This window comes from Mustela lutreola, chromosome 2 (assembly GCF_030435805.1).
Source record: "Mustela lutreola isolate mMusLut2 chromosome 2, mMusLut2.pri, whole genome shotgun sequence".
NCBI lineage: Eukaryota > Metazoa > Chordata > Mammalia > Carnivora > Mustelidae > Mustela > Mustela lutreola.
The window spans coordinates 203,396,169-203,468,257 of NC_081291.1; the positions used below are offsets into that span (position 1 = coordinate 203,396,169).

The following is a 72,089-nucleotide window of genomic DNA, read 5'->3' on the forward strand; positions in this document are numbered from 1 at the left end:
GAGTGTTATCTGCCAAAGAGTTCAGAGAAAAATCAAAAAGTATGATATAAAGGAAAGCAAAGTGAGAACAGTAATATACAAAGACATAGTGGAATCTCTTCTTCCTGGCACCTGGTTCAATTTTCCTCCCTTATCCTGATTCATGGTTTTTGTCATACTGTGAAACACGCGTAAGAAAAAGCGCTTGGCTTCCTTTTAGTCTGCGTGAGAGATAGTTGGCAGCCCTGCTCAGTCCAGGGGCTGCTGATAACTTCCGTGGGCCTCCCTGGGTACTCAGAGGGCAGCAGATGTGACCAGTCATATTCTATTTGGTCCTGTGGAGACTGGGGGTGGGGGTTGTAAATATTCCATACTGCTTAAGGAATATCTGTATATCTTCATACACAAAATTTCAAAACCAAAATTTCAAAACTTGTTCTTAAGAACAAGAACTTTTTCCCCAATTTCATAGGGACAAACCTTCCGCACATTTCACTGGCTAGCATTGGATAGATAACAGATTATTTTAAGATAGTCACTTTGTAAGAAATTGTATGGTTAGATTGACTTACAATAAGCAAACATTGATGGTGCTGTAAAGTTATTCATTAGGCTTAAGGAAGAATGTAAAGAGACAAAAAACTTTTTGGAAGGGTTTCTCTGCATAGATTTCAAAACTCAGCCTCTTTCAACTGCTTTCTATCAAAATCAAAATAAATTATACCTCCCAGCTTACTAGGTCGAGAGAATTGCTTTGTGTTGCATGATGTTTAAACACCACAGATAAAATAGAATTTCATGTTCTCCCTTTTTTTCTTTTACTAAATGTGTAGCATTTGATGAGTTAATGAGTCCCTTGGTGGGCAGTTTTCTGATTTGGAAAATGGCACTAAGCAACCAAGATGGCATTAACAATATTGTATGTATCCTTTCAGAAAAACACTTTCTAAGTCTAGAGCTCAATCTTTGTACTAAACTCCAAAGTCCATTTATGACTTCTGTATTCACATTCTTACTCCTTCCCCTTAGCTCCCAACATTAAATTAAATTAAAATGTTAAAATTCTTGTAATTGTTCAGAACCATAGATTATATGGTGACTTCTTTCAACTCACTCTTTTTGTAGATAACGAACTCTATACAGGGATAAAAGAGAAATTACTTGGTGAACATACAGGTACTGCAACTTACTGCTTATAAATTAGGAAATATAAAAACTACTTAGTGCTATACTTAGAGAAAAGTTTTTTGTTTGTTTGTTTTGTTTTGTTTTGTTTTGTTTTTTTCATTCTTGAAAGCAAAATACATTGCTTTTGTTTACTCTTTACCATAAATTGTTTTTACGGTCTTGGAAAATGAATCAGCAGAGAAGCATATTGCTTATTTATAAAGATACAGCTCAATTAATTGACTCTCAGGAAGCTTTCTCTAATCATTGAAATAGAAATCATTCTCTGACTCTGCCTTATTTCTGATTTGAAGTCTTGATACAGATCCTTGAAATTAAAAACTGAAGTTTATCCCTCTTTGGATTTATAAAATCATGTCAAATGTTTTTAACTATGTTCTGTAGCCCCTTGGGTTAGGATATAAGTAAATATTAAGTAGTGTACTTTAGATTATTTTGGTACTTTCCAATTTTAATCATTTTTGCTTTGTTTTGTTTTGAGATAAAAATTCTTTGAAGCTGTGTTTAGATGTACTGTGAGGTTCAATTTTCAATCAATATAATTACCATCGATGTTTTGATTAGTTAAGTTAAAATGCACAAAAACAAAGTAACCATACTTCCACAGATTTCTAATCAGCTAGAGAAGGAAATTGAAAATATAACAAGAAAAAGCATCAGGTAATTAAGCAGCCAACTATCTTGGGCATAAAGAGAAGGTGATACAGTAGGTTTCCAAGGAAGACTTTCAGGATATTTGTTGTTGTTAAAGGTAGAGAGTTATTATGCAAGCAGATTATGCAAATGCAATTAGAGACTCAATGAAAAATGGATGAGTTGAGAGATGAATTTATGAAAGTCACTAATCCATTCACATTGTCAGCACTACATGGCTTTCATCTCGCAACAGCTTTAAGAGTTAATATCTCTCAAAGGAATAAAAACGTTTGTCCAGCTCTTTGAAGAATACTGGTGGAATTTTGATCAGAATGGTATTAAAAGTATAGATTTCTTTAGGCAGTATAGACATTTTAACAATGTTTATTCTTCCGATCCAAGAGCATGGAATGGTCTTCCATCTTATTGTATCTTCTTCAATTTCCTTCATGAGTGTTCTGTAGTTCTTCAAGTACAGATCCTTTACCTCTTTGGTTAGGTTTATTCCCAGGTATCTTATGGTTCTTGGTGCTATAGCAAATGGAATCGATTCTCTAATTTCCCTTTCTGTATTTTCATTGTTAGTGTATAAGAAAGCCACTGATTTCTGCACATTGACTTTGTATCCTGCCACATTGCTGAATTGCTGTATGAGTTCTAGTAGTTTGGGGGTGGAGTCTTTTGGGTTTTCCATATAAAGAATCATGTCATCTGCGAAGAGAGAGAGTTTGACTTCTTCATTGCCAATTTGGATACCTTTTATTTCTCTTTGTTGTCTGATTGCTGTTGCTAGGACTTCTAATAATATGTTGAACAAGAGTGGTGAAAGTGGGCTTCCTTGTCGTGTTCCTGATCTCAATGGGAAGTCTGCAAGCTTTTTCCCACTGAGAATGATATTTGCTGTGGGTCTTTCATAGATAGATTTGATGAAGTTCAGGAATGTTCCCTCTATCCCTATACTTTGAAGCATTTTAATAAGGAACGGATGCTGGATTTTGTCAAAAGCTTTTTCTGCTTCAATTGAGAGGACCATGCGGTTCTTCTCTCTTCTCTTATTAATTTGTTCTATCACATTGATTGATTTGCAAATGTTGAACCAGCCTTGTAGCCCAGGGATGAATCCCACCTGGTCATGGTGGATAATCTTTTTAATGTGCTGTTGGGTCCTGTTTGCTAGGATCTTGTTGAGAATCTTAGCATCCATATTCATCAGTGATATTGGTCTGAAATTCTCCTTTTTGGTAGGATCTTTGCCTGGTTTGGGGATCAGGGTAATACTGGCTTCATAGAAAGAGACTGGAAGTTTTCCTTCTGCTTCAATTTTTTGAAACAGCTTCAGGAGAATAGGTGTTATTTCTTCTTTGAAAGTTTGGTAGAATTTCCCAGGGAATCTGTCAGGTCCTGGTCTCTTGTTTTCTGGGAGGTTTTTGATCAATGCTTCAATCTCGTTACTAGATATCGGTCTATTCAGGTTGTCAATTTCTTCCTGGTTCAATTTTGGGAGTTTATAGCTTTCCAGGAATGCATCCATTTCATCAAGGTTGCTAACTTATTGGCATATAACTGTTGATAATAACTTCTGATGATTGTTTCTACTTCCTTGGTGTTAGTTGTGATCTCTCCCTTTTCATTCATAATTTTATGAATTTGGGCTTTCTCTCTTTTCTTTTGGATTAGTGTGGCCAGTGGCTTATCGATCTTATTGATTCTTTCAAAAAACCAACTTCTAGTTTCATTGATATGTTCTACTGTATCTTTGGTTTCTACCTCATTGATCTGACACATGAAAAAATGTTCATCATCACTAGCCCTCAGGGAAATTCAAATTAAAACCACATTGAGATATCACCTTACAACAGTTAGAATGGCCAAAATTAACAAGACAGGACACAACATGTGTTGGAGGGGATGTGGAGAAAGGGAACCCTCTTACACTGTTGGTGGGAATGCAGGTTGGTGCAGCCTCTTTGGAGAACAGTGTGGAGATTGCTCAAGAAATTAAAAATAGACCTTCCCTATGACCCTGCAATTATACTACTGGGTATTTACCTCAAAGATACAGATGTAGTGAAAAGAAGGGCTATCTGTACCCCAATGTTTATAGCAGCAATGGCCACAGTCACCAAACTATAGAAAGAACCAAGATGCCCTTCAACAGATGAATGGATAAGGAAAATGTGGTCCATATACACTATGGAGTATTATGCCTCCATCAGAAAGGATGAATACCCAACATTTGTAGCAACATGGAAGGGACTGGACGAGATTATGCTGAGTGAAATAAGTCAAGCAGAGAGAGTCAATTATCATATGGTTTCATTTATTTGTGGAGCATAACAAATAGCATGGAGGACCTGGGGAGTTAGAGAGGAGAAGGGAGTTGGGGAAATAAGAAGGGGAGGTGAATCATGAGAGACTATGGACTCTGAAAAACAATGTGAGGGGTTTAAACTGGCGGGGGGGGCGGGAGGTTGGGGTACCAGGTGGTGGGTATTATGGAGGGCACAGATTGCATGGAGCACTGGGTGTGGTGAAAAAATAATGAATACTGTTATGCTGAAAATAAATAAATTTAATTTTAAAAAAAGTTTGTCCAGTTAATACATAATGAAACAGAAATTTGCACCTAGCTCTACCTGATTCTAATGTTTCAGCAGCTAGTAATTGGTCCAATAAACTATTGTGTGGTACTACTGAGAAGTCAATGGAGCTGACCTTCCTGGAAACAGGAAGGCATTTCTAATATATTGCTGTAGTTCATCATTGTCAAATCTCTTTGACTTCATGTCGTCACTTACTATTAAACTATTATGGTTATTAGGAAAATAATCATATTATCAAGACTATTTTGGAGAAATAAAGATTGGAAATCATTCCTTGAGACTGCAAAACAGGAGAAAGGTAGTGTCCTAAAAGTCAGTCAAAGAGTGGGTTTACAAAAATGTCATTCAGAGTTGAGACAATTAAGATTGGACAGAGTGCTCACTGAAAAATAAACTATTAGTTTAGTGATAAAAAAGTATGGAGGTTCCTCAAGAAGTTAAAAATAGAGCTACCTGGTAATTTTACTACTTAGTATTTACCCCAAAGATACAAATGTAGTGATCCAAAGGGGCACCTACACCCCGATGTTTATTGCAGCAATATCCACAATAGCCAAACCATGGAAAGAGTTGAGATGTCTTTTGACAGATGAATGGATAAGGAAGTGTGCATATATGTGTGCATATATATATGCACTATATATATATATATATATATATTATATATATATACTATATATGTATATGTATTCATATATATGCATATATATTCATATATGTGATATATTCATATCATATATATGCGCATATATATGTGTGTATATATATAGTGCATATATATATATATGAATATTACTGAACAGTCGAAAAGATGAATACTTACCATTTACATTGACATGAATGGAACTGGAGGATATTATGCTGACCAAAATAAGTCAATTAGAGAAAGACAATTCTTATATGGTTCCACTCATATGTGGAATATAAGAAACACTGCAGAGGATCATAAGGAAAGGGGAAGAAAATTAAATGGGAAGAAATCAGAAAGGGAGATAAACCATGAGAGACTCTTAACTATAAGAAACAAACCACAAGTTGCTGCAGGGGACGTGCGTAGATGGATGGGGTAACTGGGTGATGAGTATTAAGGAGAACATGACGTGAGGAGCACTGGGTGTTATATACAGCAGATGAACTGTTATATGAAACAACGGAACTCTACATCTGAAGCTAGTGATGTATTATAAGCTGGCTAATTCAATTTAAATTAAAAAAAGATTATGTATTACAAATATACATCAATATCAATATTATATAAGAGCTATATAATATATAAAAAAAGATTATGGATCAATTGCAGCATAGATTTTTGAGAAAATGATAGTTGAGCTAGGAATCTATAAAATTTTCTGAAATAACTGGAGAGAAAGATCAGAAAGAGAACATAATATAATTTACATGAAAGTATTTACAACAATTATATCTTTGAATTAATAATTTTGGTGAGTCAAAAAAAGATGAATTGAAAATTGACGGACTCAAGATACATGAAAGACGAAACAGGATTAAGGAAGACATAGGAATAATCTGCAAGTAGGAAGAGATATTTGAAGAGTAGGGATGAACCATCTCCAGTATAAATGTGGCAGGAAATAGAAAATAATTGAACATAATAAAAATAAGTTAATTAAAAATAATTGGTAAGAATTCAGAATATTTTAAAGGGAAGAAAATTAGAAAAAATTATCTGTCAGATGAAATCAGTCTTTGTGACAGACAGCATAGTCATCAATAAAATGAAAGTAGGAGGAGGTGAGCATGTATTTTGAGTAGACTAGAGAAGGTCTGAAGGAGTTATATAAAGAAGCAGTCAGGAGTGTCTCAGTTCAAGGTGAGAAAAGCATCACTAAGCAGTTTAACAAGCTACTTGATATATGAACTTGTCAAGTTCCTCCAAAAAGTAATTCTAAACTTTCTCTTGATTTCATTATAAGCTGTTGAAATTTAACTCTATAAGAATGTGGAGTGAAAGAGCATACTCAGGATGGTTCAGCTTCAGATAGGCAACCCTCCATAGAGAACTTTATGCAAGGATAGTTCCCGATATCAAAAAAAAGTTTTGTTCCATATCTCCTAAGGATTGAAAAATGCGTGCCTCAGTGCTGGTCTTCAAGGCAGTTCACAATTTATCTTAATACACCTGACCTCTCTTGATTCCCATTATGCCCTCTCAGATGCCCTAAACCCAAATCAGCTTAAATTATGTGAGGTCAGCTAATATACTCCATGATGGCATGTGCTTGCTCCTTCCACCCACACTATCCAGAAGCCTCTTCATATCCAACTCCATACATTAAACAAAACAATAATCTTAAAAGAACCATCTCAGACAACTCTCTTTTATTGATGCTTTATTGATTTCCTAACCAGATATAAAATTTTATTTGAATATATACACCATTTTTCATTTATAATTGTTATTTTAAACCTTCAGGTTTAGTGATCTGTGACTCTATCTGTTCCTCTTCCACCTCCAACCTCTCCCATGTGGCTCAACACCTGAACAATAAAGTATCTTGGTCATTTCCGACTCCTCAACAAATACTTTCTGAATTACCATTATGTGACTCAATATTCTTCACTAGTTGCACTAATATTCATTCCTCCCTCATTTGTTTTTTATCTCCCTAAATATTTCATTCTATTTACTCATCTGACTTCTTCATAAATGTATTGAACATGAGAGAAAAATATCTGTGGTTTCCAATATCTCTCTCCAACTGTTGAAATCAAATTTGTTTAAAGGCTCTTAGCAGCTTTTTAACAGTTTCTCAAAAGCTTTCAATTTAGGTAGCCAAGATTCAATCTAAAATAGCCAAAGCTTAATTTATCAATACAATTTTGAAATGAGTACATGCTTTCCATAAGCCTATTCCTGTTAGATTAATTAACTCATGTTTAAGGAATATTTAAGTAAATCCATGAAGATTGTTTATGAATGGAAATTATGGAAATTTTCTTTTATTAACTTAATTGTCATTTTTTAGATTAAAAAACATTGCCATTTTACATGAAAAAAATTATAATCTGAAAGTAATGATCATGCAACAGATTTTTAATGAACCATCTATAGTTCTGACTCCTCAACATAATTCCAATGGCATTTTTAAATAAGCACATGAGGTCAGGAGAAAAAAGTATTTTACAAGCCTATTAAAACTAAACATATAATTACACTTTTATGTCTGTTTTTGTAAGAATCAAGAGGGACATATCAGAATGTGAGTTTTTAAAAATTTCACATGCTTCTGGGTCCCCTACGTAGCTCAGTTGGTTAAATGACCAACTTTTTTTTTTTTATTAATATAATTTTTTATTTTTTATAAACATATATTTTTATCCCCAGGGGTACAGGTCTGTGAATCACCAGGTTTACACACTTCACAGCACTCACCAAAACACATACCCTCCCCAATGTCCATAATACCACCCCCTTCTCCCAAACCCCCTCCCCCCAACAACCCTCAGTTTGTTTTGTGAGATTAAGAGTCACTTATGGTTTGTCTCCCTCCCAATGACCAACTTTTGATTTTAGTTCTGGTCATGATTTCAAGGTTGTGAGAGTGAGCTCCATGTAGCTCTGCACTGAGACTGCCTAAGATTCTCCCTCACGGGTCACCTGGGTGGCTCAGTGGATTAAGTCCCTGCCTTCAGCTCAAGTCATGATCTCAGGGTCCTGGGATCAAGCCCATCATTGGGCTCTCTGCTCAGCAGGGAGCCTGCTTCTGCCTCTCTTTCTGCTTGCCTCTCTGCCTACTTGTGAACTCTGTCAAATAAATAAATAAAATCTTTAAAAAAATAATTCTCTCTCTCCCTCTTCCTCTGCACCTCCTTACCTTTAAATTTTTTAAATGATCCTTAAAAAAAAGAATTCTTAAAAATTTCCAACATCTTTTGCATTTTTTGGTTTTTATTTAAATTTCACTTAAGAGTATAATTTTTTAAAAGATTTTATTTATTTATTTGACAGAAAGAGAGAGATCACAACTAGGCAGAGAGGTAGGCAGAGGGCGGGGGGGAAGCAGGTACCCTGTTGAGCAGAAAGCCTGATGCGTGACTTGATCCCAGGACCCTGAGGTCATGACCTGAGCCGAAGGCAGAGGCTTAACCCACTAAGCCACCCAGACGCCCCAACAGTGTATTTAAAAATATATATATTTTTTCATTTGAGAGAAAGAGAGAGAACAAGAGCACACTAGCAGGAGAAGGGGCAGAGGGAAAGGGAAAAGCAGACTTCCAACTTAGCAGGGAGCCCTAGGTGGAGCTCAATCCCAGGACCCTGGGATCATGATCTGAGTGGAAGGCAGATGCTTAACCAACTGAGCCCATTAGGCATCCCAACAAACTGTGTAATACTATTTTCAAGTGTACAAAAACAACACGTAGGTTGTTTTCTGATTTGACTATTGTTGATAATGCTGCTATAAACATTGGGGTTATGTATCCCTCTGAATTTGTATTTTTGTATTATTTGGGTAAATATCTAGTAGTGAAATTCCTGGGTCATCAGGTAGTTCTATTTTAAACTTTTTAAGGAACCTTAAAAGACTGACTGCCCATTTTGTATTTCTACCAACAGTGCACAAGGGTTCCCCTTTCTCCACATCTTCACCAACACTTGTTGTTACTTGTCTGGTTGAAAGTCATTCTGACAGGTGTGAGGTGATACCTCATTGTAGTTTAGATTTCTATTTCCCTGATGATGAGTGATGTTAATATCTTTTCATGTGTCTGTTGGAAGTAAAATTGTCACTGTTTGCAGATAATATGATACTCTATATAACCCCAACCCAAAAAAAGAAAACCCAAAAAACTCCACCAAAAAATGCTAGAACTGATAGATGAATTTAGTAAAGTTGCAGGATAGAAAATCAACATACAGAAATCTGTTACAATTCTATGCCCAACTAACGAGGCAGCAGAGAGAAATTAAGGAATCAATCGCAATTAAAATTGCACCAAAAACAATAAGATACCTAAGATAACAAAAAAGGTCAAAGACCTCTATGCTGAAAATTATGAAACAGTAATGAAAGTAATTGAAGATGACACAAAGAAATGGAAAAACATTCCATGCTCATGAATTGGAAGAAAAAATATTGTTCAAACGGTTATACTACACAAAGCATTCTAGACTTTTTTTTAAATTAGCTTTTATTTATTTATTTATTTATTTATTTATTTGACAGAGTGAGACACACAATGAGAAAGGGAACACAAGTAGGGGGAGTGGGAAAGGGAGAAGCAGCCTTCTCGCTGAGCTGGGAGCTGGACACAGGGTTTGATCCCAGGACCCCACGATCATGTCCTGAGCTGAAGGCAGATGCTTAATGACAGCCACCGAGGTGCTCACTACACCTTTTTTTTTTTTTTTAAGATTTTATTTATTTATTTGACAGAGAGAGAGAACATGTAGGCAGAGAGGCAGGCAGAGAGAGAGGGGGAGGCAGGCTTCCCACTGAACAGAGAGTCCAATGCAGGGCTCGATCCCAGAAGCCTGAGATCATGACCTGAGCTAAAGGCAGAGGCTTAACCCTCTGAGCTACTGAGGTGTCCCAGCAATCTACACTTTTAATGTAATCCCTATCAAAATACTCATAGCATTGTTCACAGAGCTATAACAATTGTAAAATTTGTATGGAACCACAAAAGACCCCGAATACCCAAATCAACCTTGAAAAAGAAGAGCAAAGCTGGAGGCATCACAATTCTGGACTTCAAGCTATATTACAAAGCCATAATGATCAAAACAGTATGATACTGGCACACAAATAGACACACAGATCAATGGAACAGAATAGAAAACCCAGAAATGAACCCACAACTATATGGTCAATTAATTTTCAACAAAGTGGTAAAGAATATCCAATGGGAAAAGGAATGTCTCATCAATAAATGGTGTTGGGTATACCAGACAACAACATGCAAAAGAATGAAATTGGTCCACAATTTTTTTAAGCCAAAAAGTATAAAACATATATAAAATTTTTTTCTGATTTGGAAAATGTTGTAAAGATTTTTAAATATTCAAGGTTAGCCTTTGAAAAAAAAAAGGAAAAAAGAATAAAAAATTTTTCCATTTGCAACCAAATGGATTGAACTAGAGGTTTTTAGATTAAGTAAAATAAGCCGATCACAAAAAGACATTTTTCATATAATGTTGCTGATATGTGGAATTTAAGAAACAAAACAGAGGATCAGAGGGGAAGAGAGGAAAAGAATAAAACAAGATGAAATCATAGAGGGAGACAAACCATAAAAGACTCTGAAGCACAGGAAAGAAACTGAGCGTAGCTGGGCTGGAGAGGGCTGGAATGATGGGGTAGCTGGTCATGGCACCTGGTGTAATGAGCATTGGGTATTAAATAAGAATGATGAACCCCTGACCTCTACCTCTGAAACTAATAACACATTATATGTTAATTGAATTAAAATAAAAATTTAAAAACTCATATACTCAAGGTTAGGAGTGTGTTATACTTTTTCATTATATTTGAATAAAAGATACAACTAATTTTATGTCCTTGTGACAGTATTTTCAGTATTTATCATATTTTTTAACACTGACTTGTCTCCACAAAAAGCACAATAAAAGAAAAGAACATCTTTGAGATAAATTACATTCTATAATCATCTTAGATTCTTTGTCCGAAAGAGTCTAAAATATGTGGAAGAGTGTGCCATGCTTTATGGGAGAGCTAAATTTTGATTACTGGAGGTTTCTATTATCCCCTTGAGAGTTCTATGTAACTTCAGATTCATACTTCACCATTTTCTTTCCTATCATGTTACTTTATTAGCAATGTTCATATCTTAAATTTGGCAGCATTCTTCTTTAAATACTGATATTAAGGTGTGGAATTTTCTGGACCAGCCTATATGGCAAGCAAACATTTGACATCTTCCATTTAGTTTTCTGGCCAAGTTGAAAAGTAACCTAACATATAATTAATAAATCAAAAGTAGAAATTAAATGTATACCTCATATATATTGAGGTTACATTAGAAAGTGGATGATGAGAGTGCCTGGGTGGCTCGGTCAGTTAAGCATCTGCCTTCCGCTCAAGTCATGATCCCAGGATCCTGGGATCAAGCCTGGCATTGGCATCAGAGGGGATTCTACTTCTTCCTCTGCACCTCCCCCTGCTTGTGTTCTGTCTTTCAATCTCTCTCTCTCTAGTTTCCTCTCTCAAATAAATAAATAAAATTAAAAAATATTTAAAAGTGGAAGATGAATTATAATTGTATATAAAAGTGGTATAAGTGAAATATAATGGGTTGAAGGAGATTTATGTTTGGGTTTCATTTTGTCTATTTTTTCCCTTTAAAAGGTATTGCCATCATTCAGCTATAGAGTTTGAAAATTTTTTTTTTAAATTTTTTTTATGTGAACTTTACATTCCCCGGGACTTATTTATTTTAATAACTAGAAGTTCGTATCTTTTAACCACCTTTATCCATTTTACCTAAATAAGGGTTTTTAATGAGGATAAAATATTTAGTGAAACAGTGTTCTATAAATGTCAAAATGAAATACAATGGTATTTGTCATTATACCACATGAGAAGTCAGTAGGTGATGAACTTTATTTTATTTAATTAAATTATTAAATGTTTGAGGATAACTGGGAGTCTTGTATTTGCAAGAATGTCTGGAAATATTGCTAATTTAAGGATCTACTGAATGAGATTATCTAGAAAGGTACCCAGTTCTTTCTAACTTGTGCCATTTTGGAAACACTTTTCCTTGTACATACTTATTGTAAGATCTTTCTATCTGCTCACTAAATTAACAGGCTGATGCTCAGACAACCTTGCCTGACCATTCATTTCAGAACAATGATAGAATTATACTTTCTTGTATCAGTATTCATTGAATCATTCATTGAATCATTCATTCATTCATTTCTTTGTTTGATAGATGCTCACTCTGAACCAGCCACTGGGACAAACTTTAGGAAATATACAGCAATGAGCAAAGTCCCTAAAGATCCACAAGGTGCTTTTCACTACAATGAAATTCATTCTATTGGGGGTAGAATTGAGGATGTGAATTAAGACTCAGAAGAAATGAATCAATTCTAGTCCCCTTCACGGTTTAAATCTGAAGAATGTGCCTGTTATTTACTGTGATTTGTAAATCATTTAAGTTTTAAGGAAAACTTAAAATTCAGTAAGTGGGGATCCTTGACACATATCAGAATCATTTTGAGATGTGTAGTCTCTCTAGAGTATAATTGTTACAAGTTATTATCTATATTAGTACTCCGTGGCAAGTTTATCTATCAATCTTGTGACTATCAGTCAAAAACTCAGACGGATGGGCGCCTGGGTGGCTCAGTGGGTTAAAGCCTCTGCTTTCGGCTCAGGTCATGATCCTAGGGTCCTGGGATCGAGCCCCGCATCGGGCTCTCTGCTCGGTGGGGAGCCTGCTTCCTCCTCTCTCTCTGCCTGCCTCTCTGCCTACTTGTGATCTTTCTCTGTCGAATAAATAAAATCTTAAAAAAAAAAAAAAACTCAGATGGACAATAACTGCTCATTGCTTTGTTTTACTAAAGTAGAATTTAATTGCCATTCCCTAGAGCCTATAAGAAAGAAAATGTTAATCTTTTGAGTATCAAAACCACACCAGTTATCCTAAAATTTCCTATTATTTTCCAAAGCTTCAGAGTGTTTGAAAATGTCTACCACTTCTATGGGTCAACTTAGATTGGGATGAGGGAATTCGAGGTTGATTATCAATAGGATTTGTTACACTGGAGTAAGTTTGGCTTGAATAAAAGAATTTAAAACTACAACTGTACGGCTGGTATAATTTACTCAATTTTAATATAAGATTGTATGTGATAAAGTGGCTATACGTATGGTTAATATTGTGTTATTTGTTCACTTTTTAATGATAATATATAAAAGTTTCTATTAAAAATAAAGAAATATTTTACCTTATAGAAAAGAATTAGAAAAACCTCACAATCCTCAACATCAAAATGAATAATATCAAAACATTATAATACTACTTAACATTATTGGCACTTGATTACATGGAAACTTTTCATGCTAATCTGTTATATGTTTAGCACAACAATTATTAACTGATATTTAGTATTTATAAGGAAATACTCTACAAAATCAAAAGTGAAAAAAAAGGTTAAAATGACTTATGACTTATTTATTTTTTTATTTGCTTACTTATTTATTTATTTTTATAGTGTGGAACCCATCATGGGGCATGAACTCAAAATCCTGAGATTGAGACCTGAGCTGAGATCAAGCCTTGGACATTTAACTGACTGAGTCATCCAGGCACCTCAAGAATATTTCTTACATATGGTAAAGAATATTTAATATTTTAAGCATAATTAAAATAATAGAGCAAGAATATATGTTTTTTATAATTGAAATTTTATTGTTTCTTATTAGTTTGGAAGCTATTTTGGTTATATCATGGTTTTATATACATTTTTGAATGTTTTAAAAGCTCTAAATATATATAAAATGTATAAATTTATAGTTGCAAGTGTATTTCTAGGTATCAACAATTAGAGAAGAAAATTATATTTGTATATATCTATTGTATAGTCCAGGTAAATGATTCTGTGAGTTTTTTCTTTTTCCATTTCTTTGGAGTTTTAAATTGTTTTAAATTTGAATCTAGTTGACATATAATGTGTTTCATTAGTCTCTGGTATAAACATAGTGATTCAGTTTCTCTGTTCTTTTTGCTATCTCAACACAGATGTAGCTACCATTGTCACCAAACAACACTATTACAGTAGCACTGACTATATTCCCTATGCTGTGCCTTTTATTTGCATGACTTATTCAACCCATTACTGGAAACCTGTATCTCCCATACCCTTTCATCAATTTTGCCCTTTCCCTTGCTCTCTTCCCCGTTGGCAACCATCAATTTGTTCTCTGTATTTAGAAATCTGATTCTGCTTTTTGTTTTTTTATTCATTTATTTTTTTTTCTTTTTCTAGGTTCCACATATGAGTGAAATATGGTATTTGTCTTTGTCAGTCTGAGTTAGATCACTTAGCATATACCTTCGAGGTCTACTCATGTTGTTTTCCTAAGAGTACAAGTACATGGCATGTACTCTTTCGTATGCAAAAGATACTGGTTAGTAAAACAAAAAATATTCTGTCACTCATATAAATTTATTGATTGATTTTCATCTAATTGACCGTCTGAAAGAATACACATGGCTTCAGTAAGTAATCCCAATTTTGTAATTTCTGGTATCTTTCAAAAGTTAAGAAACAATTTAAAATCTACTTTGGTAGAAAAAGTGTTTTTTTAAATATAATTTTTATTATAATTCAGTTATAGATGATGATAAAATGGATGACTTTCCCACCTCCCAGCCAAGTCTAAACACACAGTTGTGAAGGTTGATTTTTATCTGAAAACTAATTAGAATAAATCTCATCAAAATCATCCTTACTCTTTTTTTAAACTCTCTAAGCTGGTAATTATCCTTTAATCAAGTTGACAATACTAGATGCTATAATAAAGATCAAAGTGACACATTTTTTATTTTTAATGTTACTTTTTTCCTTTTTAATTTTGTAATTAGACAAGCCTTATCTTCAAAAGTGATGACTTTGTTCCATGTTTTAGGAGCTAACAAAGACTGTAGAGAAAAATATTATTATCATGATTTATAAACATTTTAAAAAGTTTATATGAAAAGAAAAATTCATATTGCAGTGGAATTAAATGTAATATGTATAATATATATGTGGGTATCAAATAATAAAAGTAAATATTAAATAAACATTAATTAAATAGTAGCATATATACAACCTCTTTATACTCATTTTCTTACTTTGAACACCTATTATGTCTCATGTATCTTTTTTTGGTATCTTTCTTATAACAGTAAATGAGACAAAGTAATAAAACAAAGTCTTTTAGACATTCATTCTAATGGGCTGAGGAAAATACTAAGCAAAGGAATAAATTATATAGAGAATTAAAATACAGAGAAGTGGTAGAGATATGATAAATAATTAAGTATTAAACAAGAACTCATGGTCATCTTAAGGATAAAAAGAAAATGGTAAGTCATAGGGCTATGCCTTCCAGGGATATATAGCCAGAACTAAGACACCAAAGCAGACCCTACATTGACACTTTTTAAGAGGCTATCACAGAGGTAGGCAGGGTTGAGCATGTAGTTTTGATCCTAATTTACATTTTATTCCAGGTATAAAGGGAAGCCACCAGAGAGTTTTAGATAATGGAATGGTACAATCAGAAATGTCATTCTTATTGTTGATAGGATAATAAAATTTTAAATTGGGAGAACAAATTAAGAGATTATTTCATCAATTTGGTTGATAGAAGATACTTAATTTGAGATTCTAGTAGTGGATACAAAAAGAAGTGGATGGATTTACATGTGTTTCATTAGTGAAATTATTAAGTAAGACATTGGTAGACTTGCTTTAGGAGTATAGGAAAAATGATGACTTTCTTTTTTTTTTTTTGTCTTTGCAAAAATACTTTTAATGTTTTGGTTTGTTTTGTTGTCCCTTACATTGCCAAAGGGAGATAACAATTAGGAAGATAAGGAATAGGTTTTAACAGTATCTATTATTTTAAGATAACTGGCAGATAGATGATTGTCAGAGAAGACAATATTTTTACAACCTATAAAGTTTTTAAGTAGTTTAAGAACTTAAGAATCTTGGGGTGCCTGGGTGGCTCAGTGGGTTAAAGCCTCTGCCTTTGGCTCGGGTCATGATCCCAGGGTCCTGGGATCGAGCCACACATCGGGCTCTCTGCTCAGCAGGGAACCTGCTTCCTCCTCTCTCTCTGCCTGCTTCTCTGCCTACTTGTGTTCTCTGTCAAATAAATAAATAAAATCTTAAAAAAAAAGGAATTTAAGAATTTTATAAATGATTATTGATGGATTAGGATGTATCAGGGTTCTCCAGAGGAAGAAGACCATAGAATATTTAAAGGGATTGACAGGGGCCACCAGGTGTCTCAGTGAATTAAGCCTCTGCCTTCAGCTCAAGTCATAATCTCAAGGTCCTGGGATCAAGCCCTGCATGGGCTCTCTGCTCAGCAGGGAGCTCGCTCCCCCCACCCCCGCCTGCCTCTCTGCCTACTCGTGATCTCTCTCTCTCTCTGTAGCAAATAAATAAATAAAATCTTTTTTAAAGATAAAGAGATTGGGGCGCCTGGGTGACTCAGTGGGTTAACGCCTCTGCCTTCAGCTAGGGTCATAATTTCGGGGTTCTGGAATCGAGTCCCGCATTGGGCTCTCTGCTCGGCAGGGAGCCTGCTTCCTCCTCTCTCTCTCTGCTTGCCTCTCTGCCTACTTGTGATATCTCTCTGTCAAATAAATAAAATCTTAAAAAAAAAAAAAGATAAAGAGATTAACAGGAACATCCGTGGTGTAATTCAGACCACATCCTTTGGCCTGAGAACTGAGAAAGCTCAGTGTGGATTTCAGTCTGGGTATGAAAGCCTCACAACCAAGAGTGCCAACGGAAGAAGACCAATGTTGCATCTTAAACAATTAGGCAAAAAGAGAAGAATTGTTCCCTCTTCTGCCTCTTTGTTTACTCAAGACCTCAACTTGGATTGAATGATGCTTTCCTACTTTCAAAGGATAAATTGTTTTATGAGTCCTCTGATTCCAATACTAATTTCACCCAGAAACACCCTCACACATCCACGAATAATGTTCAGTCAAATATCTGGGCATCCCATGATCCAGCCAAGTTGTCATACAAAATTAATCCTCACAACGTATAACCTATATGTATAAAAGTTCACGTGTCATTATGATACATTTTCACAAATTAGGCACACTTTTCCAGTATACAATTCCATAAACAAAACATTACCAGTGCCTGAGAATTTCCTCCTATTCTCTTTCACTATTTACCTACTTCTTATTTTTGAGCTGAGGCTAAATATTATCTTGACTTCTAATAGCATAGGATAGTTTTGCCTGTTTTTGAACTTTACACAACAGAAGTCATACTTTGTGTATTTCTTTGTGTACTGTTATTTACTCAATTTTACACTTAAAAAACATATTCACACAGTGTTACACCTTATCTACCTAGAGTTTGAAATTAAACTTATAATGTTTATATCAGAATTTTATTTTAATTTTATAAAGGGTTTTTGAAGAAATCAAGTTATTTTTCAAAACTTTATGAAGTCTGTATAGATTTCTCTCTTTTCTTTCATTTATATTTTAATATGTGTACATTTATAACCAAAACCTTAACCCTACTAACTAATGACAACATTATTCAGCAGATGTGCCTATCACAAAAAAATTCAAAGAAACACATTTATAAGTGCATACCAGATAATCATAACATATAGTTTGTTTGAGTTAATTTACTTATCTTAAATTTACTCTACACTGTAATTCAGAGAGGCCTTCATCTATGAAGCTTTTTGAGACGATTGAGTTACTTCCAGCATCAGTTATCACTTATGGAAACTCTGCAACTGTCTTTATATTTAGCATATGAAGAACCAACTGGAATTCTATTTGTTTTTCTCTCTTTATCCTTATAGAAAATTTTAGATGGAAAAACACATCATCTAGTATTGATAAATATAAAGGGTGGCTTATCGTTACATATAAAGTTAATTATTATAGTTTTAAATTCATTTTTAAGCACTTATGTGTCTAGTTCTTAACATTATTTAGTTAACTTAAAGTTCTTCTGAAATAATGTATCCCATTCTGAATATACATAATAAAATGTAGCTCTGTTACTCCTAAAATAATAAATTCAGTCATAGCCTATACCTGTTACATAACTAATTGGCTATCTGTGAGACATCACAAAATAAGCATGGGAAAAAAAGAACTTTCTACTTATGGAAATATGGATCTATATTAAGGAATATAGAACACTGGAAATGATAACTATATGGGAATGAGTATGAATGATGATACATATAATATTTTCTTATTAAGTATTTTAAAAAGATAATTAGCTTTAATATATATTATATATATGAAAATAACAATACTAATACATGTATATGCATAAGTGAAATTTAAGAAAATAGTAGCATAAGACATAAAGAAGAAAATTGGAGTACTAATGTTATATGTGAAGTGGTATAATACAAATTAAAGGTATTTAATTGAGGTAAAGCTATGCAATTTAAAGGCTGTGACAAGTTAAAATATGTACTTTAAAACCTTAACAATCACTTAAATAACAAAATAAAGATTTACGGCTAATAGGACAGGAGAGGAAAAAAATGGATTTATAAAAACATATTATATGGATTCAAAGGAGATAAAAAATAGAGGCAAAGGGAATAAAGAAAAGATAGGACTAATATAAAAACAATAAGATGATAGAATTAAAACTAATCATATCAATAATTGAATTAATTATAAATAGTATAAGTAACCCATCTAAATAACAAAGATTATCCTAGTGAATAAAAATAACAAACCATAAGTGACTCTTAATCTCACAAAACAAACTGAGGGTTGCTGGGGGGAGGGGATTTGGGGGAAGGGGGTGGTATTATGGACATTGGGGAGGGTATGTGCTTTGGTGAGTGCTGTGAAGTGTGTAAACCTGGTGATTCACAGACCTGTACCCCTGGGGATAAAAATATATGTTTATAAAAAATAAAAAATTAAAATAATAATAATAATAAGATCAAACTACATGTTGTTACAAGAATATTTTAAATATAAATAAACAGAAAAATGAAATAAAAAGTAAAAATACACATGGTAACACAAATGTATATAAATAAACATAAAATAATTATATAAAAATTGTTATTTACCTGAAATTCAAATCTAACTGGAAATCCCAGTTTTCTTTTATTTATTGCTTTATAAACCTAGGAACTCAAATTTCACCATCCAAAATTTTCTATACAGATAAAGAAAGAAAAACAAATGCTCATGAAGTATTTATTGATATACTATATCTTACTGAGATTTCTAAACTTTGGTTAATATAGGACCTTCAGGAAAAAGAAAAAAAGTAAGCCAATAAAGTATCTTTATATTTAGCTTTTTTTTTTTTTTTTAAAGATTTTATTTATTTATTTGACAGAGAGAGATCACAAGTAGGCAGAGAGGCAGGCAGAGAGAGAGAGAGAGGAGGAAGCAGGCTCCCCGCTGAGCAGAGAGCCCGATGTGGGGCTCGATCCCAGGACCCTGAGATCATGACCTGAGCCGAAGGCAGCGGCTTAACCCACTGAGCCACCCAGGCGCCCTATATTTAGCTTGTATTTTTCAAAGGTTTTACTTATATATTTGAGAGAGAGAGAAGGTGGGCATGGGCAAGTTGGGGGATGAGGAGAGGGACGAGTTCACACCTCACTGAGCTGGAGCCCAACTCAGGGCTCAATTCTGGGACCCTGAGATCATGACCTTAACCAAAAATCAAAAGGTGGATGCTCAGCCAACTGAGCCCCCAGGAGTTCCTCTTCATACTTAACTAACAAGTTATTTATAGCCAAAGATAATGTCCAATTAAAGACAATCATAGCAATATATATATATGTTATTTTTAAAATTTCACTCACTTTATCAGTCTGATGGAACAGTCGGCTAGCTAATGTAATAGGTAGGACTAGGAAATCCATAAAAAATGAATCAATAAACACAATCTTGCTCTCAAATTGTTAGCAGGCTAGTGAGAGGCTCAGTTAACTTTATAAGATTTCCAAGAGTGTGATTTTTGCTTGGCAGTAAAATCAAGATATCCTCAAGCTTCTGTAAGAAAACAGGACAAGGACAATGATACCAAATTGGGAGAGATAATGATGAACTTTCAAATTGAGTGACATACGAGGGAAATTTTAAAGACTGAGAATAATTTAGAAAAATTTAAAAGAGAAGGGGCGCCTGCGTAACTCAGTGGTTTAAAGCCTCTGCCTTCGGCTCAGGTCATGGTCCCAGGGTCCTGGGATTGAGCCACAGGCTCCCTCAGCAGGGAGCCTGCTTCCCCTTCTCTCTCTGCCTGCCTCTCTGCCTGCGTGTGATCTCTGTCAAATAAATAAATAAAATCTTAAAAAAAAAAAAAGGAAAAAAGAATAATTTAAAAGAGGAAAAGTATATATCAGGGAGCAGGAAAGTTTTTGCCAAACATTGGATGTGAGAAAGAACACTATCTAGAGAGTTGGAAATGTTTCCATGCAAGTGGAAAAGAATCTGATATATAAGATTACAGAATTCACTAACCATATCATGAAACTTTCGAGTGCCATGTGACTTTATACATCTTCTTTTTATTTGTATCTTTCCTATTTTGCATTTTATTTTTGTCAAAACCTCACTTAATGGGTGTCAGTGGATAAAAGTGTAAGTCTATAATTCTCAGGGTTTTGTTCCAGTGTTTCCTCTTGCTCACAGGGAAATCCTGGGGAAATCACTTAACCTTCTGCAGTTCTGATACTTCATCTGCTAAATGAACTTAAGTACGTAGATCCATCAATAATACAGAAAAATCAACCATTGTCATGTAAGAAATTGCTCTAGAGAAATCAGCATGTTGCCCTGGATACATTGCTAGTTTCTTTACTAAATAATTGCCTATTTTTGACAAACCAGGAATGTTATCAATTGGTATTAATGAGAAAAAGAGCAAAGAGAAAGTTTTCGAGCCTTATAGTTTTTTTGTTTTTTGTTTTTTTTTAAATATACTGTTTGTATTTTCCAAACAACTACCACCAAATCTTTGTAAAAGTTAAAGGGCATTTTAGGGTGGCTGATCTGTTATTTTAGATTGTGTTGCCAAGGTAACCTATTCTTTGGGATTTGTGATAGAAAGGATCTTTCCAAATCACAGTCAGACTCTCCATAGGTGTTAGTTAGACAACCACCTGCTACATTATAGATCTGTTTCTTGATATTGCTCTCTAAAGAAAGAGTTATTGTTTAAATACTATATGTAAGATATCTCGAAGTTATGAGAGAGTTTGGTTTTATTTTACATATGGGAAAATTAAATATATTTAGATTAATCTGATAAGGGTGAGAATATATTTACAAACGAAATACATTTGAACAGAAATTTCTCTTTGCTACCAAACAGATGTAGTACAAAAAAAAAAAAAAAAAAGAAAAAGAAAGGCTAGAAATTATCTTATGATAGTCAATAGCTACAAACTATAGATAACCAGATTGGGATCATTATAATCTGGTTATGTATAGTTCTAACCATAATATGATAAGTCTGACTACCAGGCTCTGATGAAGCACGGTCCCAAGGGCTTTTCAGTTTTACTCTTTGTGTAATGATGTAGAATATATATCAGTTTGTAAATTATCAGTGAAAATTTTTTACCATCAGAATAATTAAAAAATCATGAAAATTATCAATTTTGATACAAGAAAATATATTGAAAAATGATAGGCAGTTTTCTCCCTCCCAGAGTGGTCTGGTGAATGGTAGGTAAGAAATCTTGAGATTGGGAGGCCTGGGTGGCACAGTTGGTTAAGCATCTGTCTTTAGCTCAGGTCATGATCCCAGGGTCCTGGAGTCCAGTCCCACATTGGGCTTCTTCCGCAGCAGGGAACCTGCTTCTCCCTCTTCCTGCCGCTCCCCCTGATTGTACTCTCACTCTCTCTCTCTGTCAAACAAATAAAAAAAAAAAAATAATCTTGAGACTGAGTCTATGTGTAAAATTCAGTGATCGATTTGGAAGTTGTGTGCCAAGTTCACAGTGTGGCTGGAAAGAAGAGACAGCACCCTCTTAAAAAGAAGCAGTAAATCCTTGCAGTAGTATGAAAGAAACATCAGAGGCAACTTTAGCCTTTGCATTGTCCCACCCATGACTGACATTGACTATTGACAGACAGTACTACATGTTAACAACACAAATCTATCAATCAGGTCACGCCAGAGAGGTGGATTCTTAGAAATTACCTGGGGAAGGAAGAGGACTGAAATGCCTGCTATTATTAGAAATGGTGTCTGAACGTCAAAATATGGTAGTTATAAATGTCAATTTCTTACATTCAACTCCGAAAATTAATAAGTGAGTTTAGCAAATGAGTAAGTTTGACAAATGAACCATGGAAGTGTAAGATGTTAACAATGGAGGAAACTAAGTGAGACGTACATGGATTTCTCTGTATTATCTTTGTATATATTTTTTTGAATTAAATGCATTCTAAAGTAAAAGAGTTTATTTAAAATGTAGTGAAATTATGGTGATGTAAATGGAATTTTCTATCTTTCTCTCTCTCTCTCTCTCTCTTTTTTTTTTTTTTTACATTCTTGTGGTCAAGAGAGAAATTGAGACAATAACAGAGAATCGATTTGGACATGATGCCACAGTACCTTTTTCATAAGAAGCTTTATAATGAAACCTAAAACAAGAAAAGAGTTAAGTCACTTTTAATATCTGAGGACAAGACTATTAATTTGCAAGTTGTATTATTAGGTGAAATATACATGCATTATGTTTACATGAAAGAGTTTTCTTCCATAGATGCAGAAAAATCACTTGACAAAATTTAACATCCATTCATGATTAAAACTTTGAGCAAGAATTAAAGCAGTTTTCTTAAAACTGTTAAGGACAGCTATAAAAATTTACTGCTAACATCATAATTTATGGTTTGTTACAATTTCAAGGTGACTTCTGAAAATGACCTCTAAAAAAATTTCAGCAATCTTAAACTTACTGATTTGTTTTTACTTTAATTACACCATTCTTAGGTAAGGTGTTTCTCTTATACAAGCAATCTATCTAGGTAATTTTCCTTCCAGTTTTGCATTTTAAAAAAACACTCCAGAATTGAGAGTTTTATGCAGGCTATCCTAAGTGTTTTCTTTTTTAAAGAATTTGAGGTTATGCTTGTCCAAGTTCTTCAATAACAAATATCATTTAAAACAATTATTGAAACATGTATTAGTCAGTTTTGATTAAAGGTTGTAGTTGACGAATGTAACTTTTTTAGTTGTATTTGGAATGGTGATCATTTCTTCATTAATCTCACATTCATTATATATGTCCTCATATTCAACATCTTTTTTTTTTTTTTTAAAGATTTTATTTAGTTATTTGACAGGCAGAGATCACAAGTAGGCAGAGAGGCAGGCAGAGAGAGGAGAGGAAGCAGGCTCCCCGCGGAGCAGAGAGCCCGATGTGGGGCTCGATCCTGGAACACTGAGATCATGACCTGAGTCGAAGGCAGAGGCTTTAACCCACTGAGCCACCCAGGCGCCCCTCAACATCGTTTTTAAAGTAACTTTCAGTGCTTTCAGGATTTTTGGATTTTTCTCATTTTAAGATTTATTTTTATAATTTTATTTTTTTAAAAAAAGATTTATTTATTTGAGAAAGAGAGTATGAGTGGGGTTCAGGGCAGAGAGAGAGGGAGACAAGTAGACTTGTCTCTGCGTGTGGATCCCAGGACCCCAATATAATGACCTGAGCCAAAACCAAGAGTCATATCTTCAAATGACTGACCCACCCAAGAGATCCTATTTTCATAATTTTCTATATTTTGCTTCAGGTATCTGGTTTTCAATCCCTAGCTAATATCGGTTGACCCTGTTTAACCTAAATACCTATACTCCCAAAGTCTCATCAGTTATGGCAGCCAAATCCAAGTTTAGGACTTTCCCCTTATAATCATCCTCCTTATAGTGTGCCTTTACCAATTATTAATATATTGTGATTTGTGACATTGTTGGTTTGGTTTAACTCTAAAGTTAATAACCATCAAACAACACAAAGTACAAAGTGGGCGGAAAAGCCTGATGAGTACTCTGACTTTTTTTTTTTTTTTTTTTTTTTTAGATTTTATTTATTTATTTGACAGAGAGAGATCACAAGTAAGCAGAGAGGCAGGCAGAAAGAGAAGGTGGGGGGAAGCAGGCTCCCTGCTGAGTAGAAAGGCCTTTGTGGGGTTCAATCTCAGGACCCTGGAATCATGACCTGAGCCGAAGGCAGAGGCTTAACCCACTGAGCCACTCAAGCACCCCAACTCTGACTTTTTTTAAAAAAGATTTATGACATCATTAATATTGAGTTAAGTATATCAATTTACTACACAAAAGCTGTTGTATTCACTTAGCTTCTTACTGACAATTGCTTTTGCTCAAAGAAAGGTGTTATTTGTAACTCTGGATTGGGTATACTTTCACTTACACCATGGTGATATTCCCTATAAGACCACAAAACTATTTTTAAAAACTTTAATGTAATTTGTATGCATGTGTGTGTGTGTGTATACACATATATATTTAAAATAAATAAAACCAACACTGTTGTGTCCTTTGATACTAAATATCCAAAGGAATAGATTAAAGCAAATATTTGTCTACCATTTGAACTTGTATATGTATGCAAGATTTTTTCAGGAATCTTCTTTAACAGGAAAAAAATGGGGGGGAGACAAGTCAGTCCTTCATAAATTCTGGAAGCTAGATCAAGTATAGAAGAACATAATCTCATCCTATTAGACATTCCTACATGGGTCTTTGAATTTGCCAGTGTAATTAGAGACACATAGGACTATGTTCTGTCTTCCCAGATTTGTTCTCAGCTCTTTGCCATTTTTCAAGTTCTCCTTTTAGCCTTTTTACATATTCAAATATATATATCATCTAGCCTTCTAATAATTTCTCATCTAATTAAGTTATCCAGGAGAGTTTTCTACTTTTCCCACACAAAACTCAAAATCAAAGCAAAAACTAAAAAATGAAAAAGATTAATCTCACATAAAAAACAAATGTTCTCCTGTTCTTCTAAACACTGATAAAAATCAGCATTTAGAACTACAAGTTTTCACAATTCTAAACCTAAACCATCTTCAAAAGTAAAACTATTTAATTAATAAATATTTTTAAGTTTGAAGAAACCATTGCAAATTTACCAGTCAAAACACATATTTCTCACACATACATTTTACAAACAAGTGAAATTAATAAAATAGAAATAAAAAGGGTTCTTAATACATCCAACAGTCTATTTTTTCTTTTTTTTTCATTTTTGCTTGATAAAAAAGAAACATTTTGGCAGGAAATTTCGTCTCATGGTTGCAGAATATGTTGGTTTAAACAACATATTTACTGAAATATTTCCTCAGTGTTAGACATTTCCCATGAACACCTGAAAAGCTTATTCTCTCCCAATTTATATCTTTTGTAAAAATGGATAAAGTACATTATGGACACTTGAAAAGAGACCATAACTCTAGGATCAAACGAAAGTCACACTGAAAAGTAATGTGAGCATAGACAGTCACAAGACAAAGAATTGGGTTCCATATCAATGAGTTGAAGAGGAAATTCAATTTTACGCTAATTTATATTTTGGTTACCTTTATTGAATAATGAAGCAAAATAAAAATCTTGTTAATTATAATTTAGAAGATGTTTTATAAAATGTAATTTCTTTCTGTTTAAATAATACTAATGAATATATAACTTCAGCTCTGATTTTAATAAGTTCTCTTTGACATGATTTTTAGTAAGTTTATCAATAATTAATTTATCATTTACAGTCTCATTAATGTCTTCAAAAAAATCGCATGGTAGAAATCTTTGACATTTAACCTTAAGAATCCGTCAATTTGTTTGCGTCTTAGTTCTACATCTGTATTTTTTTTTAAGATTTTTATTTATTTATTTGATAGACAGAGAGAGATCACAAGTAGGCAGAGAGGCAGGCAGAGAGAGAGGGGGAAGCAGGCTCTCTGCTGAGCAGAAAGCCCGATGTGGGGCTCGATCCCAGGACCCTGAGATCATGACTTGAGCCAAAGGCAGAGGCTTAAACCAGTGAGCCACCCAGGTGCCCCTCTACATCTGTATTGATGAAATAATAAAGTTAGTGTAAATTATCTTGTAAAATTATTTCCAGATTTTAAAAAAAGAAAAAAGAAATCACTTAAGAATGACTTCTCCTTTGATCTCTGTTGATCTGAAATATGTTCAGGCAAATATCCAATTCAAACTCTTATGATGATACATGTAGTACACTAACATATTTTTTACCTTTTGTGTATTCTGCCTTTTTATAATATAAAATTTGATATTTTATATTAGGACAGTAACTAAAAATTGATGAGCAGCCAACATTAAGGAAATAAGTGGGCAAATAAATGTTTTTTGGTCAAAATATCCAGCCATTCAAAGTACATGGACATACATCAGTGGCTTTTAGCATTTTACCAATTTAACTGAGCCAAACCAGTTACCTTATCAGGGCAACAGAATGGCTAGGGCTTATGCTCTGCTGTGTGGTTAAAAAAAAAAAAAATAGCAATAAATTAGCTTTTCACATAAAATAAGATATTATTAAAAACAAGTTTTGACTTTTGGTCTTCTTATGTGTTGGGTTTAAGGTAGAGCATGAAATCATCCATCACACCTGGCTTGCTAAAATGTAACACAGAAGCCACTGGGGGGAAGGAAGTTTTCAGAGAAGGGTGTGCATTTGGAATGCTGAGGCCTGTGTGACAACTGTCTCCTTGGAATGAAGTGGGGAGTTGTTTTCCCTGAAGCTTTCTTAGCCCAGACAGTAGCCCTGTGATCTAAAAGATTTATGCATTGTCCCTTAGGCTATGGTTAGCAGAACTCCTAGGACAGGCAGATTAGCAAATGATATCTTTCCTATAAACAGACCCTCCTCAGTCCAGTAAGACCCCTTGTCACATATCATATTCTTGAGAAACAGTGATAAGGATTTGTGATTATCCTGAAGGACAAATAAAAGAATATAAGTGGGAACAAACAGGTCAAAGGGTCTTGGTCTCTGAGCGTTGAACCCCTTGTCTACTCTCTTTCACAGCAAAGTTTGGAATAATCTTTCATCCTCCATACAGAGTGTGCTGGCCATTCCTGGCATTTGTGTTCTGAAAAAATTGAATGAACAGTACTCCTTATTCAAAAGAAAATACATCTATTTTCAACAGAAGACTGGATGAAGTAGAACAAATCAAGGAGCTGAGAAATAAAGCAATGGAACTCATCCAGACAGAACAACAAAAAGAAAAGAAAAAGAATTTGTAGCAATGAACATAACTGAAAGAATCTCTGTGGCAACATCAAGCAGAATAACATTCTCATTAAAGGGTCTTAGAAGGAGAAGAGAAAGAGAAAGGGACAGAAACCTTATTTGAAGAAATAATGGCTGAAAAGTTCTCTAACCTAAGAAAGGAAATAGACATCCAAGTTCAGAAAGCCCCGGGAGTTCCAAATAAGATGAATCCCAAAAGAGGCACACAAAGACACATTATAACTAAAATGTCAAAAGTTAAAGATAAAGAGAGAATCTTAGAAACAGTGAGATAAAAACAAATTGTTATGTATAAGAGATCTACCATAAAGACCATCAGATTTCTCAAAAGAAACTTTGCAAGTCAGAAGCAGCATCACATATTCAAAGTGCTGAAAGAGAAAAACAAAACAAAACTAAACGAAACTAAACTAAACTTCCAACCAAAAATGCTCTACTTAACAAGGTTATCATTCATATTTGAAAGAGAAATAAAATAATTTTCCAAACAAGCATAAGCTCATTGCTATTAAACCAGTAGTACAAGAAATACTAGAGGAACTTCCTTAAACTGAAAAGAAATTTCATGAATAAATAGCAAGGTAAAGATAGCAAATTGATGGGGCGCCTGGGTGGCTCAGTGTGTTAAAGCCTCTGCCTTCAGCTCTGGTCATGATCTCAGGGTCCTGGGATCGAACCCTGCATCGGGCTCTCTGCTCAGCAGGAAGCCTGCCCCCCCGCCACCGCCTGCCTCTCTGCCTCCTTGTGATTTCTGTATGTCAAATAAATAAATAAAATCTTAAAAAAAAAAAAAAAGATAGCAAATTGACCACATACAAAGCTACTAAGAATTTAAAAGAGAAAAATGATAAATTAATTAAAACTACAATAATTAGTTAAGGGACATATAAAATAAACTAAGAAAACAATCTCACTTATAATTGCATCACAAAGAGTAAAATACTTCAAAATAAATTTAACTGAAGAGGTAAAAACCTTATACATTAAAACTATAAAACATAGATTAAAGAAGTTGAAGAAGACACAATTAAATGAAATGATATCCCATATTCATAGATTATAAGAATTAAATTACTAAAATGCCCTTACTACCAAAAATAATATACATATTCATTGTAATCCCTATCAAAATTCCAATGGCGTATTTCAAAGAAGTAGAACAAATAATTCTGAAATGTGTATGGAACCACAAAAGACCCCATAGAGCCAAAAGTAAATAAATAAATAAATAAAAATAAAATAAAATTTCTTGAAAAAGAACAAACATAGAGGAATCACATTCCCTGATCTCAAACTATATGTTAAAGACAGAGAAATCGAAACATTATGGAATGGAGGAAAAAAGAAAACAAACAAACAAATAAATGGACAAAGGAGACATGTAGATCAAGGAACAGAATAGAGGGCCCAGAAAGAAACACATGTATATAGGGACAATTAATTTATAATAAATGAGGTAAGCACATATAATGGGGAAAACCAGTCTCTTCAATTAATGGCTTTAGCTAAACTGACATATGAAAACATAGAAGTATATTACCCTATGTACCAAAATTAACTCAAAATAGGTTAAAGACTTGAATGTGAGAACTGAAACCATGTAATTCCTAAACACACACATGCACACACAAAGACACACATAACAAAACAAAAGCCAGTTGGTAAACTCTGTAACATTGATCTTAGCAAAGTTGTTTTTGGATCTGACTCCAAAGACAAGGAAAAGAAAAGCCAAAATAAACAAATGGAACTATATCAAATTAAAGAGCTTTTGTACAGGAAGAAAACCATCAACAAAATGAAAAAGCAACTTAACTAACTGAAGGAAGATATTTGCAAATCATATATCTAACAAGGGGTTAATATTCAAAATATATAAAGAACTTACACATTTCAATAATAACAACAAAACAAAACATGAATAAAAATGGGTAGAGGACTCAAATAGACATTTTTTCCAAAGAAGACATACTTGGCCATCAGGCAAGTGAAAAGAAGCTCAACATCACTAATCACCAGAAAAATGCAAATGAGAACCACAATGAGATATTTACCTTACACCTTCAGAATGGCTAGTGTCACAAAGAAAATAAATAACAATTGTTGGTGAGGAGGTGAGAAAAAGAGAACCCTTGTCACTGTTGGTTGGTGACAACAGTGAAGCTACTCTGGAAGACAATATGGAGTTTCCTCAAAAATTTTCAAATAGAGCAATGATGTGATCCAGTAATTCCATTACTGGGTATCTATTAAAAAAATTAAAATGCCAGTTTAAAAAAATATATGCACACTTTTGTTCACTGCAGCATTATTTACAGTAACCAAGATATTGAATCAACCTAAATGTCCGTCAATGAATGAATGGATAAAGAAGATATGGTATCTATATAATAGAATACTACACAGCTATAAAAAATATGAAATCTTGCCATTTATGGCAACATGGATGGAGCTAGAGGGTATTATGTTAACTGAAATAAGTCTGACAGAGAAAGACAAATACTGCATGATTTCACTTAAGTGTGGAATCTAAAAGCAAAACAAACAAGACAAAATACAGGTTCATAGATACAGAGAAGAGACTGATAGTTGCCAGAGAGGAGGGTTTGGAAGGGATATGAAATGGGGGAAGGGGATTAAGAAGTACAACCTTCTAGTTATAAAATAAATAAGCCAGGAGAATGTAATGTACAACCTGGAGAATATGGTTAATAATATTGCACTAACTTTACAAGAAAACAAATAGTAACTAGACTTATGGTGGTGACCATTTTGCAATGCAAATGTCAAATCTCAAATCACTATGTTGTGCACCTGAAGGTAATATAATATTGTATGTCAATTATACTCCAACTTAAAAAAATATGAAGTACAATTTATTATTCTAAAAAATACACAACAGATATTGTTGATGGGTATAAGATTCACTACATCTCACCAAAAGCTGATTGACTCATAGTCATGTTCCTACTCAAAAAAGGGCAAAATCAATGAAAAAGCATTCTCTATATGGCATTATTCTCAGAGAAGTAAAGAATAGAGGAAATGTAAATTTAAAAAACTGAGGAAAATGAGGTATGATCTTAATGGCCTACATATTTGTCTCAGCTATCCTTGCTGAATTTATAATTTTATCCTTTTTTTTTTTTTTTTTTTTTTTTTTTTTTTTTTTTTTTTTTTACCATCTTCACCACTTTTAATTGTATAGTCAGTGGCACTGAGTACATCCATGTTCTTTGGCAACCATCACCACCATCCCTCCACATAGCTCTTTTCATTATGGAAAACCAAAACTCTGTACCTGTTAAGCAGGTCCCATTCTCCCCTCCCCACCCCAAACCCTAGCAGTCACCCTTCTACTTCCTGTCTCTAGGATTTTGACTATTCAAACTACCTCATATAAGTGGGATAGTCCAACGTTTATCTTTCTGTGACTGTCTACAGCCATACCACCCTGAACGCGCCCGATCTCGTCTGATATACTTATTTTTATATTCACTGAGGAATAAAGGATTTGAAATAAAAATGGGGTTCATGACTTCATGTAACTAATGCCTAATTATTTAAGTATGGATCCCATCTCCACAATCATTTTTACTTTGAATATTTGCCTTTATCAAATTTCACATAAAATCAAGGGGATTGACAAGCATTAAAAAAGCATTTAACAGCTTTTTATTTTAATTCTTTCAACATGGTTACTTTTCATAGCTGCATATTTTTATACCCATGTTTCCCAGTATTCATTAATGAAAATGAGGGAGATAGACTACACTTAACTAGAAAGGCCACCTACTGGGAGTTTTCTTCATGGAGAGTGGTGGAGGAAGATACTGAAGACAATACAATTTGCCATGGGCTGCCACCATGCCATACCTCACATGTTAGATTTCAATTTGGAAAGGGTGACCCTTTGAACAGAGGTTTGGGACAGGACTTGAGATGGAGAGCATCAGCTGGGTTTTAGTCATGAAACGCTGTATCCTTTCTTTCACTGTGTCCTTTCTCCCATGAATAACTTGTGCAAATTACAAAATATATGTAAGAAGAAGAATAGCTCAACAATCCTCAGTATAGAATTAAAGTCCAGTTCTATTTCCTTGTTTTGTATAGCTTCTGAAACTGTAAAGAATTGCAAATTGTCACAATTGCAGTAATACTTAGAGAGTGAAGATATGTAAGGATGGTAAGAACTCTAAATGAATTACTGAATAAAATTATTACTACTCATTAAATATGATTATTAGAATAACATATTCTAAAATATGAGCTAAGACATAAACAAAAATAGTAAACTGTAAAAATAGAAACAAGCTGATAAGAAGAAGCAGAACCAAGCCTGAAAAAAACAAAAGTACCTAAAATTTTGTAAGAATTAACTTTCAAATATATTTTTTAAAAGTTCTATAGGAGTACTATAAACAAACTATAAGTTTGGTTTGGTTTTGTATCTCTCCTTCATCACTAAAAGCATAGAACTGCCAAATTATCCTTAATACTTCATTCCCCTACACAGAGATAAACTTTTGTCCCTACTAACTTAGTCACTAAATTTACAAATCACTTCAAAGTGTAAATAATTGCTATCATTAAATTTTACTAAAGAAAACAAACAAGAAAAAATTGATGCAAAAACACAGTATATGGCTTTAAAACTTTTTCAACAGAACATGATTATTTCTACATTTAAGTTACTACAACATATTCATATTCTAATAAAATGAGTTAACACTAACTTAACACGTAGTTAGAATTTTGATACTGTGAGTGGGTAGTTTTTCATGCTCTAAAAAATATCTAGTGTAAAGTGTGTATGTGTGTGTGTGTGTGCGCGTGTGTGCACATATACAGATAAAATATGAAGACTAAACAGGAATAGAAGAGAAGGATTTTTCCTGAGGGTAAACGCAAATATTAGTCAATCAGTTTTTTATTTTATTTATTTTATTTTTATTTTTTATGATGTTCAGTTAACCACTATGTAGTACATCATTAGTTTTTGATGTAGTGTTCAATGATTCATTAGTTGCATATAATACCCAGTGCTCATCAAAAAATCAATCAGTTTTAAACCATGAGAAAACAGAGACAATCATTGTCTTCAATTAGTAGAAGAAAGAAGGAGTCTAACTGGTCCAAGATCTTGTATTTTCCCCTGCTCTGGTAAAAGAATGCACAAATCTTCTCTGTAAGAAGGCTCATTAATATGCTCCAAGATTTTTCACAGACAAGTAAAACATGAGCTAGGAAAGAAACAAATAGAAAACAAAATAAAGCCCCATAAGCACCAGGACCAAGATTGAAACTCATGTAAACTACACCCAGAATGTGCTCTTAACCAGTAATCACAAACTTGTCTTCGGTAGGCTGCTACCTAACAAAATACCATATATGTTGTGACCTAAACAGGAATTTATTTCTCACAGTTCTGGAGTTTAGGGAGTCTAAGATCAGGATACCAGAATGCTAACATTCTGGTGAGAGTCCTCTTCCTGGCTTTCAGATTCTTTGCCTTCTTGCTTTACACTCACTTTGAACTTTGGAAGAGAAAGGGAGACTCTCTCCATGTCTCTGAAGGGCACTGATCTCTTTCATTAGGGTTCCATCCTCATGATCTAATTTTCTCCAAAAGGTCCAACTTCTAAATACCATCATATTGGGGATAAAGTCTTCAATATATGAATGGGGGAACACAAATATTCAGTTCATGCACCAGATTTTCTGCACACTGTGAAATCGTAATTATTTTTGGCTTTGCAGGCCACCAACTCTATACAACTACATAATGCAACCATTGTAGCATAAAAGCAGACATAGCTAACATTTAAACAAGTGGGTGGATGTGTTCCAATAAAGTTTTATTTAGAAACCCAGGCAATAGGCCAGTTTGGTCTGTGTGCAGTAGATTGCTGTACTCCGTTTTCACTTCTTTCATTGGTATATTAAATAAAGATAACAAACGGTATCATCTAATCCAAGAGTTACTTATAGATAATTTTCAAGATAAATTTCAAAAATGAAATAGATAAATTTCAGGTGAGATTAACAAGGGGGAAATGAAGACTCAGTTTAAATATATATATATATATAAATGAAAGCAATGAGGTGAAATAAAGAAGTTTGAAGTAGTGTTGTTATATAACCCACTTTCTGCCACCCTACTTCCCCACAAGTCCAAGTAAGGAACAGAACAATTACGCTCATCTTCTGGTGGTGTGGTAACCAGTTTGAACAAAAGAAGAAAATCATGGACTGAAAAATAATTAAGAGTCACAGAAACCTAGGTATAATAACACAGTCTCTATGTTCATATCAGAATTTGGGGAAAAGAAGAAGATCAGTGCAACACTGAAAATTTATAAACAAATAATGGCAGAAAATGCCCTGAGTTGGGGGAGGGGGGTGGAAAAAGTAAATAAATCTACCTTTCAAGCTGCTCTCAGCCTCAAACAGTATAAATCTAAAAAATACATGCAAAGGCATATCATTATCAAATTTCAGAAAATTAAAGACAAACTGAAGCAACTACAGGGAAATAAAGCATTATCTGTAAGTGAAGAATAATTATAAATACCATGACGTTGTCATCAGAAACCATGAAGATTGGGAGGAAATGACACATTTTTGAAATCTTAAGAGAAACAATCAAAACAAAACTGTCATCTAAGCAATCTATATCCATTGAAAATATCCTTCAGGAATGTGAGTAAACTGAGGACATTCTGAAAAGAAAGAAAACTAAGGTTTGTTCCTGGCACACCTAACCTAAAGAATGGCTAAACGAAGTTCTCTAATTATGAAATAAATGGCAAAAGAAGGAAATTTGGAATATCAGGAAAGGAGAAAGAGCAAAAGAGTGAACAAAAGTTGGACAAATATGGTAGACCATTCTCTTTAATCTTCTTAATTATGTGAGATGATTGAATTAAAAATTACAACTTATCTGATGTGAGTCAAAGGAATGTTTAAAACAATACACTGTAAATAAAGAAACTTAAGTAGAAATAATATTCCTATACTTTACTTGAACTAATAAAATGTTGGCACTTTTTTTTTAAAGACTTTATTTATTTGAGAGAAAGCACAAGTGGCGAGAGGGCAGAGGGAGAGAGAGAGGCAGGTTCTCCCCTGAGCAGGAAGCCTTCTGTGGGGCTCAATCCCAGGACCCTGGGATCACGACATGAGCAGAAGGCAGACACTTAACCAATTGAGCCACCCAAGTATGTTATATATTTATTATGAATTTAAAAGTGATGCTTAGAAAAACCATTAAAAGGCTGTAGTGAGATACATTCATAAATTCCAGAGACAAATCAAGGAGCTGAATTTCTGTGGAACTATGCTGAGTTAAAAAAAACTCAATCTCAAAAGCTTACATACTCCAATTCTACTTATACAGCATTATTGAAATGGCAGAATTGCAGAGATGGAGATTAGAATGGTGGTTGATGGTGTTGGGGACATCATATTTTATTCGATTCCCAGAGTTTGTAAGACAGTGGAGAGAGCATTGACTTTTATAATATTAACTTCTTGGAAAAGTATAATTATTTTCATTCAAATTTTCTTTAATGATTCTCAGCGGAGTTTCAAATTGTCTTCCAAGAGATCACCTTTCTTTGTTTTATTCATGTATACTTTTCTGTTATTTTTGTTTGATATTTTAAATAATATCAAATTCTATTACATTATTAGCTTATTACCACATATATATGAAAGACATCTAATTTTTATTTTCATTGTATATTTAGTCTTACTGAATTCACAAGTTATTGATATTAGTTTTCAGTTATTTCTATTGGGAATTTGAGGTATCAGGCATTTCATATATATAAATAATCATTTCCCTATGTACTTCTAAATTGATAAGCTGTTATTTCTTTATTTTCATTCAGCAGATTAGTTGGCAGTTAAAGAACAATGTGAAATAATGAGGTGAGGAGGTCATCTTTGTCTTACTCCAACCATGGAAGAATAATCTGTCTCTTATTCTTTCCTTTTCTACCTCTAACTTTATTTCTTCTGCTTCACTTCTGGATTTTTCTTGAATGAATTTTGTACATTTATAATTTCCTAGAAACTAGTAGATTATATGAAAACATTCAGATGTGCATTTATCAATACATTTAATTAACATATTTAAATTTATAAATTTGGTGTCTATCATTATCTCCCTTTTATTATTGTAATTTTGTGCATTTTTTCAATATAAATTTTAAAATATATCAAGTTGCTTAGAAATATAGGATTTTTATTATTTAATTTTTATATTTATATAATTATATAGATTTTTATTTTTATATTTTCCTCCCAAATCATGAATAGTTTTCCTTAAATGTATTTCCTTAATTTTCCTCAGCTTTGTGCAGTGGCAGTATTGTAGCCAGTAAAGTTTATCCAAGGTGCAACTATTGCTTACTGAAAACTTTATTTAATTTAAAATTTTTTTTTTTAAAGATTTTACTTATATGACAGACGGAGATCACAAGCAGGCAGAGAAGCAGGCAGAGAGAGAGGAAGAAGCAGGCTCCCTACTGAGCAGAAAGCCCGATTCGGGGCTGGCCCCCAGGACTCTGGGATCAGGACCTGAGCCGAAGGCAGAGGCTTTAACCCACTGAGCCACCCAGGTGCCCCTATTTAATTTTTATTTAAAAAATTTTTTTAAATGTTATTTAACTTTTAATTTAATTTATTTTATTTATGTTTCCTTTAAAACAAATTATTTTTTAAAAATCATGGGGTTCAATAGTTTAATTTATTTGCACATTCTCTGTTCTTCTCTAGTATTTTTTTAAAAATGTAAACTATTTCATACAAATATTCTTCTAATGATATAGAGTAGACTCTGACATTGAATGTATTAATAATGAATATTCTTGTTTACATATTGCAGATTTGATATAAATGTCTTTGTGAATAATAGAGTACATAAAATGTTATAGATGGTTGATTTTTTAGTTTAATCACTTTTAAAATTTTTAATTTGTCTAAGATCATCCAGCTAGGATGTAGTAGAATTAGTATTTTAATCCAGAGTCAAACTCCAGAGACCATATGCTTAACTATTATGCCACATTGCTTGTGGATATCATTTAATTGTGCTTAACTGAATTTCCCTGGGTTTCATTATATCGAAAATGTGATCATCTGAGGAAAAGTTTCACTATGTCTGTCTTGTTATGAAATACCAGACATAACAAAAAGTACCAGTTTCTCTCTACTTCCTTTATTTTAAATATTTTTTCATACAAACGCCACTAGTTTCATCTTTTCTATAATTCCACAACATTCTCCTTGTGTAAAACATGTTAAGAATTTGATACAGTTTAGCATCATTCAGAAATATTTTGAAATTCACTGAAAATTAGCTTGCCACAAAGAAAAATGAGACTTTATTGCTTCTCTAATGACTAGAACTAATTTCTAATTGGCTTAACCCTATAGGAATTCTAAACAAAAACAAGAAAATGGGGCTCTCAGTAGGAGCTCATTTTAATTTCTGTGTACACAAAAAGAGTAGTCAATTGTTTTCCAGACAAGTTTTGAAAATTAACCTAGTACTTTGCTAACAAAGCCCAGACTCTTCCAGCTTGACAGTTCAGCAAACAATTTGAAATTCTTGTCCCTGCAAGTTAAAATTTGAGAAAGTTAGGGGTGCCTGGGTGGTGCAGTTGGTTAAATATGAGATTCTTCATTTCCCTTTGGGTTCTCCACTCTGGGTCGTGAGCCCCACAAAGGGCTCAGCTCAATGGGGAGTCAGCTTTCTCTCCCCTCCTCTGTCCCTTCGCTTACTCGTGCTCTCTCTCTAAATAAATGAATAAATATTTTTTTAAGTATTTTTTTAAGTGTATTAGAAGAAGGAGAAAATTGAAGTGACAGTTGTTGCTCATGGTAACAGCCCTATTCTTCTCAGGTCTTGGTGGAAAAAAAGGGGTCCAGAGTGGGGAAGAAGGGTAGAATGAGATGTCAAGATAACTTCTGAAAATAATTTAAATACCAGCAGGGACAAAGGATATGGTGACTCTGGGGATAGAAACACTTCAGAAGATTCAAGTATTTTGCCCAATTTTCTTCAAAATCCCTACGAAACAAATACCCTGTTAAGACAGTCTTTGTGTTCTGGTCTTTAGTGTTTTGGTTGACATCTGTCTAAGAAGGTTCATGCATATTCTATAAAATGTTCTGTCCAAGACCCATTGATTTCATAGGGTAGGTCTGAGGCAGTTTTAAGATCCTTCCCTTATTCTCTGTTTTGTTCCTGTCTTGGGTTTAATATTTGTGATGCTTTTTCTGATGTTTCCCTCTGAAGTATATTTTAGAGAAAGAAGAGCTGCTTGTTTAATTGACAGGAAAGTCAAAAATTTCACCTTTGTTTTAATGTCTAAATCTTTAGCTGCATGAAAATAAGAAATAATTTTAAAAAATAACACCATCATATCCTACTACAATATGTACATTTAATTCAAGGAAAGCAATAAAATTGCAGGTGCTATTTTTAAAGGAAAACATTTTTAGCCATTGTTGTTCATATTTAGAAAAATGGATATTAGTTGAGGAATCATGTAATTTTCTGTGCTTTTCTTACCTCTTCTGTTGAATTCTGAAAAACATTCAAGTAAGATGGGATTTTATTATTAGTAGTATTTGTTCCCCTGCTTACTAATGAAAAGGATTCACAGGATTTATGTATAAAATATATTTTAAATATATAATTGTTACCTTAAAATTATTTTTGGTGATTATTGCACAAGCTTAAAACCAGTAAATATAGGTAATCATGACTGACAAAATTTTAACATTTAAGCAGAGAGACCAACCCCCCCAAAAAAGGTGCAACATTTTAAGATTATAGTGTAGAAAATAATAAGAATGGTATCTTTCTTAATAAGGGCTGTTCTTTTTTACAATAACATGGAAAGTATATAGAATAAAAAATAGCATGAAATATGAAGCAACTTAGGGTTTGACTGAAATTAAGACTGAGTACGTTAAGTCCCTGTGATATAGAAAACACAGATGGTAGATGATATATAAAAGGTTTAAATATATTAAATGGATTGGAGGGAAATACCAAAGCATGGTTAATAATTGTGTGATTCTTGGGGCACCTGGGTGACTCAGCTCAGGTCATGATCCTGGAATCCCAGAATTGAGTCCCTTATCAGACTCTCTGTTCATCTTCACCTTCTGACCCTCTCCTGTCTCGTGCTCTTTCTCTTCATTTTCTCTCTCTAAAATAAATAAATAAAATATATATATTTTTAAATGTGGTGTATACAAAAGATAAATGTTGGCAAGATTGTTAGTAGAACCACCATGAGATCCAACAATTCCTCTTTGGAGCATTTATTCAAAATAATTGAAATCAGGATCTCAAAGAGATATTAGAGCTTCCGTGAGCAGGGAGCCTAAGACACGGGGCTTAATCCCAGGACCTGGAGACCTAAGGCAGACACCTAACCCACTAAGCCAAGCAGGCACCCCTACACCACATTTTTTTTTTTTTTCATCCAAGCATGTGTCAATGGACATTAGGTAGTTTCCACACCTTGGATTTTGTGAATAATGCTGAACATGTCTAGCCAACATTTGCCTTTTGTTTTTCTGGTAATAGCTATCCCGACAGATGAGAGGTGATATCACATTGTGGTTTTGATTTCCATTTCTGTGATGATTAGTGACATAGAAATTTCATGAATCTGATACCAAAAGTACAGGCAACAAAAACAAAAATAGCAACATGGGACTAGTAAGTAAACAATCAACACAATGAATGGATAACCTGTAGAATGGGAGGAATTATTTGCAAAACATATATCTGATGAGAGGTTAATCTTCAGAATATATAAGCTACTCCTACAATTCAATAGCAAAAACCAAACCAAAACAAAACAACACCCTAATAACCTGACTTTTTAAAATGAGCCAAATACTGGAATAGATGTATCTCCAAAGAGGACATACAAATAGCCAACAGATATATTTTTTTAAATGAGTAAATGCTTTCAAAACTCCTTTATTTTGAAACAGATGTGTTCTTCATACTCTTCCATTAAGTCTGTATTTATATTTTTAAAATGTGAATTTTAAATTTTTCTTATAAAATTTATTCTTAGGGCTTTGTTTATATGTAAATATATGTCCCCCTCCTCAGTGTTCCCCCTGACTTAAAGGTTAATGTGAAATAAACTGTGAACAAGAAAACCATCTTATTCAAAGGAAATGTCATTTTTAGAAAAGTGGGGCAACCAAATAGAAAGAGTCCGATCCCTCGCTATCATGGCAGCATCCTATGAGCCCCAGATGTTTTGTGCTCAGAATATTATATGAGGAAAGAACAAACTTCCATTTAATTTCAGCCACATAGATTTTTCCCTGTCACAGCAGCCAAATCCGTTTCTCAAGTAATATAAATGTTTACGAAATATATCATTTATCAGTTCTAAAACATCAACTATAAGACATTATTGACTTGCATAGCTTTTAGCAGGGCGCCTAGGTGACTCAGTTGGTTAAGCATCTGACTCTTGATCTCAGCTTAGGTCATGATCTCATGGTCAGGAGTTCAAGCTCCCTGTAAAAAAATAAATCAACAAAAAAACAGCTTTTAGACAAAGATGGCATGCTGTTATAAATTGTGCAATGATGCCTATTTTAAGATTTTCTTAGACAATGGAAACTCCTGTTTATAACCAGGAGGATACTTGTTAATATTTTTTATACCCTAACTTAACTTTGAATACTTGATTCATCAGAGTGAAAACTGTAACTTTTTTCCCTTCAAATAAGTTTTGTTTTTACATATTACGTATATGTAATTCACAATCACAAGCTCATAACTGTACTGTTATTCATTTTTGAACTATTTATTGGTATGAATTTACCTTTTCGCTGTAGTTCACTCTATCTACCTTGCATTCAGCTTATTTTGCTGTGATTAAGACCATCTATACTTCATTTTTGCTTGTTTGAACTATCTTTTCATAATCATTACTGGTTTTCACCTTGATAAGTTACCTTATATAAAGAATCATGAATTTATGTGTTCAAAGTATCTTTGTTTTAAACTTTCGATATGTGTGGGTTAGACCTCCTTAGCAGATTTGTAATATTTAACTCCTTTCATCTTTTTAGGATTACTCAAAAATTTCTACAGTTTTCTAGTGTGAAATGAATTTGTTATAACACTTTCCTTTTTTTTAATAGTGTTTAACAAGTTTGTTGCTCTGGTTAGGATTCTCCCACTGTTTATATTCAGTTAAAAAAAAGCAAACGTTAAATTACTGGGTATTTTGAAATGTCACGCTACATCTCTGACACACTCCAGCCTTCCAATTTCCACCCTAGTTCAAGTCGAGAAATCCTGTGGATTTTTTTTCCCTTATTCTCTTCCCCAGCTTTTTTCAGGAATGCATAAATATAATATGGTATTTTTCATCCAGATAATAAATTGAAAATTGTTTTTACATTATATATTTTGTTCTTCGAGTATGTATTTCGATCTGTAAGTTTGTATTTTAATTTTTATGACCTGTTTTGAATTAACTTTCTATTTTAATATTTTCAGAATTTATTAGTAGCCTCCCAACAGGCTGGCAAGCCTAGGGGATTCAGTGGGATAACTTTCATGTTTCTTAGAACACGTTTAGCTGTAAAGATTTCACCTGCAGATAGGCCTTTACAGGGCCTTTTGGTTATCAGATGCTCAGACCCTTAAGGATAATGTTTCTGCTTACCCCACCATGAAAGCCACCAACAAGTGGCTCTCCAGTGATTTCTGCAGAAGTGATAGATGCATGGAAAGGGAATCTAGATTCTAGGAGATTAGGGGGTTGACATATATCAGTTATCATCTTCAGGACCAACTGAACCTGCAGAGATTCTAACTGGTCACACTAATGTTCTTTTTATTATTTTACACAGAAATTGCCAACAATTGTGTTACTGATAAAGAAGTTAATCTCTATGTTGTAAAGGAGGGACTATAAGGATGCCCTGCAACCCACCTAGCCCCTTCACTAAGGAGTTGCACTATTTCCTGTCTGCTTTGACTGTAGACTGCTAATGGCTGCCAGTTGTCTCTGTCAGAGTATGGTCCTCAGGTTAAGAGAGGTGTCCCATCCAGGAAGCTATGCTGCCACTCCTTGCAGGACGCCAATCCATCCAATGTCTCCCTCACTGTTGCAGTGATGTAAAATGCATTGATACACCCTCACAGCGGGACCAGCTTTATAGTGCAGTGCACGTTCCAGAGGACTCCATGAAGCTAGGCTAAAGCGTGTCTGTAGCTGAAATCTCATTCTTGATTCATTGTCTGGCCTGTTCTGTCCAGTTTCTCTACTCCCTGTCTAAGGGCACTACCTCAAGAATTACATTTACAGGAACTCCCATCTCAGGCTTTCCTTATAGGAGCCCTAACTTAAGTCAATATTATTTAGATTCTATGAGATGTTGGATAGTTGAGATTATCAGAGGTGATGAAAGACAGCTTCATTTCAGAATTACAAAATTAGGGAAAAACTTATTACTGTAAAATTTAGAAATGTTACCATAGTATGATCTCCAGTTTATTCCCACAACAAAGAAATCTTAAGTTAATCTAATTTGTATTACCCTGGTTAATTCTCTGTATGTTTCTTTAACTTAAATTTGCTAGTGTTGTCAAAGTATAGAAATTGCTTTGGTTTTGGTTTTGTATCATTTTGTTTTGTATTTGTCTTTTTAAGAAATACACAGCTAGTTTTCTATATACATTTACAAGGTCCCCCCTCAACAATTTTTTAAGTAATGATAAAGTAATATATATTTTCCAAATAATCTTATCAGTGTTATTTATTAATATTGTAATAGATTGTCACTATCTTTCTACTACTTCATTGCTTAGTTCATTTTTGTTAACATATTCTGTATATGAAAATGTCATTTCAAGCTTTTTTCTTCTTTATAAGTTCAATATTTTATAACCTCTATGTTATTACAAATTAAGTGTTTATAGCATTCTAATTTTCATGACAATAATTCTGTTCAACTATTCTTACTTTAGGCCTCAGACATTGTATTTTCATATGAAGCAGTTATCTCTGTGTAATTTTTCAATCCTAACTCACAAACACAGTTACAAACAACATGCCTTTCTTCATCTCCCAAGCCTGGGACAATCAGAGAAAAGGCAATTTGTACGGAATTAAAATATTAGTTTTGGTGCAGAAAAACAAATTTTGTAAAGTGTATTTAGATCTGTGACCAAAGTATCCACCAACTGCTCCTATTCATCCCCACCCCCAATACAATTCAAGACAACAGGGTATCTCACCTAGGAGAAGTGGTTATCCTTAGGGCTGGTGCATTTAGCCAGTTTTACTGATAAGGAGGGAAGAACAATAAAACAAGAACATGAGTGATACAGTAATGCTTGTTGCTTTTAATAAATTGTATTCACCCAATCAAGAAATGTGAATTAATACACACTATTCACCTGCATAACTGAAAGGCACAACAAAAGTAGAAATTTTCCTCTAGACGAAGTTCTCCCACATAGAAAGAAGAGTCCATATACATGGAAATTTCTCTTTCAAGAATCTGCTGAGGAATTTTTCTAAATGTCAGTAGAATTTTCTATATTTTATATGCGGACAATAATTTTAACCCTGCAGTTCCTTATTCTTTCCTATGCTTTTCCCTAATAGAAAATCCATATTTGAATATTTTCACACATTTATATCTGATACAAGTTAATTTTTCACAGCATATCATTTATAAATACTTATACTCTTCTTCTAACCTCTGATTACTTCTCTGGCCCATCAACTTGAGAACACAGGTAAAAAAATAATTAATCTCCAATAGGCAACACCTCTGAGATTATTCCTTTCTTTCAAATGCTCCCTCCTCTTTCAACCTACTTTATTGATCAAGACTACATGTTTCTGCTTTCATTCTTCAAAATGAAATGCCTTCCTGTACTGTGTTCTCAGGGATATGCAGTATATGAACTAATGTTCAATAGAAAAAAAAAAAACATGTTAACATTAGGAAGGCCTCAAAAAGTATAACCATCTCCTCCCCATTTTTGTGAAAACTCTTGTTCTCTAATTTTAGTAGTTGGTATTGTTTTAAGGAACATATATACCTAGCTAGGTTGATTTTTTTATTTTCATTTTTAATTATTATGACTTTTTTATTTAAAGAAAAAGTCAGCCTTAAGCTAGGGCTCTTAGTGGGGCAATCTGAATCCAGAGAGCTGATTGTAGAAAGCTACCCTTCAACATATCATGTTGTCATCTCTCTTCCTTTCTTCCAGTTTCTTTTTCTCTCACCCACATTTCTATCATCTGCCTTCCCAGTGATTAATCTATCTATATATCTATTTGCTATCTATCTGATCAACTGATATATATATATATATAATATTCCCTCAAATTCAAATAATAAATTTGATAGAGAAATTGGACAATATAATTCAAACATGATGTTTTCACACATTTATTGAATAGGTATGTCAAGAGATATGTAGATATGTCAATAGATACGTCAAGAGAACTGCTAGGATATTAAAAAGACAATATACAACATCAAGATGAGTTGTCTGTGTTTTGAAAAAAATTATTTCTTTGCACAAGTGATTATAAGAAACATTTCATGCACACCCACTCCCACATACACTTAGGAGCACACTCTCACCCACAAAACAAAACAAAAAAAATTTGATGTGTAAGCACATAAAAGTAACCTCTGCAACAAATGGTTCTACAAAGGGAAAAGCTCTACCAGTGCATCTGAAATATGACCTATTATGTGTATTGCATAACTATTATACAGGGAAATTGTCACCCATAGGAAAGAAATATAGTACTAATTAGAGTAAATGAAATAAATGTCACCAAACAAAAGTTGCATCAAGGAATTGGTTTGAATTATTTAAATATGTCTAATTAAAATGTTTTATTTATTTTTCTTTCTACTATAGAATCCTCAAATAAATCTTCCACTTGCCCATTGACTAAAAATTGAAAATTTCTTATCTTTAGGACATTAGAAAACTCTTTACTAGTACCTAATTTTTATTGTGAAGCTCTGTTAACTTCGAAGAACTTGACATTACCAAATAAAGATCAGAATTTGATAATGGGATTTTAAAGTTATAAATATATATAAGTATAGACATTTATATTTATGTAATATATATATGTTATGTGTGTGTAAATAAATAGATGGTGCTGACTATGGCAACTGAATACTTTTCAGCTAAATTTCATAGTTTAACTTATTTTAGTTATTGCATTTCAGACAAAAACAATCTGTAACATGGAAAGAAATCTCTAAAAGAGTTATACAGAATATCATGAAAATTTCAATTGCTAAAGTAGGTCACAGCAATTAAATTGCTTTCTTAACAGGTCTACTGGTAATTCTATTATTCCTATAAGTTACATTTTCACAAAGTTCTTTTGAAAATATTGCTCTTTTGTTTATAAGCTTTTAAAGACACATTCATGCAGACTTCTTATTGCCTGTCAACCATTTTCTTTAATTATAAAAGTCATTTTGTTAGGGTCTTGATTTAATTAGTAGACTGTATTCATTAGGGCAACTGACCAACTGAAGAATTCCTGCTGCTTTATTCAATAGAAGTAGCTCCTGGAGTTTTGTATTTAATTTGCTCCATTTTCCCTGGTTCATAAACCATGAAAACTTTGATTTTCAGTATTTTTCTTGGCTCTCTGATTGAATCAGTTTCCAAGAAATGAGACATATGGGTGATTTATATCTCCTTTATTGGTATTCTTTCTTGCCAAAACTTATTTTTTTTAATTCCTAACACAAGGATTTTCTAGGCTACATACTTAGGTATGTCTATTGTGCTAATGTAATATATTGAATGGCCTTAAATCCCCATGCTTCTTATTGGAACTGATAATAGAATATTAATAAAGGATATTAGCAAAACCCTTAAAAAATTTAAATGTGTGTATTGGTGAGGTTAATTTGACTTAATTGCTGGGAGTATAATTCTAGATTCTAGGGGTGCCTACATGGCCCCCTTTAGTTAAGTAGGTCATGATCTCAGGGTCCTGGGATTGAGCTCTACATTAGCTCCAAGTTCATCAGAGAGCCTGTTTGAGATTCTCTTTCTTCCTCTGCCCTTCCTCCACCCCAGATCATGCTTTCTGTATCTGTCTAAAAAATAATCATAGTAATTCTAACTTCTAAAAAACTTTAATAAGAAAACTTCTAAGAAATTTGACAGAGCTATGTCTTCTACTATGCATCCTGTTTCCTGTACCATGTTGGTTCCAAGGTCCTTAGGTGTGGGACCCTCTTCTAGACAATTTTAGATAGCAGGCTTCTGAGTGTGTGGCAGTGGAATAGGATGCAGGAGTTGAAGAGCCTAACTTTCTTGATAGAAGATGTTAGATCACACACTTAAGCACTAAAGAAGCAGTTTTTCATCTGCAGCCCATAATGGGATTAATCCACGAACTTTGATGGGAAACAAACAAATAAATAGACAAACGAATGCTTTATGTTTACTAATATCTAACTGAAATTTTGCACATCTTAAATATATATACAAAATGAAAAGTAGTATGAAGGTACCTGTAGCTTGTCACCAATTAAAATGGTATATAGATTCATATTACATAGTAAGTGCTTCAGCTATCTTGAACTATGTTTTCATAGTTTCTCTATATTTTATTATTACAATATTAATATTCAGATATGTATAAATATTTTATATCTATATTCATTATTTTATAGTTTATTACATTTTGTTATACTTTTATATAAATATATTTATTATATTATATTTTTATGCTTCCTACAATAAGAATTCATCATTTTATCTATCAATATGAACACATATATAATTGCATTTTTAGTAATTTTGATATTTTGATTAACATATTTCAGTATAATTTGATTCTTCACAATCCTAAATATTTTATGAATTTATAAAAATTATAGTGAATGCACAGGCAACAAAAGCAAAGATAGACAGATGGGATTATACTAAACTTACAGGCTTTTGTTCATCAAAGGATACAGTCAACAGAATGGAAAGGCAATCTGCAGAATGGGAGAAAATATTTGCAAAGTGTATATCTGACAAGAAGGTTAATATCCAGAATATAAAGAACACTTACAGTTCAATAATGAAAAGTGAAGTAATCAGATTAAAAAGTGGGTGAAGGGCTTGGATAGACATTTTTCAAAGATGATAAACAAATGGACAAGCATATGAAAAGATGCTCAAAATCAGCAATCATCATAAAATACAATTAAAAACTAATATTATATATCACCTCATACCCATTGGCATGGCTACTGTTAAGAAAATGGAATACAGGGTATTGTCTGGGATATAGAGAAGTTGCAACCCTTGTGCATTGTTGGAAGGATTGCAAAATAGTGTAACCACTATAAAAACAATATGTAACTTTTGTAAAGAAAAAAATAATAAATGGAACTACCATATGATCCAGTCATCCCACTTCAGGCCATACATTCAAAAAACTGAAATTGAATATCAAAGAGATATTTGTCCACTTATGTTCATTAGCACCATGCACAATAGCCAAGATGTAGAAGCAATATAAATGTCCATCAAAGGAGAAATAGGTAAATAAATATGGTGTATACATACACTGATACAATGGAGCATACAAATTGAGGAGATCCTTTTGTATGCTACAGCATGGATGAACCTTGAATATACAATGCTAAGTGAAATAAGTTAGTCGTATAGGGACAAATATTGTATAATTCCACTTTTATGAAATATCTAAAGTAGTAAAGCTCACAGATATAAAAATTAGAATTATAGTTACAGGTGTATGGGGAGAGGGAAATTGTATTTAATTGATAGAGAGTTCATTTCTACAGTACAAAAAGGTCCTAGAAATATGTTTCAAAACAAAGCAAACATAATTAATACTACTGAGCTGCACACTTTAAAATGGTAAAAATGGTAAGTATTATGATATGTATATCTTACCATGGTAAAAGAAAAATATAGCAGAAAGTTCTAGGCTTCACTCAACTTCCCAAGACTCTTTTTGTTTGGTGTGAAAATGGTTTACAACTCTCTACTGTGGAGAAATATTGGACTTGCCTGATTTGCCCCTTCATAGTGATTCTTTCTTAGTGCAATATATTATTGATTTTCTCAGATGAGTCATTATGTAACCCATAAAGTTTAAAATAATATCTCTGAACATCTTAGAATTTTGAAAGGACAACATAATAAATCATGTCCCTTGCCAACATATAATTTAGATTTCATTGAGACCACCTGATATACATCTGAAAAGATTTAAAAACATTCAGAAAGAAATCCCTCTTCTCACTAATAGAGTACCCACCAATCTTGTAATTTTCCTCATATTTTTTCTATCTAAATAAGAATTTTTAAATTCTAGTTAATTAGCAGTTCAAGCAGAATAAGATCTCATCTCTTAAAAAATTCCTGCTAGGTATGAGGATAAATGACATGATTATTTCATTAGACCTGAGCTTTTGTAGCTGAGTATTTGAATAAACGAAAACTTACTATACCTTTGTACTCTATAACATTTTTTTCTCCTCATCCTTCCTTGCTTCTGAAAAAGACAGAAATTGAAAGCAAGTTTATAACTTTCATCTCAGATACAAGAAATAACTTGCAATACAGGGCAGATTGATGTTAATTATCTCCAGCTCCCTATAGTACTATTATTAATAATAATGGTGATTCAAACTGGAAGCCCTTTGAATATGAGTAAGTGGCTGTAAAAACGGAAATTTCAACCTGATGAATTCATGTGCAATCACTTATATTTAGAGAATGTCCCAAAAGGATGGAACTAGCAATTGCACTGAATGTATTCAATTGGATCTGGCCTTTCTATTTTATGTCTGGAGCTACTTTTATATAGCACTGCATTAAAAAAAAAAAGGGGGGGGTAGCAGAATTGAATACTAGATTTATTTCTTAAAAAGATATGTTCACTTAAAATCTAATTGATCTGATAATGAAACAAGATGGGATTGGGAGGGAGACAAACCATAAGTGACTCTTAATCTCACAAAACAAACTGAGGGATGCCGGGGGGAGGGGGTTGGGGAGAAGGGGGTGGGATTATGGACATTGGGGAGGGTATGTGATTTGGTGAGTGCTGTGAAGTGTGTAAACCTGGTGATTCACAGACCTGGGGATAAAAATATATGTATATAAAAAATATATGTTTATAAAAAATAAAAAATTAAAAAAAAAAAAAAAAAAAAAAGATATGTTCAAGTATAACTTTTTTTAACCCTTGCTCCTAATTATTGTAGTTGATGATGACAATAATACTTTTATGACTTTGGCCATGTTCCTGCTGAAAGTAGAAATTTAGGCAAAATTTCAGTGCAATCAGCTTCTCCAGGTGATGATCTCAGAAAGAAAAATTGAGAGATGAGTGGACAGTAAGTGGGAAAAGCCAACATAAATGTCTGTGATTAAGGACAATTGTGAGAAACAATAGGAATTGGAATTTTTTCTATTACTACTTCTTAAGTGGTATGTAGACTACCTTCTTGAATTGTCAGCTACGAGGAAGATGTTTGAAGTATTCATTACTGTTTTCCATCCCACTGGTTGAAGTTGGTGAAAAATTAACTCTTTCACATTAGGAGGTTGTGTGTACATATTCATGATGAGTGGAGATCTACACAGATTTTTTAAAAAATAAATAAATAATAGTGACAGAAAGTAAAAAAAAAAAAAAAAAAAAAAAAAGTGGAACACAGAGTGGCAGAGTGGTCTTCTTTTAGCCTGAGGAAAGTCTGAGGTGTTTGTAGAAATGAGAGGTGTTTAAAGTGGAGGTCTTTCAGGACACCAAAAGGTTCTGTTACAGTCTACCCCTTTGAACATTCAAATCAATTCAGGTCCTACATTAAATCTGTTTAAGTAATGAGTCTGCAGGAAAGTGACAAGTTGTAAATTTTCCAGGAGAGTCAATATAAGAATGATTATTGAAAACATCTATCATGCTGAAACAGATCCTGAAGTCATAACTAATACTCACCAATGCTATAACTCAGGAAACTGTAGCTTTCCATATTATCTATTCTAGGTAGTATGAACCATTCTTTTGTATTATCTTTGACAGGTCATAGTTGCTTAAATTGTTTATTAATAGTTTTTACAGAACCTTGAGATACTGAGAGGAAATGTTCTGGATCGTAATTTTCCCCTCCCAAACTTTTTAGCTATAACTATAGTTTTCCTTTCTGGGACCCAGAACCTCTAAACTAGGAGAGTTCATGACTACAAGAGTAGGAAGATTAAATTCAACTATAGGGACACTGGAGTGTGGTGAAAAGAACCAATCCTGTTTTTACTCATTTATTCTGTCACTTGGTCATTGGTTAACTGAATATACTACATCTTGATTACGAAGTCTTAAAATGTTCCCTGAGCTCTGAGAGAAATTAACTCTACCTGTAAATGGATCTTCCATTATTTTACTAATATGCCTGCCTCCTAATGAAGTGGCATGTGCTTGAATCACTGGACATAAGTCATGTGTCAAGTGTTGTTATTGTTTCTCACAAACGGATGGTACTCTGAGCCTAAGCCAGTGTTATACAGGATCCCATGCTGTTAAATTACATATTCTCTAGACATGTATATGGTTCCCCCAGCTTCAATTCCAGTAGGGATAAACTACTGCCATGACATGGGGTAGGAAAGAGTGGGTGAATAATGTACCCCCAAAATGCATATGTGCCTGGAACTACATAGACTGTGATCATATTTGGAATTAGATCTTTGAAGATGTAAATGGTTTAGGATCAGAATGGGATGATACTGGAAAATAATAGGCCCTAAATCCAACAACTGTTGTTTTTACAAGAAAAGGAGAGGACATAGAAACAGAATGTCATGTGAAGACAGGGGCAGATATTGGAATTATGTAGCCATAGAGACTCCAGACAGAGTGAGGCCCTGCTGACATCCTGACTTTAAATTTCTGGCCTTCAGAAGTGTGAGGAAATAATTTTTGTTTGCTTATTTTAAGCAACCCAGTTTGTGGTGTGATTTGTAACAGCAGCCCTAGGAAACTAATACTTTAACATTCTGCTATGACTCACTTGCTAATGTCTGGACAGTATCCTCAAGGGATGATATCATACAAATCCACGGTGTGATATTTTGTGCTGGGGATCAGATGAGGCATTCAAAAATAGTAGAAGCTGGATGTTTGCTCATTCTGCTCTCTTTTGCTTAATGTACCCATCCTTTTCCATTCTTTTACTTTCAATTGACTATTTAGGCATAGAATTGCTGGATCATATGATATATCCTTATGTTTAATACTTTGAGAAACTGCTGAGCTATTTTCCAAAGTGTCTGTGCCATTTTACATTCGTGGCAACAATATATTGGGGCACAAATTCCACTTTATCTTTGCCAGTGCTTGCTATTCCTTGTTATTTTATTACAGTCATTCTGTTGGGGGGAAAGTGGTATCTTGTTTTCATAAGCACTTTTATAATATATGATGAGGTTGAGCATCCTTTCATGTGCTTACTGGTCCGTTATAACTGAAGGCTTTTGAGAGGTCAGCCTTGTATCTTCTTAGTTTACTGTATAATGAATGGTTGTTCAGAAGGTGGGATCAATCACTTTGATCTGGTAAGACTTTCACCTTTTTAAAAAAAATTATTTTTTATTTATTTTCAGCATAACAGTATTCATTATATTTGCACCACACCCAGTGCTCCATGCAATCCTTGCCCTCTATAATACCTACCACCTGGTATCCCAACCTCCCACCTCCCCCCCACCACCATTTCAAACCCTTCAGATTGTTTTTCAGAGTCCATAGTCTCTCATGGTTCACCTCCCCTTCCAATTTCCCCCAATTCCCTTCTCCTCTCTAACCCCCCATGTCCTCCATGCTATTTGTTATGCTCCACAAATAAGAGGCAACCCATGGAATGGGAGAACATATTTGCAAATGACAGTACAGACAAAAGGTTGATATCCAGGATCTATAAAGAACTCTTCAAACTCAACACACATAAAACAGACAATCATATCAAAAAATGGGCAGAGATATGAACAGACACTTCTCCAATGAAGACATGCAAATGGCTCTCAGACACATGAAAAAATATTCATCATCACTAGCCCTCAGGGAGATTCAAAGTAAAACCACATTGAGATATCACCTTACACCAGTTAGAATGGCCAAAATTAACAAGACAGGAAACATCATGTGTTGGAGGGGATGGGGAGAAAGGGGAACCCTCTTACACTGTTGGTGGGAATGCAAGTTGGTGCAGCCTCTTTGGAGAACAGTGTGGAGATTGCTCAAGAAATTAAAAATAGAACTTCCCTGTGACCCTGCAATTGAACTCCTGGGTATTTACCCCAAAGATAGAGATGTAGTGAAAAGAAGGGCCATCTGTACCCCAATGTTTATAACAGCAGTGGCCACAGTCACCAAACTGTGGAAAGAACCAAGATGCCCTTCAATGGACGAATGGATAAGGAAGATGTGGTCCATATACACTATGGAGTATTATGCCTCCATCAGAAAGGATGAATACCCAACATTTGTAGCAACATGGACAGGACTGGAAGAGATTATGCTGAGTGAAATAAGACTCACCTTTTGCTGATGATCTACATATGTGTTGCAGAGCAGTTTCAATTTCCAAATTCTTTTCAACTTTGTCCTGGTTTTTCCAATTTACTTGACTGTCTCATGTTCTCCCTAAGTGTGCACACAGTCATGTGGACACTGAGCAATGAGTCCAATGTATTAATGACTGTGTCCTCTGCAGGTTCTCCTGTACTTACATGAAGTTATTTCAGTCAGCCAAAGATGTCTGGCAATTTAGCAAATCCTCCTCTGTCATAATTTCTGGATCTCCCTAATACCTAACTGGTTACTTGGCTACTGCTTGCCCCAGCAAGTATCAAACTTCAGTCTACCCAAGTCTTTCATTGCTCCCATTATTCACCACTGTGGTTCTTACTGTTACTAATAATTTCTCTGGATGCGGTGTTTTGCCCTCTGTTCTGAAAAAGTGACATTCTTCCTTTCAGGAAGATGCTGATTTTTATGGCCAATCTTCTCTGGTTAAACCATAGATCTAGGTGGGAAATAAAAACAACAACCTCAGGCAGTAATATAACAGATTCCCAGAGTTCTTACTCAATGTTCAGTGGTTTTCTATAAATAACGATTTTCCAACTTGTTGAATGCCTTTGGTTGACTTTCATAGATCTGAAATTATTGTTTTAGAAATTTTATTTGTCCAATGTTATTGTTGCTTTTTTATTATTTTATTGTTATTTACAGAGGTTGCCAAATTCTTCATTTGGCCACACTGTACTATGTCTTTAAAATCAGGAACACTTTGGAATAAAAATTTGAATTTACTATAGTTACATTGTTTGTGAAATTCTTAGTAATTTTGTTTTTTCAATACTCCTTTGTCTTCCTTTTGGATTAGCTCCTAAAATAAAATTTTTTTAAAAAGGGCTTATTGGACCCACATGGTGAATAGAGATGACTATTAATTCTGGATTTGAGGGTTAAACTTTCAAAGTAAGACACATGCAGACTATAACCATATGTGTGCTTGGATGGTATTATTCCCAATGGTGTCACCAGCTCCAATACTACCTTAACAGTCAATGAAGTAAGATCTGCTATTTATTCTAGTGACAATGATTATGTTCTCATGAATGTGTAAGAAAGAAGGCATGTGTAAGAAAGAAGGCATTAATTCTTAATTTTCCCTAAGTGTATCTCTTCTCCAGAAGACTTCTACCCATGATATAGAGACATAGATGGCTAAGTTTAAGAGCTAAGGAGAGAAAGGGGAAAGTGTGTTCTCCAACCAAGCTCAAGGTTATTTGCTAGTGATGTTTAAGAAAAGAAAAGAGTGCAGTGGGGGAAAAATGCCAATCTGTTTTCAAAAATGTAGAGTATGAGTTATTTTAGTGATGCTTATTGTGCAAAAATTCTTAGTAACATGAATACTTAGTACTACATTCTTTCAAATGTATTGTGCTATTAAATGTAACAGATTAGAATCATAATTTCTACATATGATTAAAAAGCAGCTGTTGTATTTATTCTCCTACACCAAATTCCTCTCATAAATACACAACACTTGTTTTAAAATCTGCCATACTCATTCAGAAAATATTCATTGCATCATTAACTTTCACACTATGACCTGTATGGTTTCAGGATCCTCACTTCTCACCATTACCATAATTAATGCTAAGTCCAGAAAAGTCATATGTCAAAAGTATTTTAAAAATCTAATATTGAGAGTGACCCAAGATTATAAGTAAACTGGTACCAAAATTTAAACATTTATATAACCTCTGTTATTACTTTCCAGTGACTTTAAGTAACAATAAATAAATAACATTAGAAGATATATTACTGATAGAGTTACAACACAAAATTTATTTTTAAAATGAAAGACAAAGGTAAATAGCTATTAGAGAAAAGTGTCTTCTCTTTAGAAATTAAAGAGTGGTCAAGAATACGTTTCATATACAGTAGCCACAAAAAGAAAGCATCACTCCTTAAAATAAGGTGACAACATGCATACATAGTGAAGGGAACAAAAAAATGTTTCAAACAATGGAATTTATACAGAAAGCCCAGAGTTTATGTTCAAAATGAATGTGGTCAAAATGTGCTGGATATTGTAAAACTTGCTTGGTAAATGGTAATAAAAGCACTGAGACGGGAGATGATGTCAAAAGTAGGCAAACAGCCTGATAATATATAGATAAATAAACCAGGATAAGTTTGAAACCTATTTGGAAAGCAGAATAGTCTGACCTGATTTCCAGTTTGTTTGAGGTTGCATCTCTAAACTCTGTGGACATTGCCAGGAAAGGAATAAATGCCAAATTTGGCAGAGGACACAGAAATCCACTGCTATAGGCAGGAGACAATTTTGTTTAGACTTAGACTGACCATATCAGAGACATGAAATTTTTTTGGTGGGGAGATATGACTGTGGTTTCCAGGATGATGCTGATTCCCAGCCATTCATTTATTGTTTTATTTCTAAAACATCTGTCTGGATCCTTATTACTTCCTTTTCAGTCAGGTAATTTGACATTCTATACCTCTTACATAAAAGTGAACCCAGTCATGAGCAGAGATTAATGAAGATCTCATTAAAGAGGAACCATCTGAGCTGAGATATAAAGGTTGAATAGATTTTTAACATGTAAATATGTTATTAAATAAATGACTTCATCCTGTCTCATGATAACAACTTGAATTTGCATATCATTTTTTAACTCTTGCAAAAGATTAGAAAATCATTTAAGTCAGATGGCCATATCTTAGTTTAGATATCCAGGTGATAATGAAACCTCTCATCTGGACCCAGTAAATCAGATTTTAAAATGTCAGAATACATTTTACTCCTAATTAAGTGTTTCAATCATCCCTGCTCTTCACATCTACCAGTATGCAAATGAACTTTTCATCTCTTCACTTTCAAAAACTCCTTGTACACAACTCTCCTTTATTTGTTTTCTATTTTTTTATTTTTATTTTTATTTTTTTAAAGATTTTATTTATTTATTTGACAGAGAGAGATATCACAAGTAGGCAGAGAGGCAGGCAGAAAGAGAGTGGGAAGCAGTCTCCCCGCTGAGCAGAGAACATGATGCAGAACTCGATCCCAGGACCCTGAGACCATGAGCTGAGCCGAAGGCAGAAACCTAACCCTCTGAGCCACCCAGGCACTTCCATTTGTTTTTTTTTTTTTTTTTTTTTTTCATGTGTGTGCTTTTTTTTTTTTTAAACAGTTACTCTCACCTTTTCTTCTGCCTATAATTGTATCGTAACCCATAGTGATACTTCTCTTATTACAGCAAAGACTGTGTACATGTAATTCTCCTTCAAACATTCTACCCTGATGCTTCTACTGAGGGGTCTTCTCAATTTACTCAGATTTTTTTTTAATTTTTTTTTTTTTTTTTTTTATAAACATATATTTTTTATATACATATATTTTTATCCCCAGGTCTGTGAATCACCAGGTTTACACACTTCACAGCACTCACCAAATCACATACCCTCCCCAATGTCCATAATCCCACCCCCTTCTCCCCAACCCCCTCCCCCCGGCAACCCTCAGTTTGTTTTGTGAGATTAAGAGTCACTTATGGTTTGTCTCCCTCCCAATCCCATCTTGTTTCATTTATTCTTCTACCCACTTAAGCCTCCATGTTGCATCACCACTTCCTCATATCAGGGAGATCATATGATAGTTGTCTTTCTCTGCTTGACTTATTTCGCTAAGCATGATACGCTCTAGTTCCATCCATGTTGTTGCAAATGGCAAGATTTCATTTCTTTTGATGGCTGCATAGTATTCCATTGTGAATTTTTTATTTTTTTATTTGACAGAGAGAGAGCGCAGAAACAGGGGGAGCAGGAGAGGAAGAAGCAGACTCCTGACTGAACAGGGAGCCCAGTGCAGGACTCAATCCCAGGACCCCAGAGTCAATGCCTGAGCTGAAGTTCACTTAACCAACCGAGCCACCCAAGCACCACTTTCTTAGACTTTCTGTGATAGTAGTTGTGGTATTGATGTGCCTTTACTAGCCAGGACCACTCCCAGATCACTGGTACATGATTTTCTTTACCTACAAACATTTTGGACTCCAAACCTTGTATCTCTCACCTTTTTTCAATTATCCTGAATATCTACTGTCTTCACCAACCCTGTCAAAATCTATATATGATGTTGTAGAATGTTTTTCTTTACACAGGTCCTGGTAATCATCCACAGATGTTAACTCTATTGAGAACTCTTCTGAGATTTTAAGATTCTTCAAACTCCTTAAGACAATAACATTTTAACTTCCTTTTATACTGGGATGACCTTAATTAATGCAAGGCACAGAATTTAATTTCTATTCCTCTTTCTTTCATAGCACTGTTACTTGTCCTCTCTTTTATTTCAATTCCCACCCATATGCTAAAGATACAAGTTTCTTTAAAGGCATTTGCTTTTAAAGTAAATTTCCTAAATTATATTGCCACTAAAACATAAATGTCAAGTAAAAGTTTATAAAAACAGGAAAAAAATGCTCTATAGAATAAAGATGGTATCATAACACAGCAAACCTATAATAATCCAGTGCAGGGACCCCAGCGCCCCCAAAACACCTGAGGCTTGTTTTAGATTAATATTTTCCTGTAGTAAGAATACTTCAAGAAGTTATGAAAAAGATCCTCTTGGGGTGAGTTGGGCTTCTTTAACACATTGCATGCATCTCTAACATGTGCAAAGTAGAATGCCAAGAAGGCACTCAGTTTTGTGCTTGTGATAGATATTTTCATATAAGCTATAATTTATTCCAAACTACATATGTTCACTCATGTCTGTGTTTAGACTACTATTAAGCAATGTGACTTACTATGACAATAAATTCGTTCTTTGTCTGCACTTCTCTCTGGTAACCACCAGACTTATATGACTACTGGGTGTCTGAAAATGGGCTAGTCCAACTGAATTTTTAATTTTGTTTAATTTAAATTAATTTAAATTAGCCACATCATTAAACAGAAAAGTTCTAGAGATATAGCCTTGTCATTATGGGGCATAAAGTAGAATTTGAAAAGCTCACTCACTCAGTGTTACCAAAATATTTTCTCTGCCAAGCATTTTATATTTTCACCTGCATATATGGCATTTTCTCTTCTTTAACAAATTCAGATCACCTCTATTAAAAACAAGCAAAAATCAGCAATAATAGAAAAACTTAAATTTTATCTTGACTCAGCTCTTAGTAGAATGGCTGTTTTCTGACCCCACTTTATTCAACTTTGATTGCTGATCAAGTTCTTACCCCGTTACAATGAGGATTTTAGACTCATATATTTCTTATTTCAAAAATACTTTTTTAAAGAGTCTATTTGTATAATTTTTGGCAGTCTAGATAAATAATATATTGGTTCTGTCTTCAGAAAAGGAGTGAGCTAAAGAGAAAACGATGAATTTGCCTTGGAACTCCATCTATTATATCGTAAGTATCTCATTTTATCACCACTCTGTGAGCTATTGAAAGTTTTAGTGTTGAATGCTGTGTCAGCTTCTGAATATATAATATTTTTGTTTGTTACAGATCTTTGAGTTACTTTTCAAGGTGTTAGGGATCAAATCTTTAAGGTTATTATCACAAATAATGGCAAATTGTTAATATTGATTATAGGTAACAAAAATAATGGTGCAGTACTTAGTATTTTACTACAAATTCATAATTTCATGGACTTAATTACATGAGATACATTAAGGAAATCTTTGATTCTTAACATGTTACTATTCTTATAATAGGCATCTTAAAATTTGAAACTAATTTCGCATGGATAATACTGTATTAAAGTACAACATTCCAAACTAAGTTAACTGCTTTGGCGATAGGGAAGTATATTGGCATATTGTTGGTCAAGTGTAGAAGTTCATGTACATGAAAAGGAAGATAGAGAATTTAGGCTGGAAAGATACTTTTGAAAATCCAAAAACAAATGGCAATTTAAAATTTTTGTAAATTTTATAATATTAAAATTAATAATTCAATTATTCTGTGTGGTATGGTATAAAAAGTAGACTTTAAATCAAAAGGCCTGGGTCTGAGTCCTGAATTTGTTCTGATTAGTTACATTACTTCCATTTTCTCTTTAGCAAGAAATAGATTGTAATAACGCCTGGCATACCTATATTCCAATCTTGTTGCCTGGGTCTCATTGCTAAAGTAACACTTCTCTTCTTATTTGTTGTTCTCACTGATACTATTCATCTAAACATCTCTAATGGGAAAGGCAGTAATGCTTCATTTAGATGGTACTGCTTCTTATAACTCCTAAAATATTTCCAAGATAATTTCTTGGAAAGAGAAAGTGGGCCGGAGATGGAAGAAATTTCTATATCCATTGCAAATCTGTTTACTTAAACAACTGAATGAATGGAATCCATACAGACTACATGTAGAAAGCAAAGCTGCCCCTTTGTGCTTATTGCATGAAGCTAGGAAATGGAAAAAGGAATAGGAAGAGAAGATGCAGTCTTGGTCCTTGCCTTTAATGCAGATTTTCTCCCACTCTGCAGTGAATGTGCCCTGAGTATTAATGCTCTTCATTCAGACACCCCTTAAGTCATTGGAGAGGCTAGTAAAAGGAACAATTCAAAGGAAAAAGTATCTTCCTAAATATGGAAAGAGGGTGGGTGTCTCATCAACTAGAGTATTAAACAGAAATATAAGGGATGACATTACCTAATATAATTTTGTAAATTATAAAAAATTAAATTATAAAAAATAATAAAATTATTTTTATTATTTTATAAATATAAAAATTATAAAAAATAAAATTACTATAAAATATTAATAGTTTGTATTCTTATTTTTTGACAATAATATAAAGTATAGAAAGAAGAAATTGTATTTACAACCTAAAGGAAATATTAGAGAATATCCTGAAAAACAGACAAAGTTACACTACAGGGACATAAATATAAAAATATGAATTGAGAACATTGTCTTGAGACAGAACTGTTCAAGTATTCACTTTCCCCCTCAATACCTGGACGATAGTTGATAATACTGTCAGTGCCCTGAATCTTTTTTTTTTTTACTCAAAATGAAATTATTCCATTTGGTGATATCTGATTACCAATTTATTTGTCTTTTTCCCATTTAAAAATGTGAAGCTTGCAAGTATTTCAATAGCTAAAAATGTCTCCAAATATTCTATGATTTTGATCAATATTTGGTTAGGTGATAGACATCACACTGCATTTTCCTATTTCCTCTCATTCCATTATAAAGATTTTTATTTTGCTAAACACTATGGACACCTTTGAATAGATAAGAAGTTATTAGAAAGAAAACTGCAAAAGTGAGAAAAAGAAAAATGTAGAAACAATGCATTTCACTTATCTTAGTGATAGTGAAAAAAGGAACATATCATAATTTCTGTTTTCATACCACCAGTTGACAGCACTACCTTTGCTACCCACTAGTCTTTAGAAATGACTAAATTAATATCCAGTGATATAGTCAATTTTGGAAACCTTCAATGCATTAATTATCTTATCTGTTGAAATATCTTCTACATTTCAACACAGCCTGAGTATAAATGTTGAAAATGAAGAATTGAGAATTATGCAAAACTGGTAATAAAAGGTTTATAAAGGTTTATAAATTCAAGATACAAAAAAACCCCCCATAAGTAAACCCCCCATAAAACTGTATGTTATTTAATTTTGCAAGTGATTCATTAATATGTAATATAATTTATTTGTTATAAATGGTACAAACCATCATAGATATGCTTGCCAGATTTGAGTTCCTGGTAATTTCCTTGTGAGTGTTACAAAAAAAGTATCTCCATTTACTAAATATCATGCAATCCATTCAACTTATTCAAACAGCAGGTATTGAACATGTACATTATTGTAGGCATTTGCTAAGTACTAAGGATAATCAAAAGTTTAAGAAAACACAGAAAAAGAGACTTCATTAGTGGGGAAGAAAGAAATCTAAAAAATTAAGAAAAACTTAACAATGTAGTAAATCCAGATTATAATTTTCATCACTACTCATGTAAAAATGTCTAAACCTGTTTAGAGTTTTCATTGTATAAAAGTGTTTTATCAATTAAATGTAAAGAATCAGTTAACTATAGCAACAGAGGAGTATCTTCAGAAAGAATGGGTCATGTTGCTAAACCTATTGTTGTCACCTGTTTGATTTTTACTGAAATGATTGTAGGTCCCAACATTGTTACTCAGTGAACTGAAAAATTCTTACAGATTCTGAAAATATTATGGTTTTGCATTTTCATGGAAACATTTTCTCTTCTTTTTCCTCTTCCTTTTTAAGGCATTGTTGATCTTTATTTTTCCCATTAACTCTTGAATGTTCTATCAATATTACTCTCTCTTTTTAATTAATCATAGTTCAAAACCCAGCCCTGTTTAGACCTATTATATCAACAAAATACCTACTTCCTTAATTTAGTGAATTAGTTCTGAGACTTTGTTCTAATCTTTCAACTGACTGCTTAAATCAAATGACAGTTATACCATTTTGTGGCATTATAAAAGCTTATCCTAAACCCCCTAATAAATATATTAAATATGTACTGATTGTGAAATGTTATTCATTTTTCATTTGTGACCTCACATTTTGTGTGGCAGATCAGGGGGCAGAAATAAATTATTAATCAGAATTCTCATTAAGCTAAAGGGATAGTTAAGGTTATTTCTGTTCCCCATCATATCAATTTGCCAATGTCATCTGAAAATCAAAACAACCAAAATTTCAATTTCCTTTTTTTTTTTCCCTGCATACAACATTCCTATTTATACCTGGAAGGGGTTTCTGAAGGGCACGGATGTATGAAATTAACAGAACAGTTTTAAGGAATTGAACAAAACCAAGGTTGGATGGTAAGGTGAGAATTTATATGTCAGCTATAACTCAAAATGTCCACACTATTTTATAATGTACATGTAACATTTGGCATTCTTTGAACCAAGAATCCTTGGTCATTAAAGGGATATGCTACTTTGGTCATTAAAGATAATCCACTACCAAATTACTTAGGTCTACATACAAGCCAAGCTGAGGCACAGACACTTTTGTAACTTCTGAGGTTTTCTTTAAGGGTAACTATCACATTTAAATGTTTATATTTCATGAAATACTAAGTCAAATTCCTACTTAAACTAGATCATTTAACCAAAGAATCCATCACTCTTACAATTTCAACAAATGGCAACATCACCATTTAATGAAGGCTCAGTATGTCCAATTAAGCTTTCTACTTGTTTCTGGTTTTTTCATTGTATATTAATAATTATGGAAGTCTTCAGTGACCCTCAATAGCTTTCAGGATAAAGTTGAAATTTCTAATTTAGTGCATATGATGAGTAAATAATTTGATATCTTCTTAACTCTCTAAGTCTACTTGTCCCTCTCCATGTACCACTTGCACCAAGAAAATCAACCAACTTGAGTTTACCTGAATAAGAATAGCAATAAGAATATCTTCTCTGCTGTCATAACTGCTATCATAGCTTGTATTCTTCAACCTTCACGGGTACCTCATTTTGAGTTAGAGTCTGATTTACAAAGAATTCCTCCCTCCTTCCCTAAGACCCCTAATGTACACATCTGTACCAGGTGTTATCACAATACTGTTGCTATTGTTCCAGTAAGTGGTGTGAGTCACTCAACAGCACTTACTCAGAAATCATCCCACCCCAAATGAAAAATGGTTTCTCTTTTAAACTATTTATTAAATAATGTAGGTAGATACATAGATATAAGTATTACATATACATTTGTATATATAAATTGATACACATATGAAGGTAGACAAATTAAATTAGTTATTTATTGTTGCTGAGAAACAGCAACAGTGGGTAGTAATTTGAAGAAACACAATTTATTATCAAATAGTTCTGGAGGTCACAAGTCCTAAGATCAAGGTAGAACTACCTGCCTTCTAGAGGCTCTAGGTGAGAATCTGTTCCCTCACCTTTTTTAGTTTCCAATGCCTGCCTGCATTCCTTGGCTCATGGTTCCATCTATTTTCAAAACTATCAGATTAGTCTCTTCAAATCTGTGACTCCACCCCCTGCTTCCTTCCCATGGAGATACCTGTGATCACACTGATTCCACCTGGATAATATAAGAAGTATCTTCATCTTAATTTCCTTAACTTAATTGTATCTTCAATGCCCCTTTACCACGTAAACTAATATACCCACTGATTCTGGAGATTAAGCTATGGGCATCTTGGGGGGGGCATTATTTGACCTATCAAAGTTAAATAACTATTGAAATAAGTGAATAGAATACTAGATGATGGATAGATGTAAATACAGTAATATGGATTCTTGAAGATCTTTGAGTTTAGCAGTGGAGATAAAGTTATCTATGAATGTATAACACAACATCAATTTTGTCATATAAGAATGATAAAGTGTTGGGGCGCTTGGGTGGCTCAGTGGATTAAAGCCTCTGCCTTCCACTCAGGTCATGATCCCAGGGTCCTGGGATGGAGCGCTGCATAGGGCTCTCTGCTCAGCAGGGAGCCTGCTTCCTTTCCTCTCTCTCAGCCTGCCTCTCTGCCTACCTGTGATCTCTGTCAAATGAATAAATAAAATCTTAAAAAAAAAAAAAAAAGAATGATAAAGTGTTATAGGAGTCTTGAGACTGGATAATATATTTACAATGAGGCAAAAATTGTGACTTCATAATCTTGTACCACAACAGAAAAACTGGTGGACATTGGACTTGCAAAATTGGAGCAATTGTTAAGATAGATAAAAGAGATAAATGCATTAACTGTTTCTACTATTGCTGAGATAATCAAAGCATTGTACTCCTGGCCATTTGAAAAGTGTATTTATTTTGATCTAAAAAATTCATTCTAAGTAAATTTCAGGTGAATTCTAGAGTATTCATTCTAAGTAAATTCCAGAATTCATTATAAGTAAATTGTTTTATATGGTTTGTGGCAGGATTCAACCTTTGATATTATGCATATTTAAATCAAACAGGTCAGCTATTGAATCAATTAAATGAAATAATAGTTCCTGTCATTTACATTTACAAGTGTTACTATCACCTACAATTTAACTCTTAATTGTATAATCCTCAAATGAAGAACTAATTCTTATGTTTAGCTAGAATGTTGATTATGGAAATGCTGAATGGGCTGACTATTCAGTATTAATTAACTAATGCTCTAAGATCAATGTCTAAGTCTTCTGCTAATTGACTCAGCCATTTTCATAGAGCAAATTTATCACCAAAAAATCATATATATAAAATATAAAACATAAAATACATTAAACATAAAAATAAATCCCCAACCCAAGACACTATATGAGCAATAACCAGCCTATAGCAGATTATTTTGCTATATTAGAAGCTATCTCAGTTTATAATATCTTATAATAAAAAGAAATCGTAAACATATAGTGGAAGAATTTATGTTATATGAATTCTATATATGCTTATCAGTATTCAATAATTAATTCTAGAGACAATATTATGTTAAAATATAGACTAGTTTTTAACTTTTAAGAAACAATTATTAATAAGTCAATTGAATAAGCAGTATATTTGATCATGTAAGCTGTTGACCAATAGAATTTGTGTTACATAAGAAATTAATCAATTAGTTGGAAGAAAACATGGCAAAATTTCCCCCAAAATATTAAAATAATAATAGGGACCCAATGAAAGCAGATCTGAAACTTGTTTTAATCTAGAACTATGATATATGTGGCATTATTGAATTCAGTTTCTTATTTGTAGAACTTTGAAGCTTGAATAAATTTATTTTTATAATATTTTATTTTCAAGTCCTCTTTTAAATTTTAATGATTGATTTATGATTATTAATCTAATAATTTAAAGTTGAAGCAATTTGAAATGATATTATATGTAAATATCATTTAATATATGACATATATTATCTGATACATTATAAACTTACATTTAACTACATATCATTTTTTCTTATTTTCTCTTATTTTTTAAAGATTTTTAAAATTTATTTGAGAGACAGCACAGGAGCAGAGGAAAGGGCAGAGTGAGAGAATCATCAAGCAGAGTCCCAGCTGAGCTCAGAGTCCTACATGGGGCTGGATCCATTGACCCATGAGATCATAATGGGGGCAGAAACCAAGAGTTGGCCACTTAGGCAACTGAGCCACACAGATGCCCCTAAAATATACCATTTTAAAAATAAAATTATTTTTTTACCAGCACATACTAGCAGAAGTGTTGGAAGATAGAAAGATATTTTATTAAATTGAAAAGTAATGTTTTGAAAAATCATTGTTATTTAATACCTAATTTATATTTGCCCGAGAGTGAGCAATCATTCTGTAAATGTATGGTCAATGAAGGTTCTTCCAGAATGAACACAGTGTGAGTGAATGAGCACAACTTAACACTAACTAATGATTTCCTAAAACAGGGTTTGACTAAGCATGGCTAGCATGTGTCAAATCATGTCTTCCATCTGTTTTTATAAATAAAGTTTTACTTGAACAGATGCATACCCATTTTTTTACCTATTATCTAAGATGCTTTTCACGCTACAGTGACAGAGTTGTGTATTGCAACAGAAACTATATTGCCTGCGAAGCCCCATAGAGCTTAAATTTGCCAACCCCTCCTTTGGGGATAATAAATACTAAATAAGCATGCAAAACAGCATCATTGCACAACATAAAACAAAATATTTGAATGCATGAGTAACAGATGAAAGTTGGAAGTTGAATGAGAATGTGCAAGGGATTTTTTTGCGTAAGGTATTTTCTGAATTGAGTAAACTGAGTATGCTTCAAATGCAGAGTTACATAAATAAATGTTACATGTGAGTGCATATGTGCAACATTAATTTTATAAACAATCTAGGTCCATGAGTCATTTCTTATTGCTTATGAGCTGGAGGAAAGGGTAAAGACTGCAGCATCATCCATAAGGGCTTGATGTTTAAATACCAGGTTAACCAAGAATGGTTGGTTATTGGCGATGGACATTTCAAAATTTAAACAAAACAGGAGGAAGGCAGGGCACCTGGGTGGGTCAAATTTAAAAAAATAATAGTAATATTAATAATAAACAAAGGAATTCTAAACCTGAGAGTCTGACATAGTATCTCTGAAATCAGTAAGTTGTGTTTAATACAGCAAAATACCCAAGGACTTTAAAAGTATAAATGTCAAGAGAGATCCCTGGCCACAGTCACAGGTTTTGAAGGACTTCCCATCACTTTACAGTAGCTCACTTTAGAGTAGCTCAAGCTCAACAAGTAAAAGCTTTGCTTGCTGAACAGTGCCTCTTGCTTTAATGCATGTCATTGTATTTATTTATTTATTTATTTATTTATTTATTTATTTATTTGACACTGGTCCCTAGATAGTGGTGTAATCCAAGAGTTACACAGAGCCCTATGCCTCAGGATCCAGCATTCACAACATTAACATCCTTTCCCAAGGGGAAGAAATTTGAAGCTGATGTAACCTGAATGAAATTTATTCTGTAATTTATTTATGTAACCTGAGTGAAATTTACTGCGAATACATTCCTTGATCCATTTGTACTATTTTAATGCATTTTTACTTTTATAGGAGAACCGTAATAATGAATGATTTTCTAGATAGTTACTGTAAGGCAACATTGATTTGGGTTCCCAATTTTTTAAATTGTGACTAGTATGTCAATTCTATTTGAAAACTCTAAGTTATAATCAAAGGAACAAAGACCCATTAGGGAAAAGAGAAGTGGGTTCATTTCCTTGCCTAATCCAATAAGTATTGTGTCCAGTGAGTGGTGGTTCTTATTCATTAAAAATTTAGTAGGTCTACTACATGAGACAACATGGCTTGGGTCATGATTTTAGAAATACTCTGTTACCTTGGCCACCTGCAATATATGAGGGGAAAAAAATCATAAGGGAAAGAAAAAGTTAAGAGGTAGAGATAAAAAATTATTTGCTTTTCAGTGAAATTGACAAATCATTTTTATGCAAATGCGCCTTCCTCTTCCTATTCTGTGAATTCTTTCTCTCACAAAAAGATTTTTAGACTAATTGTTGTATCTGCCACTTGCTAAATCTGTTTTCTAAATTACAAATTCAGCCTTCACTGCGGGTGTACTGCCAGCCACTTCTTTCACAAAAGATCTTTGTACTAATTGTTTTATCTGCTGCTTGCTAAATCTGTTTGCTAAATTATACCTTTCATTGAAATAACACCAAAACCTACTCAGGAAGCAATTAGTAGGTATTGACATTTTTTTTAAAAAGCAGAGCTTATATGTTTTAGATTGTGTGGGAGGGTCTGAAAGATAGATGTACAAATAATGCATCAGTCAAGAGACTATAGGGCTTTTAGGACATAATGTTATTTCACAAATGCATTTTCTAAGAGATTTGTTAAAAGTAGGTCTCTCTGAAATCAGAGAGGGAGACAAACCATAAGAGACTTTACTATAGGAAACAAACTGAGAGTTCCTGGGAGGAAGGGATGGGAGAGTTGGGTAACTTGGGTGACAGGCATTAAGGAGGGCACATGATGTGATGAGCACTGGTGTTATATCCAGCTGGTGAATGACTAATGATACACTATATGTTAATTAATTGAATTTAAATAAAATAAGATGTTGAACAAGGGGGATGGAGTGGATCTCTTTATGCTCAGTGTGCCTAAAACCATGTAAGGATTATATGAGACTATCTTATGTACTATTATTAAATATGAATCTTATAATCTGTTCTGAATTTAAAATAGTGAAGCTCCTTCCCAGATTTTAAGTTTTCATATATTTTTTTTCTCCAGATCTTAATTAAGATTTGCTGAGCATATTAGAATTTTGCCTCAGGAAGAGAAATACTGTGTTATTCTTATAGCTAAAAAGGCAGGTACAGAATGACTCATAAAAATAAGCTTTTATTATCATTATACTATGTTGCCATTTTGAATTTTAGACTTCCTGAACTAATATCCATTTGTCAGTCAGGTAGACAATCTGTACCAGAAAACCTAAGAAAGTTAAAGAAATTGGTGCCTAGATGCCAAGTGCATTCTTAGGTAGTATGAAGGATAGACTCACTGCTGTCATAGAAGACTTGAGGTTCTTAATGAAACATATGATTTATTTCACTTTGTTAATACTTACCTAGTGTTTTACATAATGAAATATATAAATATATTATTAACATTGATTTTTTTCAATCCAATTGCATTTTACTCATAGTCAAAGAATTTTTAAATTTCAGAATAAAAACAAGCTTCTGTGTTCGAGATTTGTTCTTCCAGTGGAGATTTGCTTAAAATTAACATTCATATTTCAAACCCATAGGGGCAATTATTTAAATTTAAGCTTTTGAACAATTCAATTTTTTCTATTCAAAACTTTTAAACAATTTAAATTTTACAATTCAATTTGTCATTGTTTTCCAATATATGATAAAAACTCTCCAGTACAAAATACCATATATCTAAATGGAAATGGAATAAAAGGGGATAAAATGTTACCTATTAGAGTGTATCTGTCTAGAGCATGCTTGGCAACATAAATAATAGATTTATCAATTAACTGGTATTAATCAATTAAAAATGACTAGTTTCCTGAAGCTTTTATAAGGAAGAATAATTATTTCCATTAGTTTAGAAAGAATATACAGTGAATTGTTATTTGTGGACAAATTAAAATAAATTTGGACTTGAATGATACTGGGAATATGAATACTTTGTTAATGCTCAAAAACAAAAAAATTGTCAATTAACAGTGTTTAATTTTACTTTTGACAAATATCTGGAAATAGTAACAATTGAAAGAAATCAGAGTATTGCTTTTATTTTTATCACAATTTAGAAGCAGAATGACCAAATACACATACATAATAGATTGTATGGGCATACATATATTGATGTATATGAATATGTGTATAATTTCCCATATAATTTACAATTTTTTACTAAAACACAAACAAAAAATGTTAAGAATAAGATTTCCCATATAAATGTTAACTCAAAAAGAAATTAGATCTTTAAGTTGAAATGTAGTTTGAACATATGAACCAAAATGTAAAGCATTAAATAATATTTAGTAAAGTACACTTTCTATCTTTTATTGGGCATATAATAATACAGCTCAAGTTTACTTAGCATTCTATTATTCTTTTACTATTGTAATACATATACTTTATTGAACAGATAAACATAGTTTTACATTTTATTTCTTTTAAATATTTTATTTATTTATTTGTCAGGAAGAGGGAGAGAGAGTGAGCACAAGCAGGAGTTGCAGCAGGCAGAGGGAGAAGCAGGCTTCCCACTAAACAAGGAACCTAATGCGGGTCTCGATTCCAGGACTCTGGAATCATGATCTGAGCCAAAAGCAGACGCTTAACAAACTGAGCCACCCAGTCATCCCAAGGTTTGTATTTTAGATTTTATTTAAATTGGTCATACTAGAATTTAAGGATTTCATTTTGTCATACTTTATTCTAAATTACAAAAAATAACTTCATTCATTTTTCTTGATATAAAATTTTCATTTGTCCTACTTAACTGAAACAAATTAAATTGTGAGGCATCTGGGGAGCTCAGTTGGCTAAACATCTGACTTCAGCCAGGTCATGGTTTCAGGGTCTCAGGATATTGCCAGGGTCTCCGGATAATGCCCCGCTCCATGCTCAGTGGGGAGTTTGCTTGGTCTTCTCTCTCTTCTCCTCCTACCACTCTCTGTATCTCTCAAATAAAATCTTTTTAAAAAGAAACAAATTAAATTATAAAGAGCATGTAATCATAAAGAAATCAACATTTCTCTTAGGTTATTTACAATCTATTAAATTATTCAAAAAATAGTCTTTCCTTTAACTGTTGATTTTAAAATGTGTTTTATTTTAACCTGTTCAACCAACCCTTTACTAAAACTGCTCTCTAGAAGGGCACAGGTACTGAATCATTAGCACATTAATCTCATTGCACCTTACGATCTTGTTTTTATTTTTCATCTTCCATTCACCTCTTCTCTCTGGAACTTTTGTCTCCTTTTTAATATGTGATAGAATTCTTCAACTGATTATTATCCTAAATTAGTAACTAGTGAACTTCTCCATTTTTTGTTGATGTATGCACATCTTAAATATAAGTATTTTCTGAAGATTTTTTTTAATTTCACATAATTTCAGAGTTCTCTACATGGATGATTCTGAATTCTAAGTATTTTATATATTTCTTCATGTCTTTGAAACCCAGTCCGATATTGTTTATAGATACACTCACATGCTAATTCTAAACTTAATATCCTTAAATAGAGACCAGCATCATTCTTTTTTTTTTTTTAATTTTTTATTTTTTATTTTTTTTAAAGATTTTATTTATTTATTTGACAGACGGAGATCACAAGTAGGCAGAGAGGCAGGCAGAGAGAGAGAGAGGAGGAAGCAGGCTCCCTGCTGAGCAGAGAGCCCGATGCGGGACTCGATCCCAGGACCCTGAGATCATGACCTGAGCCAAAGGCAGCGGCTTAACCCACTGAGCCACCCAGGCACCCGAGACCAGCATCATTCTTTTAAGCACAGCCCATGTACACATATTTATGTCACCAGTATTTATGTCACCAACAGCACTGCACATAAAGGCTATGTTTCTGTATGATTGGTCTAGCTGCTAGGTGATCATTAGGTGTGGGTCTGTTGACTATATTTCTTGACCATTTTATCTCTCAATTTATTGTATCACACATCTTTTTAGATTTTATGATGAAAATTTTGCATAAATGAATAGTAGAGAATGAGATAAATAATATTGACCCTTTGAAATGGGATTGCTTTTTCTTTTGTCAAGTTGTTTTTTTTTTTTATGTCTAATCTAATATATTGATTTCAGATTGCTTCTGACAAAATTGACTAAATATTTCACAATCACAACTTTTGTCAAGTTGTGATTGTGAAATATTTAGTCAATTTTGTCAGAAGTACATCTGTATTTAGGTTTTATTGTTATCACCTTTGTATTGAGACTTCAAATTATTTCAGCCTTGGGCAGCTAGTACCATATACTGAGTGTGGGGTTTGGAGTTTCAAAGAGGGGCTGGCCTTTGTACTTATTCTCAACTTTCATTGATCCATGAACATGCATATGCCACAGAAAATCTCTCTATATATGTCCTTTTACCCCTCCGCTAATGAGTGGTAGAACATCATTGCTGTTTCTTGGTGCATAAAAGTGAATGTAGGACTAATTCTCTCTTCAACTTTTTTTTAGATTTAGCGCACTGTCCTTTGAGAGTGGGGCTTTGTCAGTGCTCCTTGGACAACCAAGACTTGCCTTATGTCTAGAAGATTTTAGGTAGGAACGAGTTCTCTCTACTTATCATGGTAATTCAGGTATCTCTTGAGTCAGTGCAGAATTTTCAGCCCAAGTCATTTCTTAGCTTTCCACCAGAGACTAATTTTTACTTATATTCTTTCCTGAGAATCAATGTATCATTGCCCAGAACAAGGGCCAACTTGATGGTCTCCTGACTTTCTCCCTGAGACAATGGATCTAGGCTGTAGTCTTTGCAGCAGAAAATGTCCTGCCCTTAATCAAGCCATCCATGGTGTTGGCTTTTCTATGACAGAAGGATCCAGAAATGGTCAGGGCTTTGTGCCTCTGTCCAACTGAGGATGCTTTTCCAACTTTCTGTCCTGCCCACAATGTATCTCATGACAGAAGTGGAAAAGATCTTACAAGTAAATGTGAATTCCACTTTCTTTTGGGGCTTCAAAGAATTTTAAGTGGTCATAGTATACATCATTTTGCACTTAAGAATTTGTTAAGTTTTGTTGTTTTCTTTCACACTTTCAGGACAGTCATCTCTACTGTGCTCTCTTGTCTCTCCTTGGAGGGTCTCATCATCTGGTTGACTTGATAATTTTGAAACCTCAGCTCTTTTATGAACTTGGGAAAAGTTAGGATTCTGTTGATACTCCTTTCTTCTTGTTTTAAGATATGAACAATCTCCCAATCCCATCTTCTTTCATTACAAACCATAAGTGACTCTTAATCTCACAAAACAAACTGAGAATTGCTGGGGGGAGGGGGTTTGGGAGAAGGGGGTGGTATTATGGACATTGGGGAGGGTATGTGCTTTGGTGAGTGCTGTGAAGTGTGTAAACCTGGTGATTCACAGACCTGTACCCCTGGGGATAAAAATATATGTTTATAAAAAATAAAAAATTATATTAAAAAAAAAAGAAAAATAATTACTTTGATTAGGAAAAAAAAAAAAAGATATGAACAATCTCCTCTTGTTTTTTAACCTTCTAAGCAGAAACAAAACTTGGGTGCAAGTAATTTACTCAGGAAGTAATTTCCGGAAATGATGTTGGAGCAATGGAAAGTGAACAGTATACAGAAAAAATGCAATACAGATGGCATCAAAGAGCAGACGTAACTGCATAAGAGACCCCTGTAGGACAGTGGAGCATCTGTCACAGAGCTTTCCCACCTGAAGGGTGAGGGAAGTATTCTCTGCTTTAAAATTTTTCTGTCTGGTTTTCCTGAAGATGATAGTTAGATGATAGATAGATAGATAGATATATAGATAAAGACATGCATATTGTATAAGCATGAAAAAGTTGCACAGAGCAGTACTTATACTTAATTGTATTCCAAATGATCTGGAACCACAAGATCTCATTTCAAAGCAATTTTATTACTTTTCCTCTCATGTCAATGTCAAAAAGTATCCTTGTTACCACATGTCAGTAATTTTCAAGCATTTCTGGGTTTCTACTTAAAACCAATTAGTCTCCAAGGTTATCCTGATGAGCAATTTGTTAATTGCAAATTACAGATTTACTTATCATTTATCATCCTGAGACTGATGATTTAAATGCTTTGTTCCATTGTTTTTCTTGAAAATTGTTATGATTTTTCATAATTATAATTGATCTACATATATTTTGTGTATTTCTACTGGAGCAAACATTTTTGAGAGAAACATTTAATTTTAAGAGGCATATGTCACATTTATTTGGCATTGTGTATTATGTACTGTGAGGTTAAAGTTTATTTTAATTCATTTATTTTTGTTGAACTCTGAGAACAT

The 72,089-nt window shown here is 33.4% G+C and overlaps 1 pseudogene; it reads left to right on the forward strand.

The window, feature by feature from the left end:
• The first annotated feature begins 35,772 nt into the window (after positions 1-35,772).
• On the forward strand, positions 35,773-35,873 carry LOC131826116 (U4 spliceosomal RNA; annotated as a pseudogene).
• The last annotated feature ends 36,216 nt before the right edge of the window (positions 35,874-72,089 follow it).